General features: G+C 38.8%; 2 protein-coding genes across 3 annotated transcripts in view; both read left to right on the forward strand.

Moving 5' to 3' along the window:
- Positions 1-1,008, forward strand: part of LOC129731896 (basic helix-loop-helix transcription factor amos) — an 8,073-nt gene extending 7,065 nt beyond the window's left edge. The window contains exons 3-5 of one of the 2 annotated variants that reach the window (XM_055692261.1): positions 1-97; positions 364-575; positions 640-1,008. The exon at positions 1-97 is cut by the window's left edge and continues 45 nt beyond it. In XM_055692261.1, coding sequence (XP_055548236.1) covers positions 1-97; positions 364-575; positions 640-773 — 443 coding nt within the window. In that variant the 3' untranslated portion in view covers positions 774-1,008. The remainder of the gene's footprint in view (positions 98-363; positions 576-639) is intronic. The other variant, XM_055692263.1, reaches the window with a different exon arrangement.
- Positions 1,009-12,770: 11,762 nt separating this feature from the next.
- LOC129726845 (uncharacterized) lies at positions 12,771-50,354 on the forward strand. Its single transcript, XM_055683993.1, has 7 exons — positions 12,771-13,364; positions 25,685-26,011; positions 46,685-46,900; positions 46,964-47,157; positions 47,714-49,508; positions 49,564-50,010; positions 50,075-50,354. Exons 2-7 carry the CDS (start codon positions 25,888-25,890, stop codon positions 50,317-50,319), a joined length of 3,021 nt encoding a protein of 1,006 aa, XP_055539968.1. The 5' UTR covers positions 12,771-13,364; positions 25,685-25,887; the 3' UTR covers positions 50,320-50,354.
- Positions 50,355-72,089: the final 21,735 nt, after the last annotated feature.

Raw genomic sequence — 72,089 nt, forward strand, 5'->3', positions numbered from 1 at the left:
CAATTGGACATCCGTACAACACTGCACCGTACAAAATCCAGCGACAGCAAACTAGCGTACGCGAACGAAAGAGGGTACTGCGGTCTGCTCCCAACGGGTAAGGAACACTTTTGCTTAACATTTTTATCGCTAAAGAAATCCTAATTTTCCTCTGTTTGTTAAATAACGTATTTGACACATATGCCAATTTTCTGTACCGTCATAGTTATTAAAAAACAGAAATATGATGATTCTTTATAAATTCTAACTTTAAAAAAGTCTGTGAATGCTAATCGTTAAAAAAAGGTATCAAATAGTTCAAAAGTCTAAGTCGTATTTTCATCATGGACAAACTTTTAATTGCTTTTTTCCCATTTTCATTAGCAGCATAAACTCAGCGTTTGACGAGCTTCGAGTTCACGTACCAACCTTTCCGTACGAGAAACGTCTAAGCAAAATTGATACACTCCGGTTGGCGATTGCGTACATCGCTCTGCTGCGGGAAGTCCTGGAAGCCGACTACGACCCTCTAACGTACGTGGAAAAATGCCTCCGCGGGGAGATCAAAGCAGACCACGCCCACTGGAATACGAGTGGTATGTAGCACGGCAGATGAGGAAAAAAGAAAAATAAACAGTAACATTCTATTTCAATTCACAGATCTAACTGCACGTCTGTCGTGGATCAATTGGGAGAATTTGGGTGTTCACCCAGGACGCCGTACTATACTAACGTCACTTGCACTTGGATCGTCGGATAATTTAGGCTGCGGTCCACCACCTCATCTGATTTAATTCAAGTGATTGAACTCAAACAACATAAGCTGTATACTCCGCGTTATGTCTTCCGTTGCAAATGCTCTAGTCTCTATGTTAGTGTAAAAACTGACCTAGCATAATTATTTCATTTTAGTTTAGTTGTGATATTGTTCGTAAGCAAAAGCAGTAATTTTTTTGTTCCATGCCAAAATTGTATTGTGATCTAAGCAATGCTTGAAACATCAAATCAATAAATATCAAACAACATAGCGAAAAATGTGTTTCATTCACAAAGTAATAGAAGTCCAACTCGATTATCCGAAATGTTGATTTTCATGAATTGATTTGACTCTCCCTTCCCAGCTTCTGAAAATTTTGATATAATGGTATTTTTTTTTTAGATTTATGATTTAATATGTTGTTTCAATTATAACAAAACAACAAAAAACTTTTTTGAGCTATTGAAAGTCAAAGTTATAGCACTAAAAAAATAGCCTTTTATATGCTGATAATATAAATATTCTAAAATTAACATATGCTATCGAAACTTAAAACAAGTTTTTTTTTCAAATTTTTATCAAAACTTCAAGTTATAAAAAAGCCTCTGATGAAAAATCCAGTATGGAAAAATGTTGGACACTGTTCTCCTTGAAGGTCAAGTTTTAGAGCTTTTCACTTTTTTGTTCAACTTTTCTAGAAATAAATTCCAATAATGTTAAACGATCCTAGTGATAATTTCAAATCGGAAAGTTCATCAAGAATAACCTCTAGATAAGCTTTCTTATTAGCTTTTTCATTTTGGACACAATAACACAATTAAGAAAAAGCCAGAAAACATTCTTGCAAGTATTTGTGAATTCAAACCAAAATAGGGATATCTAGGGTTGGAATACCGGGAATAATACCGGTACTACCGGGCGACATTCCAGTGCCGAAATACCGGCTTTCGATACTGGTAATCTGTTTAGTTTTCCAGATCAGATCACCATATGTATTTCGCTGGATCTAAATAATATTTCTCCACTAATTTGCTCTGATTTGCTCGTCTAAGAACTAAACATGATAGTTTCTTCAATACAATATGTAAGTCTGAGGACATCTGGCAAAGACTACTCCAGCACGAACATTCAACGATGCTTCAAAGATGCAGAGAAGTTGAACTAAAGGTTATTCAATTTTGTGATCTAGGAATATCGGAAGCAATTCCGTGATTTACAAGCTCAAAACCGATAGCTGTGTCTCACATTGGACGGGTGGATTTTGGTAAACCACCGTCGTTATATGAACGTAAACGCCTATGATTCAAATCGCATGTGAAATTTGGACGCTGTAGAATATTACCCATTGGGTATTTTGTCTTGAAAATGTTGGTAGAAGTAGTTTGGAGTGTATTGTTTTCATTGTGTTTTATGGCTGTCGATTTTTCGAAAATGAGAACTAATGTCGTTACCCGAAAAGCAACGTCGCGAATTGATTAGGGGCATGCACCTGTTGCGTTGCTTTAACCGAGGAAGCAGACGCTTCTGTAACCGAACCGATCTTATGACCATTACTGAAAAACTACGAAATTCTATCAACTCGAGATGCAAAAACATATTTCAATACGATTTTGTGTTCTCCCATATGATTTTGATAACAAAATTGAATCTGAATAGTTATAATAACAAATCTTGAAATGAAGTTGTCCTGAAACAAATCTTACAAATTTTTCGTTTCTATTAAAACATGTTGTTTCTGACAATGGTTGTTATTATACTGTTCTATATACTATCCTTTTTTGAAAGAAAACGGATACGTTAGTAACAAAGTTTGATTTGTGTTTGATACTAGTAGAGTCATTTCTGTTATAGTTTCTGTTATACCTGTGTGTACCTGTAATTTTCTGGCCGGATCTAGCTTCGTGCCACTATTCAAATTATGTCCTGGACTGGTATGAAGCCAACGGGGTCAGTTTCGTACCCAAAGATATGCCCCCCCCCCCCCCAACGCAACGAAATTGAGGCATATCGAAACATACTTTTACTTACTTCAGTAGCCTAGAGCCGTATCAAGAGTTTTCCTCCATTTTATTCGGTCCTGGGCTACTCGTCACCAATTTCCTAGACGTCTCCATACTCGCAGATCCGCTTCAACCTGGTTAAGCCATCTGGCACGTTGGGCCTCTCTATTCCTGGTGCCGGTGGAGTCCTTGAAGAGAACCGATTTTACCGCATTGTCGTCCGGCATCCTCGTGACATGCCCGGACCATCGTAGCCTCCCGACCTTCATCAGGTGCACAATAGGAAACTTTCCAAGTACTCCACCAAATATTGTCCGCAACACTTTCCGTTCAAATACGGCCAGTGCGTGTATGTCTTCCGTGAGCAGCGTCACGGTTTCGAGTTCATAGAGAACTACGGGTCTAATTAGGGTTTTGTACATTGTCAGTTTCGTGCAGTAGCGTATGCTCCTGGATCGAAGCACCCTGCGACGGGCAATGTAGGCCCGATTTCCTGCTTGAATACGTCGTTGGACCTCCTCACTTGTGTTATTGTCGGCGGTTACCAGAGATTCCAAGTATACGAACTCCTCTACCACTTCGAGTTCGTCGCCGTCCATGATAACCGTCCTTGGGAAGCAAAAGTTGGTTTCTTTCGAGCCTCTTCCTTTCATATACTTGGTTTTCGATGCATTTATTTCGAAACATACTGGGCTATTATAAAGTAGGCACTAAAAAAGCATCCGAATGAGATCAAATCTCTAGAAGAAATGAAGAAAAAGTGGGTTTCCGTTTAGAAAAAGCTGCAGCCAGATGTTGTACAAAACTTAATGAGAGGAGTTAAACGTAAGGTGCGAGCGTACGGTTATGGAATTCTATTTCTATTTTTATTTTATTCTAAGGCGTCTTTGAACAAGTCATACAGGCTGAATTACTTATACATAAACTCTAACTATTCGTAATTCTATTTGACAAAACGGCCCTCGACAATATAAAATCGAACATATCACCAATGTCGTTAAATGCACAGAATGCACGCGTCTAGTGAGGTATGTTAACCATAGCAAGTATTGAAGTTGAATGAAATAAATATGCCAAAAGCTTACTAATGGTTTATAATTCATTATCTGAAATTTCGAAAAAGATTGGTCAACTAAGTAATTTTCTACAGTGTTTTTCGTGATGCAATTTGATGTGGGACACCCGGACACCCTTCATATCACGATCCTGGTAAAGAGTAAGGCTGTGCGAGATTTCGAATGATTTCGTATAATTTCGCAAAACACGAATTTTCCCGAAATTTCGCGAAATTTCGGTTTCGCGAAATTGCCGAAAAATTTCGTTGAATTTCGCTAAATTCCGCCTAAAATTTCGCGAAATTAAACTTCCAATTTCGACGATTACGAAATTTCGCGGAATTTCGGACCAAATTTCCGATGCACATTATTACATTATTTTGGTTTGTGCTCATTGCGACTATAAATTAAATTGAATATATCTCAACAGTTATCTGGTATCCTAAGTCAGACATAAAAAAAAAAACTCTCAGCCGGTAATTTTTGTATCAAAAAACCACAAAAAATCACGCGGGGGGTGTGGGGGTTAATGAATAGACCACGTAGTCTTTTTTCTGACTTATAATTTATTATTGCCACTAAGTCAAGACGAAGCTTTCGCAATTTTTTAATTAATAAATTTATTTGACACGACTTGATAATTAATAAGTGTCACGGAAAGATTGAGAGTTGTCAGCAATTAATTGTAATCAAATTTGTGAAACGTATTTCAAATTTATCCGAACGAAGAATTTTTTTTTGTTTTAAACAGGCTTTGCCTTATATGGCATTTACTTCTTCAGAATAGTTCTATTTTGCAATGCGTCGGAATTTATGACATTTTTCCTGGAAGTATATTTCAATACTCAACGACCGGTAAAAAAATCAACGTTTTGGTCTTAAAAACAATATATAAGACCTGGATGTTCGTGAACTGTAGGAAGAAAGAAAGATGTTTATATTTTGTTCGACATTCAAAACTTTGTAATTTATTAAAAAAAACTAAGTTACAAATCCGATACCTGAAAATCACTAAAAGTAAGGTTTCACTTATTATCAACTAAATATTGATGATTTATAGATGAGTATACAATTTACCATAACTATAAGCGAAAAATTTATCGTAGATGATCAAACTGCCTAAACAAATTTTATTTATTTTGATACTCAACAACAAATTAAAAATCAGTTTGAATATACTCAACAGAATAGAGTATTTTAAATTACTTTCAGGTAAGAAAATTATTATATTTGTTAAAGACAATGAAATATTATTAAAAATTAAACAACCATTATCTATTTGTTATTTTGGTTTTGAGAAAATGATATTACTGAAAATTCTATTTACAATTTGCGCAATAACTAATAATCAGTTTTCTTAAACCTTCATTTTTTTATAAATTTTTCATACTTTATTGTACATATATTTGCAGAATAAGATCACAATACAAAAGACCACGAAAGAACACGAAAGACCACGGGGGAAGTAGGAGGGTATAAAAGGGATCAAAATATGACCACGTAGCTTAGAAATGGTCCCAAATGCATTTTATTATTTTTGGTGTCGCAGAAACTCACAGGGCATATTTTTTTAGGACAAAATTATTTTCTACAACCTTACCAGAGACACTAGTTATGCCAGTCAAACAAACCGATTTAGCTGAAAAAATAATTTAATCTCCAATTGGGCACTCTGTGGGTAATTAAAATATTTTTATAATCGAAACAGTTGGTTTGATTGGCATAGTGCCTTTGGCAAAGTTGTAGATAAAAATATTGTCCTTCCATGTTGTAACTTTTTTTTTAATATAACTTTTTTTGATTTCTTCATCGCTTCGGTATTTTTTTTTGTAATTTTTATACAAAAAAAAGATTTTTGAAAATAAGCTTTTTTATATTAATTTTAATGTTTCTTTTACATTAAAAAATGAATTTTTTGAGTCGAGGCCGAGGAACTGCTTATCGGATTCGTCGCTTTTACGTTTGCATAGGGAAAAACTCTTTGTAAAAATTATCTTTGCTAGGGACACCAAAACTCACAGGAATGGTTGAAAACCTACCTACCATCTCTCATGTTTTCCAATTCGAGCTCTAGGACAAAACTTGGATTTTGAATGATGAAAGTGCTATGAAAGAAGGATTACTATTTTAAACATAGTTGCATTCAAACCAAAAGAATCAGTTCAGAAATTTATTAAATTATTATTTACAAAAACATTTCGAGTTTGACCTTTATATCATTTGTATCTATCACGCTACTATTACCTGCAATATAATCTGTAAAAATGAATGCATAAGGATTTTAGTTTTTAACAATTTTGATTTTCTCGTCATTGTCGGTTCCCAAGTAACAATTTAAGTCGTATTGCATTCTTTTAGCGGTTTTCATGACCAATTTCGTAAAATTGCTGTTAACTATCAGAACCTCCTGATAACCGCTATAAGTTTGCTTTACAGCCAGGTGGCCCACCCTTGCCAAGCTTATTGAATCAATTATAAGAATGGCAATAAAACTGCTTTAAAACCACATGTAAAGAGTACCGCATACTATAAGCAGCTGGCATTACCTCTTTAAGAGCGCAATAAGTTTGCTTGCATTATTGCGCTCTGCTACTTGCCACAATAAGTCCAAATCAACTTTTCATTGCTTGACAGCAACCGTAATAAGTTGATTTGTTGTACCGTTCCTGCACACACACCAGAACATCACGCCACTTTTTTCAATAAGGAAATCTCTCGTCGCGGGAGAAATGTTTCACCTGTGTTGGTTATCATCGTGCAATCGTTTTTATTTGATGGTGATATTGTAGAAAGATAAGGAATAAGGAGGGGTTTTTGGTAGGATTTGTAGCTCTCAAGCATATCGTCCCCCTAATGCTAGAACTAGATAACTCGAAATTTGTCGATTTTGAGTTAAGTATGCCATCATATTTATCGCGTCGAGCTTTATAACATATCTAAAACTCGTTGAAAAACGATTACAAGAAAAAAAGTTATTCAACTAGATATCTTAACGAAAAACAAGCGTATTTTGTAATAAAACTAAATAACTCGGTTTTTTGTTGATTTTTCAGTTGCTATAACGGGCCTGAAACGATATGGATGCGTTTCATAAAATCTGAACCTTTAATAATTGCAGTTGATACGTCATCACCAGAATCGGTCAAATTTTCAAACTCGTTTTTCTCGAAACGTCAACTTTCGAGTTATCTAGTTCTAGCATTAAGGGGACGATATGCGCATGAAATTTTGTCGTGCATTTTGAGATCATAGGCGCTTAAAATTTATGCGCCATCAAAATAGTACGGGCTTACAAAAATGATCTCATTGTTAGCAAAAATGAATTGGATTGTTTCAGCTCAGTTTTTCAGAAAAAAATCTAGCCGTGTTCTTCAATACAGAGATAGATCAAAATCAACTTTGGATATTCAATTTATTTGTTAGTCAGACGACGATTTGATTTTCGTTTCAAGATTATAAAAAGTTTCAAAAATATCAATATGGCGCGGTTGGTAGTTAGTTGGCATTAATCGTAGCCGCAATAAGCCTAGTTCAATGATATATATGTTGTAAGGTGCGGCAAAGGTTGGATGCCTGCATTATTAGAGAAAAATATGGTCAATCCCTGAGGCCTAGACAACTCTATTTTTATAAAAAATCTGACATCACACCGACGATAATGAGGAATCAACAAACTTTTATATAAATAGAGAGGTGCACGAAAAATGCAACGATACATACTTAGTTTAATTGAATATTGAATATATTTCGAAACATATCAATAGTGTCTTGCCCCTACCTTATTTTTAAGGACGCATAATTTAACGACATAGGAAATTATTTTCAACCAAAACAAAACAAACTGGCGATAAAATTTACAAAAAACTACCGAAAAGTACTAAGTTTGCTGTGTTACTTTATTAGATTTTTGGAGTTCTACGTCATCAATGTTCACAAATGCGCTGCAAGATGCTCTAAAGCATTTTACACACATCTTACGGAGACTGCGACAGAATTCTGCATCACACTAAACCAACTCAGCCGCTTTTGTCTCACCTGTATGTATATCATTGCCTGCATATATTTGTTTACAAGTACGACAGGTTAAAACTGGGCATTTGAATGACCGCAATAAAACTGGTTTCTATGTTATATGACAGCAAGCTGGAGTGGTTTTATGGGGCAATAGATAGTAATAATAAAACCAATAATAAAGCAAAATCGCATTGACTCTTGCCGGTTTTATTGGAAGTTTTATTAGAGTTTTATTGACAGCTATCAGTGTTCATTACGACTTGCTATTTTTGGCAACGGGTTTAATCGCCATAAAACCGTTGGAAATATTCATTGCTGTGATATAACCGTTAGAAAACCAAGTAGCTATAGAATTGTTACTTGGGTTAATCGATATCTGAATATTGTAATGCTATGTTTCAGAAACATTTATTTTATTTTTCGAAATTTCGCGAAATTTCGCGAAATTCAGAGACCAATTTCGTTTCGTCTCAAGAACTCGAAATCCACCTTGATTTCGTTTCGACTAATTTGGCGAAACCGAAATTAAGGGTTAATTTCGTTTCGTTTCGTTTCGACACCAGAAAAGCCAGTTTCGCACACCCCTAGTAAAGAGTATACCGAAACTTTTTTTAACCACGAACAACGAAATTAGCAATATGGAACGGATCAATCGGCAAAGACCTAGGCTAACTACACAGATATAAAGACCGGTAAACAATTTAAACAATTCAAAATTGGGTACTTGAAACATCCGATCTCTCAATGAACAAACGCGAGCTGGTTTGCTGGCTCTAGAACTACAACTCGTAGTGCTGGGAAATCATAAAATAAGAGTCATCCGGTGGAGGCCCGTTGATGACCGTATAAGCGTGTTGAGGATTAAGGGCAAGTTCTTCAACTACAGTTCAATCAACCCCTACGCAACGACAAACGACACATCCGATTACGTTTAAGGCGTAAAAGTCGTAATCGGAGATGCAAACGCACAGGTTGGGAGGGAGCAATTTCTTCGTTCTGACCATTGGAAGCCTTCATTCGTCAATCAATGAAAATGGCCTGATCCACACATGGTTGTCGAACGTTTCAAAATCTCGCACAGAGAGGACGATGCGTTTCAACATTCAGCGGTTGAAAGCTGAGGGCGTGGCAGAAGAATGCGTCAGAGAGCTGGATCAACGGATCGCAGAACAGCAGGAGGAACGAGTGGAAGATATAAATGGGCTGTGGATGTCATTATAAAGACTGCGAGAGAGGTGGTAGGTACGATGCGTGGAAGACAGCGTAACGGCTGGTTTAATGCCGAGTGTCAAGAAGCGACGGACGAGAAGAACCGTGCCAGGAGCCGCATGCTTATTGCGGCTAGCCATCCGAACAGAAAGAGCTGCGGAAAATAGAGTCCACCATCGGAAGAAGCGCGGTATCCCAGCCGAACTTCTAGAAGTGTGAGGCAAGCGATCATATTGATGATCTGGGCGGATGAACAAATGCCGAACGGCTGTTTGGAAGGCCTCATATGCCGAATCTACAAGAAGGGTCATCAACCGTTACAACTATCGAGGCATCACGTTGTTCAACTCCGCATACTCCGCATTGAAACCGTTAACGGATTCCTTCGTCGGTGAATATCAGGCTGGTTTTCGACAAGGTCGTTCCACGACGGATTAAATGTTTACCCTGCGATAGATCCTCGATAAGTTTCGGGAGTATAACGCGGTTTCCCGACAAAACTAATTAGGTGAGTCGTATGACGTTGGAGGAATCGAAATCATGCATACGTATAGCTGGCGAGACATTAGTCGCGTTCGTTACGTTAGATAAACTGAAGCAAGGGGATGCGTTCTCCTACTTGCTGTTCAAGTACGAATAGTAAAAGTGCAAAGAAACGGTAGGATCATCATGAAATCTCACGTGCTCTTTGGTTGGACCCGAAGACATTGATATTATCGATATCAACCCTAGGGCCATGGAGGAGGCCTTCAAGCCTTTTAAAGGGAAGCAGCGGGGTTGGGTCTCAGCATTAACTCTGTCAAAGCAAATTACATGGTAGCTGGCAGAGAGCGTGGGAGTTCCGAGGCTGAAATGGAGATTGATGGGGACCGATTCGAATGGGTTGAAGATTTCGTTTATTTTGGTACGCCCGGGTCATGTGATAACGATATGAGCGGTGAAGTGAAACGACGAGTTTCAAGTACGGACTACGTAAACAGCTAAGGTCCCCAAGTTTGCAAACTCGCAAAAAACAAGCGCTTTATAGTACACTGATCATCCCGGTGACCCATTACGGACAGGAAGCATGGACGCTGAAGCGAGTTGATCGACGAGTGCTCGGAGTTTTCGAGCGTAGTTGTAGGCCTCGTACAGCTGTGCGAGGTGGAAGAAGATGCGCTATCTGCTGGTGTACGAGGTGACTGGAAAACAGCTGTCCAAGACATAAGAAGCTAGGCATCTCTAATTCGTTAGGCCCCAGAGGCTCGTCGGCCAATAAAGTAACTAAGTAAGTATATGCGATAGAGTGCATATCGTGAAAAAGTTGAAAGACCATCAAGTATTCTTGGCCCTTGGAATCTTTCTTACAGTGCTTTGTACCAGAAACAATCTTTAAATACAGGAAATCTGATTGCTTTTTATGAAAGAATAATTACTTATTTCGAAACCGAAGTATTCAAGACTGTATAATTATAAATGCTTTTCGAAAACCTGTGTACAAATCACCATACGTTAGCAGAGTGGCACTTGCACTGTTATTATGTAAAATTTCGTTACTAAAATGTCACGCATACAGGATAATACTTTGAACGTCCTGGGTATTCTAAAGGCTTACTCTTGTATCGCATTGACTTCGTAAATATTAGAAATAAAATCGTTAGTATATTTTTTTAATAAACTAGAGTTTTTGTTCTTCAAAAACCTGGGAACTGGTACCAGTGCTTCTGTTTACAGTACTCATGCTCTTAGTACCGCAATACTGGTATTCGCGCACATAGCTATATTCTCAACGCGTTTAATACGTATAAGATGTAACACATAAAATATTCTTCTCGCTTCCCAAGACACTAAAGATGAAGTTGTTTTTTTCGATGTTGACTAGAATCTTCCATAATAGGTTGTTTTCACGTTGACAAGTAAAAAGAACTGCAAATGTCAAAAAAGGATTATTTTTTTTCTGTGTGGACTCATCACTGCGACCAGAGCTTAGATTCATTGTGATATTGCCCAGGTGTTTTCTGTACGCCGCACTTCATATTATTGGCAGTATCACTATTGAAGTAAGTGATACGCTTATCTTTCATACCCGTGCTTGTGTGTAAATTTTACCTTTCCGTTTCAAGCTTACTGCTTCACTATACCGAGCCTCTGTCCATCCTAACCTAGTTACAATTTCCTGAAGAGAACTTTCATACGTTACTAACACCAGTTTTATTATAATGGGGACTTATTTTTGTTAGAAGGAGAGTCAACAGGGGTACTGAAGAATTCAGATTGAAGGAAGGGTACGTGGTGGGGAGCCTGAGAATAAACCCATGCTAAAGTCCTTTGACAACCAAATGGCCTGATTCTACTAAGGTTCGAACCCACGACCACCTGCTTACCAAAGCGGACTCTGTAACCTTGCGGCTTCGAAGCTCCCTAAAATAGGATCATACATGAAAGAGCTCGAAAACATGCTATGAGACAGCGATATCACGCGCTAATAAGATTGAGCCCAGTATGATTTTTAACTGTATCAACTCGAGCATTTTCGTGCTTGGTTTGCAAACTACGTGATGCTATTCAACGTATGCATTATTTTCACTATGCTGGTTAACTTCGCGCACACTGTCGTCATAGAGTGAATTGTGTAATATCAATCACGCATTACGTAAAATTTATAGTTGCTCTTTAAATCTAAGATAATTTTTATTTATCTTACATTTCTACATCCTGGAAAGGTTGGCCAGTACTTTCTCCATACGCGGAAAATACTCAGCTTGTGTCGAATATGTTTTCAACTTTTCATTCAAACAGGAGACACGCGAATTCTGGTTTGTGATTTCTGTGGTTGCTCTGATTGTTAACGGTGTTAAATCTTTTGTGTGCACCCGGTTTACAGATATTAAATTGGATTAAGGTAATAATTAATAACTTAAGACAACACCTAAGAAGTTAAAAGAATAACAAATGAATATTTGAATAACAATAAAGTATTTGGTACTTTGTTGCGTAATATCGGCAGACTATTTCAATGGAGGTACTGTATATTTTAGTATTATGTATTTCTAGGATTATTCCCGCTTCGATGAAAAGATCGATTAACCACAAGGTAAGGTATTAAATTGGGAGAAAGGGTGCAACATGAAAACGACGATCACTTCCATAAATAGTGATATATCTGAAACGAGTACTTAGACTAAAGAAGAGGTTTACCACAAAAGATCAAAATATTGGTCGCTGTGGTTAAAATCTTACAAAAAAAAGGTATAAATATATATTTAACTGCCAGGCTTAGGAACAGCTTCATAGGGTATGTTGATGATTAGGGTATTTTTTTTTTTAAATTGGGCACAATATCGCCTGTTTCGGTTAATTCAAGTAGCATGTCTGGTAAAGATGACAATTAACACTTAATTTAATTTGTCTACTAAAATTTTTTCCCGCTTCATCTACACTCTACTGTTATACTCAGTAAAAGTGCATGATCACACAATGTTATTATCCACGATAATGGTACGATCGAATAATATCTGTTCGACCGTTTAGCGCAGGTAATTCAGCAACGTAGATTCGCGATATTCCCCTGATGTGTTTGAAAACCCGCGAACCTGTTGCAATTTTCACATCGGATTCGTTAACAGTCGACATCGTTGTAAAAGTCGTCCTCGTGGTTGACCGCGTGCAGGCGTATTTCCTCCTATCGGTACCGGTACGCGTCCGAACCTTATGACGCATCGCTCAGCGACAATTCAACATAAACCCCAACCGCATACGCCTCGCAAGTTCAGTTGGCTGCGCATGCTGCTAAAGGTTCGGTCATATGCGCAAAGCAGCGTTTGTTGCCGGTTTGCTTTCGGTCAGTTTATCTATAGCTGCTAATACCGCAATCAGTCGCTTCTTCGCTGGCATCGCAAGTACGCCCAAAATTTACTGCTGCCCAAGAAATCGCGGGAAAGAATAGTGTTTGCAGCGTGCGAGGTTAAGCCGTTTGTGAAATATCTGTTACTAAAATTTAGCTGAAATTGAAGTAAGAGAAGTGAATAATTTGTTGAATTAGGAAATAAGGGTACAAAGGTTAAGATCGGTGTTGATGTGCTAGTAAAGTGCTGGTTATTCAAAATTATTACCAACTGGTTACAAACGAAAACAAAAGTGACCAGTTAAGTGAGACTTGAATGTTGAGTGTCTTACAATAGTAATTACAAGTGAAACGTAAAAAAGTCTTGTTGTCTGTCAAGAGAGTGCTTATCTCTTATCTGGGAGGTTTTCCATTGTCAAGATATTAGCAAGTGATCTTGTCTATGCAGCAAGTTTAGCCGGATGACGGTACGTGAATTGCAAATTTTTTGAAAATTGTCACACGTGAACTAAAGCGAAGCATCAAAGGTAGGTAATATCTGTAACTTGTTAGAGCAGTCAATTTCATAACAATTCAATTTCATTTCATAACACGTTTTACTAGAGTGATTTGGTATCATCAGTAACGAGTGATAATCAGAATGTGTAAAATTTACTGTCCTATCAAAACGGTATTGCGGAGATTAGTAGAATGCGACAAAAACGGAACGAAATAGATCGAAGCAATCTAACAAAAATATTTATATATTCATTCGAACGGGAAAAATGAAAGTAGCTTTTCAATATCTCTTGGTATCGGGAAATGGTATATCACTACAATATTAATCACCGCTGGATATTTTAAATGGGGAAACAAACAAAAATACCAACTATCGAACTTTACTGTCATCAGAATCAGAGAACTTTTTGTAGTACGTTTTGTCAAAAAATTCTGTTGATTTTCACGGGGTCTGTATAAGCAGAGACTAGGTGCAGCGTTTCGCTTTCGGAATTTGATTCTCTGTGCTTTACTTAAAGCAGAATTTGCAACTAATTATTAAACTGCACAACAATGGCTTATTGATTCTATTTGGCTTTTTTTAGTTGATTATTTCTACTCTACGCGTTCGATAGCTATGTGTGGGAATTCGACAGTGAATGATGATCATATCTCAAAGACAACAAAATCTATGTTGTTTTCTTTTTACGCTAGTTTAACCAAAGCGGGAAAAATTTTACTTTCAGGAAGCTTCCGTTTTAACTTCCTATTAATTTTTAAGTAGCTGTCGGCGACCAGTGATCAATGTAATCTGTCAAATTTGTGTGGAGAGACGTGATAACTAACTAAAGGAGCGATAACGCTTTAAAGCTGTTTGTATTGTTGTTTAGTTAATCTGTTGTTGTTTTTTTTTTTTTTTTTTTGAAGTTTCTAGTCAACTTTTCATGTATCTTTCACAGATTTCTTTGTAAAACTTAATATGAGCTCTATAATACAGATCTATACAAATAGTTACTTATCTTGTTTACCAACTCAATCCACCTGCCAGAATAAAATTGAGGGTAAATTATAACACAAACAAAGCTGCGTGACCGCGCTGTCAGAAAGCTCTATTATAAGACTCTAATAGTTCAAGAATGCTACTGCAATGCAAAAATAACCTGCACTGGGCCGGATGAGGCCCAGTTCGTTTGAAAGAGAAGCTGAATGGCACATTCATTGCAGACCGGAACTGAAGAGAGGGTGGTTAAAGAATGACTCACACTGCGGTGCACCGAAGAACACAAAAGTTGGAAATGCGCAAACGTTATTTACTTTGAAATTTCTATTTTCCAAGTCGGAGTTAAGAGCTTGAGCATAACTGGTTTTGTTTCACTGTTTAGTGTTCCAACAACGAAATTCCACTAACATATATTTTAAATTTATTCACATTTAGATGAAAAGTAAGCTCTTAACATAATAAATTTATGTTCTCATGACGCCAACTTGATTCTACCATGAAATACACACCGGTAGGTATAGTTAATCGCATTCCAGTCCAATGTTGATCTTGTATTGTAAATAGCAAAATGCTGCGACGAAAAATGAGAGTGTCTTACAAGACATTTTTGTCTATACGAAGCAGGTTTTAACAGTTTTCTGGTTCCCACTAATTGACCAAGACCGTCAAGGATCATGTGGCGCGTGGTATTAATTAAAAAATCATTGTTTAATTATTACCTTGGATAGACGTTTGGTTTATATTTAATTGTTGGGGTAGATGCTCATAAACCGGTTTTCGTAGACTTCTGAATGCAATAAGTTATGTTAAAGGTAATGGTATCGGTTTTCGATGGTTGATACGATTGGAGAGTTGATTGTTAATTTTTCCCGGCAATTGGAATCAACTGTGTCATTTTAATATTATAATAGCAAAAGTATACTGGCGCCAATTCAATTCGAAAATATGAAGATATTGGTAGAAAAGAAGAGCATATTAACAGCTGATTATACTGAATCAAGCTTTACTTTATTAAATTGTTGGTCCCGTCTGAAGACTTATTATTGTCAAACGGTGCCCAGTGGTGTAAATGTTTAACACACGTCAATATGAGCAACTAATAATTGACGTAGTTTCCATCAAACAGAAGATGGTTTGTGTTTGCAATTCCCGTCCGTTTGGGTGCAAACTGTCTTCCGCCAAATTTATACACTTTGTCAATTGCACTCCGCATAAATAATGATGGCTTTATATTTGTCATTGCTTTTAATTATCCGATTTTTTATGTTTAGCTTCAAGCAGATACAAAGTTGGATATCTGCTGAAGAAAAAATGCTGTACGGAAGTGTAATATTCGAGGTCCAATATTAGATCACTAACTTGTTCGGTTATAACATAAAACACCTTCTGAAGGGTTGGTGTACAGTGCAGCCAAGGTTTCCGGCTGTTTATTTACTGACTGTGTGAATTGAGCAGCTTCGTTTTGTTTTACATGCGGGTAACAATCATTCTTCGATGATGTGGTTAACTACCTGTTAGTTCATGCTTCAGCGGAACGGTTTCCATATATAACTTAGCTAGAGAAGTCTAAATGGTGTATCAATTGGCTGCACTTTTTGACTGCACCTACCTGTGCAGGGGGCCATGGGTGTTGACTGATAAGCAATAAATAATGTATGTTTGCATGTCAAAACTATTAGACTCCTCATTTTTTTAGTTGTCCCGGTTATTAATTGAATTTATCGTTATATAGCTTATAAGTTTGACAGATATTTCGATACCTTCGCAGGAACGTATATAACAACGAACATTCCTACTGTATTGTATTGTGTGTTTATGAATTTTCATTTAACTAGAACACAAATTAAGGAAAAGTTCTAGTTCAGAGGCTCGTAAATTAACGTAATTTCAATGTAGTGTATTTTATTGGGTATTGTTTAATTCGTTTCTGAGGAGTATTAGAATTAGAGTAGAATGGCCACAAAATGTATATTCGGAATTATCCCATGGCGCTTACCAGTTTAAATAACGGAAATTGCAAAATGGGAATTATGCTTACTTAATGATTTTCCTAGAGATATATCCCTCAGGATTTCAACTGTGTCACAATGTTACGCCAGCGCAGTCGATTCATGGCAACCTATCTCCGGTTTCTTGACCGTCCCACACTTATAAGATTTTGCTCTACTAAGTCCAATCACTACCTCGTTGCGCGCCTCTACGTCTCGAATCCGGCAGGTACAAGCACTATTTTTACAGGTTTGTCGTCCGCATTCTCACAACATGCCCTACCCATTATACGCTTTTAGCTTCAGCGACTTTTTGGATACTGGGTTCGCGGCGAGTTGCGCCACTTGGTGGTTCAGCTTCCATACACCATTTTCGCACACTCCGCCGAAGATGGCCCTAAGTACTGGTCGTTAGAAAACGGCCAGTGCTTGCAAGTCCTCTTCGAGCAAGTATGCTCTCCAGCTACAAAACACCCGCGAAATTCTCTGCTGCAGTTGTTGTCTGATATAACCAAGGATACGAGGTACACAAATCCGTCCATCACCTCTAACTCATTTCCGTCGAGTACTACGCTAATGCGCTCGGTTCATGCTACTAGCAGATTTTATTCTTGTTGAAGTCCCTTATTTTTTTCAAACGCGCTTGATAACCCACCCGAAATCTTCACATAGTACTGTACACCACCCATCGTGGATTGGATTTGGTCTACATTTGGCATTACACGAAGCAAATATTTGCTCGAAATGACGGTCAATATTTCCTTGCCGCGTAATATCAAATTATTTGCTTCAATTAAATATAAAAAATATTTGCTGTCTTCTTCAGTAAACAAAAAATGAGGCAAATATTTGCTTCACCTAATATCGTTCTTTGCTAGTTAGTTCACTACTGAGCTAGTAGTTGCTTGATTTTTTTCGCTGTTCATTGATAAAAATTTACAAAACCTGTTGATTGATAATAAATTTAGAAACCCGTAATTCAATGCGAACTGGGTGATCGTCATGAAAAATATGTTCGGCTATTTTGGATCTGAAATGGTCTTTTCCGAGTCTTTCTTAGCCTTTATGAGTTCTGAAGTATGTTCCTTAAACCGGATGTCTAAATTTCTTTTGGTTTGGCCAATGTAAACCTTATCACATTATGGGCATGCAACTAAACACCTGCCCTATGTAATTTGTCAATAGTGTCTTTAGTAGAACCCAATCTTGTTTTAAGTTGGTTATTTCTACTACTGTAGATAATATCCAACCCAAATTTCTTATTTTTTTACGAAGTTGATGAGTAAAATTAACATCATATTCAACAACGGTGTGAGTGTGTGTAAGATTTCCTGTATTGGAATCGTTTCTTTTTATCAAAAATAGCTTGGATGGTTCTTCTATGATATCCATTCTGCTAACCAAATTTAAAAATATATTCTATTTCAGTTTTATTTCCTTCGGTGGATCATATGGTAAAAAGCAGCCATTTTATGCTGGAAGGAATGGTTCGATGTGCTAGGTATTATCCGTTTTGTATGCGGGGGCTTCCTAAAGATTCCGAAAACAACAACGACATCCAAAAAAGTAAGCCTGGTATTTTGTTCAATTTCCAAAGTAAACCGAATGTTTTTATGAATACCATTCAAAATTTCTAAGTCACCCTGTTTTAAAATGCAAAAAATATCATCCACGTACCTCCACTAACGATCTGGTAAGGATACTTTTTCTTTTAGTTTATTTTCCAAATATGCCATAAAAAGTTCACACAGGAAAGGTGAAAGAGGATTCCCCATCGGTGCTCCTTTTGTTTTACGGTTAACTTTCTCACGAAATGAAAAATAATTATCTGCAAAGTCGAGTTTACTTCAAGCAACTGCGTACCTTAGTTTTCCAATGGTTATCACATCGTTGGGAGAGATCTTCCAATAGATTTATAGCTTCTTTCACTGGAACACTTGGGAAAAGTGCAGCGAATGGTAAGAAGGAGATCCTAAAACTCGTCCAGGATCACTCTTGTTTTTTTACAGATGGCTCTAAAATGGGTGAACCTGCGGGTGCTGGGGTTATTGGACCAGGAAATAATATATCAACTCCAATGGGACAGTGGCCCACAGTCTTCCAAGCTGAAATAAATTTGTGCTATCCTAACATGCACAAATATTTGTTTGGCTAGAAAATATAGATTTGCCAATATTTGTATTTTATCTGATAGTCAAGCAGTTCTTAATGCACTTAAAGCCTACACATGCCAGTCTAAGTTAGTTTGGGATTGTATTCTATTCCTACGACAACTGACTGTAACAAACGGTGTAAATCTATACTGGGTGCCTGGTCGCTGTGGTATAGACGGAAATGAAAAAGCCGATCTCTTAGCAAGAATTGGTTCTTCAATCACATTCGTCGGACCGGAGCCATTCTGTGGGGTTTCTACATCCTGCCTGAAATCAGAGCTCAGAGGCTGGAAAACAATGATGATTGGTGCCAACTGGAGGGCTACCTCCAATGCAAGACAATCTAAACTATTCATTACACCTTGTAAAAGAATTACCCGCAATCTGCTCAGTACAAGTAAAGCTGATATGAGTACGTTGACTGGCCTGCTGACTGGACACTGTCCGAGTAGGTATCACCTTAAAAAAAAATAGGTAAACTGACAGATGACATATGTCGCTTCTGTAATTTTGAAGTTGAAACTTTGGAACATCTACTGTGCCAATGCGGTGCGTTATTTCAACAAAGACAGCGTATTTTTGGAAAAGGTGTACTTACGCCTAACGAGGTATGGAATGCTGAACTAACATAGGTAATGAACTTCATCAAAGAGGGCATTTCTTCTTGAGGGATAATGCAAAGTCCTAGGGCGACTGTCACTGATACCCATAGCAATGGAACGAATTGACAGCGCATAGATATTAACGCGGAGTATAACACAATATATCTAACTAATGGTAGCAATGGTAATAAGCTCCTACAAGGGATCGTATATCTTTTTGAGTTTGGCGAGTCCAATATTTCAAACATAGAATTGCTAAGCTAAGTTCCTTCCAATGGTTGTCTTATGAAACACTCATAAACGAACAAATTAGTAGGCAGCAAAATAGTGGAAGCCATTTTGCGCCGATAGCCTTTAACAAATATTACCTTGCCAAACAATGGTTTACAAGAAGCTCATTACGGTCAAATCAATCAGCAACTCGTATCAGATCTTCGTCCACCATTCGTACAAGCTCGCGAGAAAATGTATAGTTGCACATCATCGTCGTAGAATCGAATCGAGCACCTCGTCTCGTAGCACTATCCTACCCCTAGACGAACATTATTACAGTAGTCCTTTAGAGCAGGGCCGGCGTCACACTATTTTCCCGAGTTAGTAATAAGGAATAGGGAAGGTTCAAAAGTGGCCTTCCAGCAGTTAACCGGAACAATCACAGCAGCATCTTCCTGGGGAACCTGGTATGTCAAATTACTTTACTTCGGATTTCACTTCCTTCTTGAAGGAAGTAAAATACGAAGTGCCCTGCCAGTCGTTGCAATCCATGTTCGCCAGGTAATTTTCACAGTTTGGCTGGTGGCACCAACCTCCCGACCAAGCGCACGCAGCGATGTAGCCACTTTTCCCTCGGTTTTCCTCTTCAGCATCCTTTCAAGCTTCTTATTGCTCAGGGTCATCGGCCGTTTGGAACCGGGTTTTTTTCGATGCTTTGATTCCTGTCCAAAAGTGCCAAGATATTGTAGATGTGGAAACGGGCGTATACGGCGTCCACAAAGTGGCGCACGATATTCGTTTTTGACGCGGCGAAGCACCGTTCTTTGAACACGCACACTTCTGAATGAAGTAGCTTCACTGTTTTCACCATCACGATTTGTGTTCGAGTTAATTTTTATCTGCTGACTCATGGGTTACTATGATTGATGCTGCATTTTCAATGCAAACTCATGGCTCAACAGTTTTGTATCTTCGGAAAAAGTCTCCATCCAAAATTTAAACTTAAGCGGACTTCTGGTAAGGCTTCACTTACAGTAGTGAAAGCCTCACTTTTTTGACCAAGGAAAAAAATGCACAAGAGTAGCTCCTGAAGTTTGCGAAATCGAAATTTTGTTTAAGAGCAAATTGCTCAGAAAGGCATTAAATCTGTAGCTTTATAGACTCTTGCTCAATGATATCTATTGAAAAGCGGTCGCTCGCACATGTACGCGGCAATTTTACGTTTCGAAAATAGAAATCATTACTTTTTTTTTTGATTTTATCCGATAATTCCGTGTGGGTGAGTACCCACAGGGGTATTTTCCGAGTGGGTACTACTACCCATACTACCCACATCAACCGCCGGCCCTGCTTTAGAGGGACTCCGACGAGCTTTTCTTTATTCGGCAACGCTACCGCAAGGTTTCGCCACGCGCTTTTTCATTTGACTAGCCACAATGAAAGCTGTACCCAGCTTGTTGGTGTTGCCGCAGCTCTGGTGAGAGACTTGCAGGTCCATGATCCGAGCTTTCAATCCTTAGTTCGTTTTCGTCGCCTTAGTATATGCTGGTCCTTATTAGAGATGGTACCCGACGGGTTCGGGTCGGGTTCGGGTTTGAAAATTTTTGAAAGTGTCAGGTACGGGTCGGGTCCGGGTTTTGTGGAAAAAATATTTTCGGGTTCGGGTCGGGTTCGGGTTTGAAAATGTCGGGTTCAGGTCGGGTTTGAGTATGTAAAACCCGAAACTTGTCTGTGAAATCTATGAAATCTCGGGTTCGGGTCGGGTTCGGGTTTCACAATTTCGGGTTCGGGTTTCAAAGAAATAAAATTTTCGGGTTCGGGTCGGGTTCGGGTTTCGACCAAAAAAAAAATTCGGGTTCGGGTCGGGTACGGGTTTGAAAAACATCAAACCCGACCCTCTCTAGTCCTTATTTGTGTTATTTGCTTCCTGTACTGATCGTTTTTACGGCTTGCTTGTAAGGCTCCCAGATGGTCTCAAGGTACGATGCTGGCCTAACAAGTCAGTTGTCGTAGGTTCGAGTCTCGGCTCGGGAGAGATTGTTAGTGGTTAGTAGGATCGTAGCGCTAGCCCCGCAATTGTCCTGTACACTAAAACAGTCGGCTGCGAAGACTGTGTATAAATAAACAGAAGGTCAAATTCCGAATAGGTATGCAATACCAAGGCTTTTTTTGTAAGGCTTGCACCACCCCCGGGGGAAATTTTAATCCTTTCTCTTTAAAGTCAATTTTTTATTGACTGGTAAATGAACTTCGAAAATAGTCATATTAGATGGTATTTTGCCACATTAGGTTGTTTCCCGTAAGCTAGAAGACACAATATTGAATTCCAAAATAATGTCTTGAGTCGTTTTGCGAGCTCTGGACATTACTCTGATTCCGATTTTGGATTATATTTCGTTATTTTATGCAGATTCCCGAAAACCGTAACTTGCATCCAAGGATTTAAAAATAGCGTTTGATGTTTATTTTGTTCCGAAAATACTCGTAGGGGGATTAGGGGCATAATGACCACACGGGGCGAAATGGGCACCCCTCTTTTATGCGAAACTACGCATTTTTTAGTACAATATGGTATGTGGAACTCTTCCGTAGTTACTACAGTATCTCTTGATGTAGAACAAAAGTGGTTTATCTGTTTAAAATATGGAAATATTTTGAAAAAATCAACTTGGTTCCCGGATGTTGGAAAAATTATTATTATTGCGCACTACAAAATAAGCTTCTACGGTCGTTTAAATGGCTCCATCAAGTATGTAGACATATCAATATGACGTATGGGTCGTACCCCAAATTTCACCATCATTGAAGTTTTGATTTTAAGCTATAATTAGTATTAAAATCTTATGTTAACTTTAACTAATTTGACAGGGGCGAAATGGTCACCTTTAGGTGGGGTGAAATGAGCACACCTTGTTACATGAACTTACCTGAAATTCATCTCAGTAGACTTGTGAGTTTGTCTGTTTTCATAGTCAGTGTTTGTTTACAGTGATGGTGCGAACATATATTAGAAAATCTTCGAGACCGAATCGGCCAGAAAAAGGGACTGCACGCAGAATTGGCCACCATAAGGCGCGACGGGACATTCACGAAACAAGCCGCCAAGTATCACGGCATCCCGCGACAAACGTTGGCCCATTAGTTGTACTTCTACACAGTTTCAAGATATGTTCTATAAGAGTGCTCATTATACCCCGTGGGTGCTCATTATGCCCCAGTGGGGTGCTCATTGTGCCCCACACATCGACTGATTGCTAGTTTTTGATGCATGAATCTAATTTGTGTTTTTCACCATTATACGATAAACTTTTCAATTTGTGAATAGTGTACTTTCAATTATAGATAGTTAATTTAAGTTTTGCACTGAAGACAGCTTATATTTTTTGTCGTTTTCCATGCTTAAATCAGCAACCAAGTTAGGGTGCTTATTATGCCCCTACTCCCCCTATTAAATGGTATTTAATCATTTTATACTTTTTCCAAGGAACCGGAAGTCACCATCTTGATTTTCCAAAATGGCGTCTAAAGTGGCTTTTCGGTTGCTAGGGATCATCTCTATTCTATAAACAACCATCTTGAGTGGTATTCGACCATTTGAGCCAGTTCTCCCGAAAGCGGAAGTTACCACCTTGAAATTATAATTTGCATCTAGGGTCAATTTCCGGGTACTTCGTACTCGTTCTGAAAATACCCACACTGAAAATACCCACACTGAAAATATTTTTTCGTTATTTTCTGCACGCACGTTTCGTAAACATGGAATTCGTAGATTGTACAGCACTTTTGTTGATTGTATAGAATATTCGTATTGCAAGTTATCGAATAGATTTGCAACGTTACGCATAATTAGTACAATTCACGGATGTACTTTCGTACGAACGTGAATAACAACGAACAAAAAATTTCGTAAAATGTATATGTTATTGCGTAGGCTTACTAATTTTTCGTACTATTTACATTATGCAGCGTTTGTTTGTACGAATGATTGCGTTCATTTTTAAAACCTTTCGTTATGTATACGAATACGTACTTTGACAGTTCTGACGAAAGTACCCTCAGATTTATTACGGATTGGTTTCGTTGCAGAAAACAACAAAGGTTTTGTATATAATACACACGTTTTCGTGGAATAAACTAAAATATATTTTCAGTGCATATTGGATGATATTTGACCGTATTTCCAGTTCTGATTGGTCAAAATTTGCGTTCAAAACAAGGCTCTACATTTTTCAATAGTACAATACTGCCCATAAACGCATAAGAGTCACACTGCCAAAAATGTACAACTGAGTAAAACACAGTAGATGCTGGAAAACCAGTGCATTTTTGACGTCGACTAACGTCTATATCGAAGTTAGGCACCTGAATTTGAAAATCTAGTAATTCAACCAGGGAAAACCAGAGAAAAGTGGTCAGGTTTTGAGCGCTTATTTTGCAGTCATCTATAATCAGGTTTCCGAGGTTTTGGCATCAATCGATCAGAAATTCTTTTACGGTCAAATTTATGCAACAAATATAAACTATCGTTTGAGATACACTATTGAAAAATTGGTAATTAATATCGATTGTCTAAATCATACCGCGCAGCCAATCACTACCTCTCTTCCCAAGCACAGTCGACACTAACGGATACAATCGATTTGACTTTATTGTTATTGTTGTCACTTTCTGTTTCCGATGTTTATTTGCGTTCCTTGTCAATCCATTCTCTACCGAATGGTACCGATTACATACGGACGCTAGGTGTTAGCAGCTGAAAGGAGGAAAGACAAAATAGTACCGGTCATCTCGTGCCGGTTTCACCCGTAATGCTGGTGGCTGTTAGTAGTAAACGGCTACGGCAAAATACTAAAATGACTGGAATTCTGGACGGACTAACCAGCAAACGAGAATAATCGGTAACTGGTACCTTTTGGTGCCTCGAAGTTTTATAATAGAAGCGGTTAGTTGAATTTTCTGTTCTATAAAATGCTGCTGTTAGCGGAAAAAACTTTGCAAAACTGCATGTTTGTGTTGGTGTTAATATTACGACAGCGGCGGCTTTCAAGAAACATTTTTTCCTTCCCATTTTATCATCTATGTAGCCCCTCCTTCTTTCTAACTAACTGATGAAGCCTTGGTATAAAATGTACCTTTCGAACATTTTACCCCATCAGTTTCATTATTAAACCGTACCGGTTACATACGGACGCTCGGTGTTAGCAGCTAAAAGGAGGAAAAACAAAATAGTACCGGTCATCTCGTGCCGGTTTCACCCGTAATGCTGGTGGCTGTTAGTAGTAAATGGCTACTGAAAAATACTAAAATGACTGGAATTCTGGACGGACTAACCAGTAAACAAGAATAATCGGCAAACGGCACCTTTTGGTGCCTCGAAGTTTTGTGAAAGAAGCGTTGCAATTCCTTCTATTATTTGTTTCAATGGAATCTAAGAATACGGTAGTCAACGTCATGCGGTCGTGTCTTGAATACCACTCTTATACTATTGTCCTTCCTATTGATTCAATCAAAGAACAAAATATTAAAACATGTATTCGTCCGAGGTAAATATATGTGGCAGAATACTTTTATATGCAATGAGGTTGTGGTTGTTCCGATTAGTACACTTCAATTGGTCATTTAATGAAACTTACTATAATTTTCTACTAATTATTTTTAGCTCTGAGCCTCTTTTGCATTTATTTGTAACGTGGGACTGACCAATATTTATATTTTTTCATCATTTTAGTAATAAACATAGCTCTTTTGTGTTTTTTTTTTGAGAGCACACGTACTGTAAAGAAGTTTCTGAGGTTTATCTCAAAAGTGATGAAAATTCACATGGGACTGTAATGCATTTATGGGCAGAATATTGAGCATCAAAAATTTACAATTTTCCGCATTTTATTGAGTGCATAGCTAATTTTCCAATCGATTGCTGTAAAAGTGAAGGAAAACCGTTCAAAACTGAGTTTTAAACATTTGAAAAAGGACAATTTTCGTAACGCTCTCGATGTTTTCGGTATTATTTGCGGAATAGGGTTATGAGGTTTATGAAGCCTCCTAATTCGCCATCATTTCGATCGCCTTAGTTATTGCAGTTCTCGTGCAAGCAAGTCAGAAAGTGCTGGTTCGGGAGTTTTCGTATTCCTAGTATCGTCCTAATGTTTCCGTATTCCTTACCATGGTCTTTACTGCCGTTCCAAGCATAGTTGTCCCATGTTCTACATAGATCTTATGCACGCTGGGACAAATATGTTTGGAACGGCAGTTTGCTGATTGATCGTTTTTGAATTTTCATTTCCGTGGTAAAGTTTAGCATTGTTCATCGCCTTACAGAAACATTATAAATTATCAAAAAATATTTTCTCCAATAATATTCATTTAAAAGCAACCTATATCTATTGACTACCTTAATTTTATTTCTAATTACAGATTCTTTACATACGAAAGGCTCCTAAAGAAAAGTCGCGTTGGCACCGGTGGCTGCTTATCAAATGCAGTTTTGTGAAATGATATGAATACGGCTAGACTACGTTTATTGCACGTTAATTTCTGTTGCAACTTCTGAAGCTGGAAGCAAACTACTCAAACTCAACCAACAGATCGATCAATCGGCTAGCACATAAAAGCGCCAGATGAAGAGCTACGGTTGCAGGCAGCATCTCCTGATGCATCTTCAGTGGACAGCCAATGGGCTGCTAATGATTGCCGCTTTGGGTCTGTTGCTCTCTGTCGTTCACGGTCAAGTTGTTAGCTCAGGTGAGTGCAGATCAGGTTTTTATAACATCATTTCGTAGTTTATAAGTCAATGCTGAGCGCTCGTTGTGATGCAATTATAGGCAACCGTCAAAAGAATCAAATAACTATATTGACTCGTACGTACGTGTAGTCAAGTACCGGCCCATACAGAGGATTAAACGACAATAAAATTTCTTTATTGAAAAACCGGTACCAAATGAAACAGTGCCAGGATCAAGTCGCAGAAAAGCTGTAAAGGCGTTTTCCCCTGAAACTGGAAACTTTTGAACGCAATTGTCCTGCTAACAATCTTACACTGGAAGGAACGGCCAATCACGTGGTGATTCTCGTGTCTTTTAACGAAATGAACGAATAATGCGTGAAAGGAAGGCAATATCATCTAATGATGTACGGTACCCTACTAGGGGATAGGTACTTCCCATGAAACGTGTCTGAGCGGTTCAGTGGACGCGTTAAAAATCCCCACTCACTTCAGCATTCCAAATAATGATCTGGATAAGTGTGACTTTCAATCTCCGTCGGACATCCCAAACTGTTGTCATCTTTGTTAGTCTTTCGTTTGTCAACTGGTTTGTTGCGTAATTAATGGGGGAAGCTCGGTATGAAAAACTATAGCGCATGACTAATCTTACTTTAAGCATTTCAAACGGTCGGTGTAGAAAAGCCCGGATTCTATTGCTACTACCTATTAGTCAGATAGTGTTATTAATGATGCTCTACTAATTGTGGACAACTTTGTGTCGATTGCCACCGCACATGTGGTGAATAGAATGTGATGTGGTGGTGTATTCAAGTAACGTTTTTTTTCCTTAAGCGACCCCCTTCACCAGCGATGATCAACCAGGAAGCTTAGAACTGATTCAGTAAGCTAGTTAATTTCATTTGCTCCACGAATGTGAAGCACGCTGACTCGATGCTTGTCTACATCCGCCTACCGTGGGTTATCTAATAAAAATGCGCATTGATTCTTAAGGGGCACACCTGGATGTCCAGGTTCAAGTAGATTGAACAATCAGCATCTTATTTGAATTGATTAGATGACAGTTTTAGTCTGCATCAAAGCGTAAATTGATAACTTAATTTATAGCCAAGTTTGGGTGGTCTTTCTTAAACATTATATAATTGCATCGATTGATTATTACAAATTCGAATATTTACAATTGAGATTCGTTTTTTATGACGTGTTCCTTCAAGTGTCACCATCTTTCTACTTTATGCTGTATTATTTTGCTAATGTTCACGACATCGACACTCTGGAGATTAAATATAAATATCTCCTCAAAGACATAAGCATTTAAGTAATGGGTTTTGATTTTTTCTAAAACAAACTGTTAGAATCTATGTTGATCTTCAGGTTCTTAGTTTCCAATGAGAATACACGTGATAAGAAGGATTAGAGTAGTTGTACAATCCATAGTTGAAGCATCATACGAACCTGTTGTGATATCATTATGAAGTATTCGTTATTTATTGTTTTATTAGAGTGACATTGCTCATAAGTGAAGTGGCATTATTTAGTATGTTTTGTGATGAAGGACAATCTATTTGACAATTTATTTGATGCTGTCAGTGTTCGCTAAATGTATCCGTAATCCAAGATGAAAAGGAAACTTGCTTAAAACTGTAAATAAGTGAATGACCCCTTTTCCCAACAGTAACTCAAGCAGAACGACTATTGCCCGACAAAAGTTCAATTCAGCTTGAAGCAAAATGTCAAACTTGGCGAATTATTAACTTGACATTGTACAGGTCAGTTAACTATTCAAACGATACAGTTAGTAATTTATTCGCAGGGCATCTATAAATGTTCACAGAGTGAAGCAGGCTTATTATCTAATCATATGCAGTGATAGAAGCGATAAAAACTAATCCACCTGCTTGGTGATACTTCTAATTCACAAGACAAGAAGAACTCAGGTTATATGGATGCAATTTAACTCGATAATCTCGTCCGATTGGCTAGTGCATCGTCTGAATTTAAATATTTAAAAGTGACACCTGGCAACTCGTGTCGCCACATGAGGTTCTTCAGGCAGTAGTAGTAACCGATGCGTGTAATTTGTATTAAATTCCTGATCATAGTGAATCAGATTCGGACTGTAGTTGACTTACGATAGTGTTTATACTATAGTAAAATATAAAGGAAAATATTGTTTTGTTCAATGTTTAAACTCACAATACACCACTGTAGCGATTTAAGATTATGAATGATCATACGAGAAATGGTGTCATGAGAATAGTAGATACCCGGAACAATGAGAAGCCGACTCTCGCTGTTCACGTCTGTTCATTGAAGCGGCACAGTTTAAAAGGCAAGGCAAAGCAACATGCAGGTATGATTAGTGATTGATAGCAGAACACATACCTACATACTTGACGGTTTGACCTGGAGGGATGCGCCAAATTAGATTGCATCATTCTAACCGTTAATGCGCTTTTATCTATAAAGATATGCGAGAGACTCTGGGAAACAAACGGTTTATCGATATAATATATGAACAGTAGCTATCGCGTGTGAATTTACTTTAACAGCACGTGAATATTTTATTAGCTAGAGTCAGTTCTTTTCTGAGGCCAGCTTCTTAGTGATGAGTCTCTATGAGGTGACACGAATTTTCATGTGATAGCATTAGGTCGTTGAGACAAAGTTTATTGCCGGACTCGGAGTATCAACTTAACAGAGGCCACGTTTGCCTAGAAATCTTCGTAAGCATAGTGTTGTATTGCAATTAGTGTTTTATTGGGAATAAACAGGGGAACATTCCGTCTAATGCATCGAGTGCAACCGTGATGATACCTAATATTATAGAGAATCACGACGGAAAATTTGTTTGTAAATTGACTTATATTGTGTTATTTTCCGTGATAAACATGATTATATTGTAATTCATCACGGATTAAAAGGTCGTATTTGACCAAATAGAAAATAGAGTTATCCTGCAGATAATATCTCAATTTATTTAACTCATGGATGGTTTCTTCCTAGCTATGTAATTCACAAACAACTCGGGTGTACCGCAAGGTAGTAAAGTAAGGGCGTTTTTGTTTTTTTTTCTCTCATTTTAATGCCGTTTCTTACTGTTCGGAGACAAAAGTAAGGTTGTGTGTGAATTTAAGTTCGCCTCGTTGATTTGGAGTCTTCGTCAGCTAGTCTAAATTTTATGATTTTAAAGAATTCAAAACGGAATTTTGAGACTGACATTGTAGTGTTTACCGTGCAGAGATCCTTCACTGTGACCAGACCTCTAGTCTATTATGATATTGCTCGGTTGTTTGTTGTGCATTTTATTGATAATGTTTCCAATATCACTGATGAGAGCGAGTAAAATGCTTATTATTGTTTTATTGGTGCTCGTACGTTTCGTGCAGGGTATTAAGAGAGTTCGAGAATGAACAAATACTCAAGTCACAAGAAATCGATTGGCTTGATTCTACTTAGTATCAAGCCGATGTAACCACCTGCTTGACAAAGCGAACTATGTACTATTGCGATCATGAAGCCCCGTATGATCCTCCACAGGGTTGTGACTTTTTGACCCTCGAAAATATACTGTGGGAGGAGGACTTAAAACTGGAAAGATCGAATACACTAAAGTCGCTTTTTACACGGGGGATACGTGCCGCGTAAAAAGAAGTCGCGTTAAAAAACCACGTAAATTCTGGAATCCGCGTAAAAAAGTCACGTAAAAAAACCCGCGTAAAAAACACGTAAAAAGTGACCTTAGTGTACTTTTTTCGACGCCAAGTGACTTAAAAATGCATAAAACGACAAAATGTGGTGTTATCTAGAAAAAATTGACCGAAAATCGACCTTCTGGTACTTTTTTTTCGGACGTTTTTAAAAAAAACCGTGGGGTTACGATGGAATATTGCAGTACTGGTTTCTAAACTGACTCACAACTCGCTCCAAACCACATGTCAATTATTTTAATGTTTATTAAATATCTTTTACCCGATTCCTCAGTTGGGTGGTACATTTATTTTTCTCTAGGGTGGTCCCAAGAATAATAAAAATGAAATTTCTAGTGGTTGAGTGGGAAAAATGCTTATTTTTGTTTGTCTATGTGACATGTAATACTCGATGTACCATATGGGCCAACTAGTTTTCGTTGGGGTGGTGGCAATAACATGAAATTTAATGGTATTGATTGGTGCATAAAAACAATAAAATATCGTATGATCCTATATTTACTGCTATTAAAAGTAACAAACGGTTTGTTTAGGAAGGTTTTGTTTTCTTGTTTGCCATATCGAACATGATATTCTAATACGGTTTTCGGTAAGGTGGTTTTAATAAAGATATTTTGCTATTTAACTGGAAGAAGCAATCGAACTAAGAATCGCTCATTCATTTCCTGATATTTGTTGAAAAGGTTTGACACAGATTACATTTAGTTTAGTTAACACAGACTCACATAAACGAATGCAACCGTAATTACAAGGAGAATCTTTGACATACAGTAGTTGCACGAATATGTGTTTAACCGTAACCGTTAAACCGTTATTATGCATATCACTCCCTCCTTCCACTCCTCCGGTAGCTGTTCAGTATCCCAAATCCTGACTATCAGCTGATGCAGACAGGAAGCAAAAACATCATATCAAGAAGACTGGCATCTCTGGATCGATCCCATACAAATAACAAGCGTCGAATCAAACAGCGCACTCCATCTATTAAAGGTGGAAGTTTGCTATGACAGTGCTGGTAATTACATCGCTGCGAAGATAGAGTGTGCGTATGTGGTGGTCCAGTCTGTGCATTCGGCTTGCACTCGCATCACCAGCACACACACTAGCATGCGTCAGTTCCAGTTTTACTCAACAGACTGCACTGCCAAAACTGTCGCTCAATCTTAGGAAGAGTTCCCAGTCTTCTTGATATGATGTTTTTGCAGGAAGCCAACCGATCCAGGCCCAACTTGATAAGCTCCGCTTCGATGCCATCCTTTCCAGCTGATTTGTTGTTCTTGAGCTGCTTGATAGCATTCATAACTTCAATTATCGTGGGGGACGGTATGTCTTTCTCATCCACTGTACTGACGAAGTCGTTCCTTTTACCGTCTTGGTCCTCTGCCTCTGCGCCATTCAGATGTTCGCTGTAGTGCTGCGTCCACCTGTCGATCACCTCACGTTCGTCCGTCAAGATTTCTCCATCTCTTGGCGGCGCTTCTAGTCCCAAAAAGGATGGGTCTGCTGTTTGTATCGACTCACGTTATGACGGATCCTTTGCTGCAGCATTATTGCCCGCGCTGCGAAACGGTTTTAATGTCATGTTTTGGGCAGCTATCGTATGCTCGCCCCAGTTGCGCGTATAAGGCGTCCTTATCGTCATCGGTACTTCCTAGGTAAAGACTGTGCACGTTAATGACGCTAACGTTGAAGAAACGGCCTCTGATCCTCAACTTGCACATTCTGTTGTTAATTGGCCACCACCCAATCAGGCACTTCTGCATTTTGCCCATTACAATAAAAGCTCTGCCAAATGGTGTGACCATCCAATACTCTCTTCCAGTATACCCCCTGCGGCGTTACCATGTCGAACTCGCAGATCCTTAAGAGACCAACCATGAATGATGTCACTCATTTAAGGGGGGGGGGGGGGTATGTTCGATTATTGTGACAATTTTTGACGTAGGGGGTTGGGAGTACGCTTGAGTTTGACATAACATTTCAACTAAAAAAAAAATGAAAAAGACACATAGAGATACTGCAGAGTTCAATTTAAAACTTGATATGATACTTGCATCATTCTTTCATACTTTTGCTTAAGATTTGCTTGAGATAGAATAAATGACATAATTTCTTTTTCAGGTTTCAAAAGTACAATGTTCGTTAGTTCTATTTTACCGTGTATGTTTGTTTCAGCGCAATTTCATTAATTTTTGAGTCCTCAGTCTTGCGAAAATCGTGACAAAACGTGAACAAAAATGCTTGGTTATTGTAACATGTAGAGGAGATTTGGATTGCGAATGGTTTGAAGAAGTGGGACTAGATATGAATGTGCGTTCTAATTTAATTTTTTTAAACATTTGTTTATTTTCAGTCAATTATAACCAAAAGGGGGGATGGGATTTCAAAAACGTGACATAATTGAGGGGTAAGATGTCTAGGAATTTGTGACAGTTTGTGACAAAAGGTAGGGGGGGTCATTTTTTCCCAAATTTTGCATGACATTATTAATGGATCCCTTAAAGTGGGAAATAATGCGGGTACTTCCCAAAAAGTTAAGGGACTTGCAGTTTCATGATCGGAGTTTCCAATCGTTAGTCCGTTTTCGTTGCCTAGATCCATGCCGGTCCGTTGATCTGGATACACAAACCAGTTGTGTCCATATTTCAGCTGGCAGTCTATTGTATTTCTATGACTCATGGAGGCACTTGTGGGGACCGGAGCTAAGTTTGACGCTCCTTCCAGGTTGTCAACTCACCATTTCAATCCAAAAATAAACTATAATCTTTCATTCTTTTCCAGTTTGAGCTCTAGAGCACACCTGTGTTTGCCGGTGTAATCAAGCTCCGGAAATAGGGAGCTGCGTAGCCGCAAGGTTACAGAGTCCGCTTTGTTAAGTAAATGGACGTGGGTTAGAATCTTAGTAGAATCAGGCCATTCGATGTCAGAACTAGACTTTAAGTATGGGTTCATTCTCAGGCTCCCCACCACTTACCCTTCCTTCACGCTGAAATCTATGACACCTTTGCGTTACTTCCTCTTAACAAAAACATAAGTTCCTCTTATTAATAAAACTGGCCAGAAGCACGCACAACGAAACTTCTCCAGGGAATTACAATTGGTGATATTTGGTAAGAAGAACGAACATCGGTATAGTAGAACAGTAAGCATGTGAAAGGAAGAGTATCACATTACACACAAGCACTGATAAACAATAATAATAAGCATGCCACTTCCCAATAGCGGTATTGCTAATAATATAAGTGCGGGGTACAGCAGACACCCGGGCATATCTCACAATAGATCTACGATTCGGGTCGCAGTGAGGAAGTTTATACAGGAAAAAAAAGCTCCGGAAATGTACTGAGATGTGACACTATACTGACGACTGCTCTCTCCTATCACTATAGAACAGCCTCATGAATAAGCTATTCATGAGCGCTCACATACAGCTAAAAAGCTTACACAGGTAACGAAGCTGCCTTGTGTTGAACACGACAGCTCATTCTTGCGCATGTATTTTGATCGTTCGGGCATGACAGCCTAGTTTGTTTGTTTCATGATGACCTGTTGGTTTGGTCTACGAGGTTGACAGCCTGTTGATCGGCTACGACTGTCATCGATGGTATTGAACTCGCGCCCCTCTTTCTAAGGCAAATGGAGACGAATCAAACCATTTAATGAGTTTTTTCATTGCTAATATTATTCCCCACGTGAGAAAAAACGTTTTGCGCACCGCCTCGCCTTTATTACAGCATCGGCCTTATCCGAGCGAGCTGTTAGGTAAATCATAATCACCTGACAGCCCGCTCGGATTTGTGCCGAAGGATTTCGCGCTGTAAAGGCTGTTATTAACGACAGCTTAGAAGAACAACAGACATAAGAAGATGAAAAATAACAGCCCTTTTGACATTGCATATGTGCGCCATCGTCAGTGGCTGTCGAGTTATGTACCGAACGTATGAGGAGCAGGGAAAGCTGTGCCATCCAATGAATTAGTTTTAAATTTGCTGATAAGGAAAGACAGCCGTTTTCCGAAGCCTGGTTCCGCCTGGTCGTTTTCCGAATCATTCAAACAATCAATAATTGTCTATCAACTCTCTTTAACAGTGAACGGTAACGTGAGTTTTTGGGTTGAATAACGTGAATTTTTTCGGTTGAATAACGTGAGTTTTTGGGTTAGGGTAAATATGTTCAGCTATTTTTGATTATTTAGTTTTTGGCACGAATTTACACTTCAATATTCATTCAAATATAATGCTGATACAAATTTTGAGCAGTTTTTATATCCACGGTTATCAAAGTTAGCAAAGGGGAGGGTTAAAAATGAGTAACACTGAGAAAAAAAAAAAGGAATATCTTGCATACAAGACTGTGTGCAAGTTACGACGTTTGTAACTTGCATGCAAAAGTGTGTTCAAAAATATCACATTATTATCATTATTAATTATTTGGTTTGCCTTTTGATGACAATTTTGAAGGGGGGGGGGGGGGAGGAGGATGACATAAAATGGAAATGAAATTTGTATCGGCCTAATGTGTTGTGAACAATAACGATTCAGATTGTGAAATTAAAAGAGAGATAATTCTTACTCTACGTGTAATAATTTATCAATAAAGAAAAATAAATAAATAGTATTACGATAAGCTATCTTGTATCAAAATGTTTATTTCAGAACCTTTCACCCAAGACTAATGAAATAAGTCTCTGTAAATGATGTGGCGACCGTAGAGATTCTAAATGATAACTGGGGTCGACGGCCTCTGGATATCATTCAGAAATACTCATATTAGGTGGTGTTTGGCCAGAAACCAGTAGCCACCATATTGGAATTCAAAATTGCATCTGAGGTCAATTTCTGCCTCTGTGCATCATTCCGATTACAGAAATACACATATTAGATAATTTATTTAATTATTAATTATTTGCTCAATTTATGCCGTTTTCCTGGAACCGGACCTGTTAAACCAGATAACAGTGTATTATTTGATATTGACTATTCATGATTAACCGTGTAGCACAGACCTTTTTCGATGTATTTTGACAGTTCGATATTTTTGGTTTTCTTGAAACCTGTTCCGGTTTTGACAAAAAGAGAATAAGCGGGAAAAACGCGAACTTCACTTGAATAAAGATCGTAGTAGAGTACGGATGTGAAAATTACAGTCCACTGATTTTTTACTTTTACGACCACCGAATTTCCCACGAAACATTTGGTCCGATCGATCCGGATAGTGAATTTCGCGTGGGATAAGTTGGTGTTTTAAACGAAAAGAGTTTTTATCGCGTGTCGGTGAAGTGAAACCGAGGTTTAGCAGCTAAAACCAAATAGTGAACAATCCGCCATAGGGGCAGATTGAATTGGACGGCACATGTGCTTTTAGCTTCTGGTTTATTGCGGCAAGTGGTATAGAAGAAAGTTGATTGAAAAATTGAAATTTTGACGCACGGCAATTGAAGAAAAAGTGTTGGCAAAGTACGGGGAGCACTTTTTAAGTTTTCGTGTGAAAAATTGATGCTGATAAACGTCGTGTAAGTGACAACATAGTGTGACGGGGGTGCCAGAAGCAAATTTCGCAATACTGTGTTACGCGACCGCCATTTTGAAAGGCCATATCGAAGCGACGCGCTCAGTGAGATGAGTCGAGCGTAGTTTATAAGTGTACGGTCTGCTGATAACAAGAAAAAAGAGCAGGAGAAGTAGTGATAGTGATATGTTGTTAAGATCCGGTAACCCGAAACGAAAGATAGTGTTTTCGACGCCGGTGGCTGTCACTCGCGCTTCTTCTGTGATTCACTCTCCCAGAGTAGTGGTGACTCCTAAAAGTGAAATAGCTAACAAGGTTACTCGTGATCCTGCACCACCACTAACGACTAGCGTGCGAGCACAAAAGGAAGAACAGCAAGCACGCCAGCAACAGCTCGAAATGGCGGAGTCCGTTGCTGCGTTGGAGCAGTGTTTGGTTGCAACCAGAGGTAAGGTTGAACGCATCCGACGAGCAATTGAAGCTGCTAACCAAGACTATGGTAAGTTTTCCTATCATGGCCTGAAACTATATGTTGAAACTGCGACCGCTGCGTATAATGAATACAACGCTTTGCAAAATCGAATTTATCTTGCTACCCCTACGAAGCGAGTTGACTTTGAGAAAAGTTTCATCGATTTCGAAGAAATTTACGAGTTCGTTAGGATTTCTCTTGCCTCATGATTCAAGCGCATGAGGATGCTCGGGAGAAAAATGTCGAAAGACAGCATGAGCAAGTTGAGTTACAACCTGTTCACCAACAAGGCGTACAGCGAATACCACCAATTGTGCCATCGCTTCTTTTACAACAAATGCCGCTACTAACTTTTGATGGCCGCTATGAGAATTGGCACAAATTCAAGGATAGATTCAAGGATATTGTTGATAAATGTACTGCAGATTCACCCGCTACCAAACTGCATTATCTTGATAAAGCGTTGGTAGGGAAAGCGCAAGGCGCAATAGATCAACAGACACTAAACGACAACAATTATGAAGGAGCATGGAGAATATTAAGCAAAAAGTTTGAAAACCTTCGCATGGTGGTGCAAGGCCATATCACACAGTTGTTGGCGTTGAAACCAATGGTAAGGGAGAGTCATGCAGAGTTGAAAGCCTTACTTGATGTCGTAGAAAAACGTTTAGAGTCTCTCGCATTCCACAATTTAAAGATGGAGGACAAATTATCTGAGGCTATTCTTGTGAACTTGATTATTTCAAGACTAGACGTCGATACTCGAAGAGCTTGGGAAGCAACTGTAGAACATGGGCAGTAACCTGTGTATACTGAGACAATAGCGTTTCTTCGGGAACATTGTTACATGCTAGAGCGATGTGAGTTATCTGTAAACCAAACGAAGCCTAGGAACCAGATAAACCAACGAAGCGGTACTCCAAGCGCGATGCATGCGGCCACCATACAGAAAACGGATTGTTGTTCCTTATGTAGCAACGAACATTCAATCGATATTTGTGATACGTTCAAAAAAATGACTGTGAATAGCCGATATGCTAAGGCTAAGCAGCTAGGATTGTGATTTCTATGCTTGAAACGTGGGCATCGTACGACTAATTGCAAGAGTGATAGTAGCAAGTGGTGCGAATGCAAAGGCAAACACCACCCTCTGATGCATTCGAGGGACAAGGAAAGCAAAGAAAACAGTACGGAAGAAGCAGCTAATAAAACTACAACTGACCAAGCAATTGCTGGCAGTTCGAAAAGAAATGAAAAACACGCACGGTAGCGAAATGTGAAGTTCCAAGTACTCCAACCGTGGCCTCGAAACAGGTGTTGTTGGCAACTGCGATTGTTGAAATGGTTGGTGCTGGTGGCGTGAAGCACAACTGCCGCGCCTTACTCGATTCCGGAGCAATGGCGAATTTTGTTTCCGAGAGTATGTGTGATATTTTGAGTCTTCCCAAGAGTTGTGCGAACGTGCCGATTGTCGGAGTAAATGGCACAAAGATGAATGCAAAGTTCAAAATTAATGCTACAGTGAAATCAAAAACGACAGATTATGAGTTTTCCATCGATTATCTCGTCGTGCCTCGCGTTACTGGTGCACTGCCTTCCCTCAAGCTCAATTCTAAAAATTGACCGATTCCTACTGAACTGCAATTGGCCGATCCAAAATTCTTTATTCCCAGTCGAATAAATATTCTGTTGGGAGCAGAGGTGTTTTTCGATCTGCTGCAAGTAGGCAAGATTCGAATGTCTACCGAATTACCGATACTACGAGAGAGCCGTCTAGGGTGGCTGGTTTCCGGACCCATTTGTAATGTTCGAAGTGTTACGGGCGTTCAAAACTGCCATGCTTCTTCTAGCAATCAATATAACGAACAGTTGAATGATCTAATAAAACGTTTTTGGATGATTGACGAGAAAATCAAGGATCAACTTGAAGGTGACGAATGTGAAAGTCATTTTATATCCACGTATTTCCGATGAGAAGATGGAAGATACGTCGTCAAGCTGCCGTTTCGCAAGGATGCAGGTGAGCTCGGAGATTCACGAACTCAAGCCGAGAAGCGTTTCAAGGCTTTGGAAGCTAGGTTGGAGAAATACCCTGATACAAAGCAAAAATATAAAGACTTTATTCACGAGTTCATTAGCCTCGGACACGCAAGGATTTTGCAAGAAGACGAGAAGGCCACTGACGGAGCCTACTACTTGCCACATCACTGTGTATTGAAACCCGACAGTTCGACGACAAAACTGCGCGTAGTGTTTGACGCGTCGGCTAAAACTACGACAAATTTGTCTTTGAACGACGTGTTAATGGAGGCACCCACCGTACAAAGTCCATTGTTTGATATTCTGTTACGGTTCCGTTTGTACAAATATGTCTTTTCAACTGATGCGCAGTACGAGCAAGTGAAGATAAATGACGCACACACCAAATATCAACGATGTGTGTGGAAGGATGAATGATCGCAGCCACTGGTGGATTTGGAATTACTACGTGTTACGTATGGTATAGGACCTTTTGCATATTTAGCGACTAGGTCTCTGATTCAGCTGGCCCATGATGAGCGGAGCAGCTTTTCAGAAGCAAGTGATGCTGTATTGAAGTGCTTCTACGTTGATGATGCACTCGTGGGTGCAAATACTTTGAAGCAAGCGAAAAGTCTGCGCAAGGATCTTCAAAGATTACTGGAAAAAGGTGGATTCAAACTGCACAAATGGTGTGCAAACGATCTGAATATTTTGGAAGGAGTACCAGCAGAAAACCGGGAGAAGGAAATTTCTTTCGAAGACATTAACGTAAACGGAATAATTAAAACACTAGGACTCTTATGGGATCCAAAGAATGACGATTTTCTATTCCGGGTTGCAAAGATAGCACGTATTTCAGGGCCAGCTACGAAGCGTCAAGTGTTGAGTGATATAGCGAAATTATTCGACCCTCTTGGCATCTTAAGTCCGATCGTGGTACTTGCAAAGCTAGTGATGCAACAATTATGGAGAACAGGGCTTGATTGGGACGACGCAATCCCCAACACGTAACATGAGGTCTGGTGTAAGCTGAGGGCTGAATTATGTGAAATCAACAACATGAGGATTCCGAGATGCGTCGTAATTGATGATCCTGTTACATTCGAGTTGCACGGTTTTTCGGATGCCTCCCAACGGGCTTACGGATGTTGAATATATCTTAGAAGTGTGAACGCCAACGGAATGGTTGACGTGAAGCTGATCTGCGGTAAATCTAGAGTTGCGCCGTTGAAGAAGTTGAAACGACCGGAGTATGAAGGAGCATCGCCATGTGAAATGACGATCCCAAGGTTGGAGCTGTGTGCAGCAGCTTTGCTGGCAGAGCAGTTGAAAACAGTGCGCGAAGCCTTAGAACTAGAATTGAAACATATAGTTTTGAGGTCCGACACAAAAATAGTGTTATGTTGGTTGAAAAAACAGAACTCTGATTTCCCGGTATTTGTGCGTAATCGAGTAGTGAAGATTCAGAAATTAACTCCAGATGCTAAATGGTTGTATATAGGCACGAAGGACAACCCTACAGATCTCGTATCTAGAGGCGTCCAACCAGTAGAGCTTATGAAGAGTGAACTGTGGTGGAACGGGCCAGTATTTCTGAGTTCCTTGGAGGAAGAAGTCGTGATACAGCACCTCGAAGAAAAAGAAGAAAGTGATGATGTGAATAATACCAAAGAGACCGTAGCTTTAGTGGCTCAAGAGCGTCGATTGTATAATTTGATCCAGAACTGCAGTAGAAGTGGCAGTCTAGCTGGTCACGACCATCGTGATTCGCTATTGGCAATGGTCAAGATTGTTCAGCATGTAGTGTATGAAGAAGAGATCAAAGATATTGAAAAGGGTAAGCTTGTGAAGGGGAAACTCCGAAATCTTAATCCAATGTACGACAAACGGGAGAAGTTACTCCGAGTTGGGGGCCGGATTAGGTATTCTGACTTGCTCATGGACCAAAAGCATCCCATAATCCTGCCGGAAAGAAATGTGTTTACTGATTTGGTGATTGAAACAATTCACCGAGAGCAATTGCACGTTGGGTTAAATGGATTGCTTGCAAAGGTTCGACAACAATTTTGGCCAGTAAACGCGAAACGCACGATAAATCGAGTTTTAAGAAAATGTGTTAAGTGTTTCCGCGTTAAACCGAGAAACGTCGTACAGTATTTGGGTGACTTACCGAGTGTACGTGTTACGGCTGCGGAGCCGTTCTCGCGAGTCGGTGTAGACTACGCGGGGCCGTTTTTCGTAAAAGAGGGACGATTCAAAGCACAGAAGAAGGTCTTCGTGTGCGTCTTCGTTTGTCTATGCACTAAGGCGATTCATCTAGAGTTGGTGGGCTCTCTATCTACGAATGGATTTTTGGGAGCGCTGCATCGTTTCGTGAGTCGCAGAGGCAACGTAGCGGAAATAAGGTCAGATAACGGCACAAACTTTGTCGGGGCTGAGCGACAGCTTACAGAATTAAAGACCTTGTTAATGTCGCAAATGCTAGAGAGCAAGATTTCGGAGTTTTGCCAGTCGCGTGGTATTACTTGGAAATTTATTCCACCACGGGCCCCGCATCAAGGAGGACTCTGGGAAGCGGGAGTCAAGTCTGTGAAGAATCATCTAAGTAAGGTGTTAAATGAATCGTATTTTACGTATGAATAGTTGTGTACTTTGCTGTATCAAATAGAAGCAATTCTCAATTCGCGCCCAATCGTTCAGCAGAGTGATGACCCTAAGGACTACCAGGCTTTAAGCCCAGGACATTTTTTGATCGGGCGCGAGTTAACAGCGATTGCAGAGCCGTTGTATGGTGACTTGAAGGAGTCGACATTGTCTCGTTACAAATTGATTCAGCGAAGAAAGCAAGCGTTTTGGCGTCGCTGGTCCGCAGAATACGTGATGGAGCTCCAGAAGCGTGGTAAGTGGTTCAAGGAACCCATTTTGCTACGCGATGGATTGTTAGTGGTATTGAAAGAGGACAACATGCTACCCCAGACATGGAAGCTAGGGCGCGTGGTGACCGTGCGAACCAGCAGCGGAATCTATAAACGAGCGACGACGAAGATAGCCGTGTTGCCGATTGATGATGAAGTCTTGAAGAGCGAATAGTTGTAGAGCCATCCGGCTCTGGGGGGAGAATGTTAAACCAGATAACAGTGTATTATTTGATATTGACTATTCATGATTAACCGTGTAGCACAGACCTATTTCGATGTATTTTGACAGTTCGATATTTTTGATTTTCTTGAAAGCTGTTTCCGGTTTTGACAAAGAGAATAAGCGGGAAAAACGTGAACTTCACTTAAATAAAGATCGTAGTGAAGTACGGATGTGAAAATTACAGTCCACTGATTTTTTACTTTTACGACCACCGAATTTCCCACGAAACAGGACCCTTCAGGTCTCTAAGCATCATCCTGATTTTGGGAGTACTCATATCAAGTGGTATTTCCTCATTTTTGACTGTTTCACAGACACCGGAAGTCACCATCGTGAACTTGAAAATGGTGTCTAGAGATGGTTTCTGGTTTGGTTCCAGAAATATCCATGTTGGGTGATATTCGGCCACTCAGGCTGTTTCTCATAAGCCGAAAATCGTTATCTTAAATTTTAAAATGGCATCTGGGCTCGATTATCGGGGTCTGGATATCATCCCGGTTTCGAAAATATCCGTATTGGGTGGTATTTGGCCTTGTTTTCACCTTCTGTCGGTAGAAATCTGCGTTCAAAATAAGGCTTTATATTTACAATAGTTATTATAATTAAATCACCATGTTTCGCATTTTGGTGGACGCTTTGCTAATTTTCTAATCAATTGCTGCAAGAATTTAGGAAATTTGTTAAAACAGACTGAGTTTTTCACAATTGAAAGTGAACAATTCGTGGCGCTCTCAATGCTTTCGGAATTTCAATTTGTATCCTTATTCTAGAATGTTGCTGTAAGACGTAATTATACGTCAGAAAATCTGATTAATAAGACTGCAGAATACGACACCGGCAAGAAAAATGAATTTTAACTGTTTAAAACAAAAACTGCTGAGATATTACAACTTGTGCCTTATCAATTAGGAAGTGAAACCGATAGAACGGATTTAGGCAAAACACTGTAATTAACACTCTAGTGCCCAAGTTAATTTTTGGACGGATTTCGGTAAAATCACAATGAATCTTTATAAACATCTTTTGAGTATTTATTGAAACATTTTAGAGGATTGGCTAAAGCCCGTCTTAAGGCGGCATTGGGCACTAGAGGGTTAATTGTTTTCTGGTAAAATCGATTAATACTGATTGAGAAATAAATAAAGTTTGGGTCATAATAAAAAAAAAACTAAATTAATCCACCTAGCGGTCAGACCCAGCCTTTCTCATTCAAACTTTTATTTGTAAAAATAGATTTACATGAACGCTTCAATCCAATAAATTTATATTCACTCTTAAAAAATATTGATGTTGTAATACATACATATACATATATACTATACATATAAAAATGCAATCCGGTCTGTCTTATCCATATAGGCTCGAAAATCACCGAACCGATCGGCGTGAAAATTTGTATGTAGGGGTTTTTGGTGCCGATAAAGGTTCCCATGATAGTTTGAGACCCCTCCCTTTTCTGGAAGGGAGGGGTCCCATACAAATGAAACATAAATTACTACACAACTCAAGAACAAACCAAGCAAATGAAACCGAATTTGGCATGTGGATTTTTAAGGGGTAACAAATATGTCCATAATAGTTGGATGAAACACAAATTTCTGCACGTCTCGCGAACTAATCAACTAAATGGAACCATATTTGGCAGATGAATGTTTTTAGTGGTAACAAATATGTTCCATAATCGACCTCAGGCAACATTTGGGATTGTAAGATGGCAACTTCTGGTTTCTGGAAAACAGCCTGAAATGGATGATTCCCATTAAATATGAGTATATCTGGAACCAGAAAGATGCAGAAGATAAAAATTGATCACAGATACACTGCCGGTACCCGGATAACTGTCCCATAATGAAAAACAACATGTTGAGAAAACGGCGATTTAATATTATCCGTGAATTTTCGGATTTCCAGCAATTACACCCAGAACCAATGACCATAACAGTTTCATGGCAGCACAAGTTTATCGTTGAAAACAAATAAACATGGATGGAATTGGTTTTACGTTATATAACTTGAAAAGAAGACAAAATAGGACAAAATATGCGGGTACATTTCAAAAGTACTCGCATGTTTTGTCTCATCCCATATAAATTCAACCAGCAACCGGCAGTATCATTGGCAACGTAGATTGTACTACAGAAAAACAACATTAGTCTAGTTAATTAAATGTCATACTTCTATATGCCTAAAATAATCCGATATACACTAATCTAGAGCAAAATTATATGTTTGCAGTTTATTTTTTTTTTTTTTACTCTCGTTTATTTACCGTCGGTCTAGTTCCGCCACTGTTGTGGCCAATCACCGACGCCCAGGGAGACGACTCCACACCCAGGACCCTAACTCACGACCCGTTTATTAACGGACCGGCGCCAACGGCTTTACTTCCTCATGCGATGGAAGGCGTGATCCCAGAGAATTTTCGCCTCAGAAAATCTCCCGGTGTCGGCTAGGATTGAATCTAGACCAGTTGGGTTGGTTGTGAGTGGATCACGCCACCTCACAACCATCAACACCTATGTCGGCGGTGGGATTCGAACCCAGGCGTCGAGCGTGGTTGGCGGAGACGTTACCAACCACACTAGGCCCCCGCTGTGTTTGCAGTTTATACCACTCTGCAGTGGGACTGTAATGCGAGTACTTTCAATATGGGACAAAAACAACTTGGTATTTTTTCCATGTTTTTCCATACAAAAGTATCAATTTTAATTTTTTCCCAGAAAATATGATAACAATTAAGTCGATTCCCGATGATAACTCAAAAGTGACCGAAATCAGTATGGGACAGTTATGCGGGTACCGGCAGTACAGTCCTGAATTTTAAGATGGTGACTTCCGGTGTCTGATAAACAGCCGGAAATGACCAAATACCATTCAATATTAATGTTTTCGGAACCAGAATTACGCCCAGATGACAGAAATTGATTTCACAGGCAATTTTAAAGTCCAAAATGACAACTTTCGGCTTCTGAAAAATAGCACAAGGTGACCAAATACCACCCAATATGAGTATCTCCGGAGCCAGAATGTTGCAAGAAGCTAAAAATTGACCTCAGACATCATTATGAATTGTAGAATGGCAACTTCTGGTTTCTGGAAAACAGCCAAAAATGGCCGATTTCCGTCTAACATGAGTATCTCCTGATCTAAAATGATACACAGCAGCTGTAATCGACCACAGACCCCATTTTGGATTATAGGTTGGCGACTTCCGGTTCCTGAGAAACATCCGAAAATGATCGAATAACACCCAATATGGGTGTTTCTTCAACCAGAATGACGCTCAGAGGCTAGAAATTATTTTAAATACCATTTTGAAATCCAAGATGGCGACTTCCGGTTTGTGAAAAACAGCCTAAAATAACCAAATACCATCCAATATGAGTATCTCCGGAACCAGAATGATGCAACGAGCGAACAATTGACCTCAGACACTATTTTGAATTGCTAAACGGCAACTTCTAGGTCGAAAATGACCGAATAATACTCAATATGGATATTTCCGTAATCGAGATGATGCATAGAAAGCAAACATTGACCCTGGACACCATTTTGAATTTAAAGACGACCACTTTAAGTTTTTGGAAAACAACCTAAATAACTAAATACCTCCTAATATGGGTATTTTCGGTGTCAGATTGATGCCAGAAAATCTGCTGAAAATGACCGAATACCACCCAATATGAATATATTCAGAATTAAGGCGATGTCCACAAGCCAAAAGCTGAGGATGTTGTCATTTCGATTAAAACCAATCATTTCAAACGATTTGTTATTTGACTTTCATCATATCCTATGGCCGATTCGTCGTGCATTTGCAGTTTTTAAACACTTCGCAAGGAATTAATGAATTTGGAACGTTCGGTATCGGTATCGTACCACATTTAATTTATGTTGATGCTACATATATCGATCAAAGCAGGTATAGTTTTAAATAGTCTTTGAATTTCATGTCTTTCCATAACTTTTGAGCTACATATCAGATTGCTATGAAGTTTGTTATTTGTGAGTTTGAGACAGTTCGTATGACACTAGTCATGTTCAAATGAGTCATATAATCTTTGAGATAATAGACTTTCGTGGTTTTGTCAACAATTTAATACATAACGGTTGCTTAAGTTCGATTATAATCAAATGAAATGGGAACGTATAGGGCAGCCAAACTTTGAAACCACGTGTTCCATCATAATTCTTCAGTTAACCCTCAACTAGCCCGCTCATCTGATATCAATATTGATCAAATCGGTTGTGTAGTTTCTGAGATAATGAAGTTTCGTGATTTTCACATTTCGGTATATTACAGATGAAGTTACAGTCCGATTACAGTAAAATTCAATAGGGTGTTATGAGGCAGCTAGACCTTTCATTTGACACTAATTTTGTGGGGATCGGATCAGCCATCTCTGAGAAAAGTGAATGAGTCCAAGTAGTCTTCGGAATATGTTCCTTTTCATAGCTGGATTTCACATTTTTAAACATAACAGTCAAAGTAATAGTTCGATTGCAAAACAAATCAATAGGGTCTTATGGGGCAACTAGACCTTCCATTTGAAACTGATTTTATGAAAATCGGTCCAGCCATCTCTGAGAAACATGAGTGAGATTAAACAGTTTTCAGAACACACCTTTCTTTTCATAACTTTTGAACCACAAGTTCAATCTTTATAAAACTCAAAACTTAAGGGTTTTTCAGGTAGCACGTTCTTTTGAGACCAATTTTGTTCAAATCGGTTGTGTAGTTTTTGAGATAATGATGTTTCATGATTTTTACATTTTGATACATAACCTCTAAACTAAAAATCCGATTACAATAAAATTCAATAGGGTCTTATGGGACAACAAGACCTTTCATTTGCAATTAATTTCATGAAAATCGGACCAGCCATCTCTGAGCAAAGTGAGTGAGAATAAAAATCTGCACATACACACACACACACACATACAGAAAATGCTCAGCTCGTCGAGCTGAGTCGAGTGATATATACCATTCGGCCCTTTGGAGCACTTTTATACTTTCGGTTTTGCAAGTGATTGCTATACCTTTCTAGGAGAAAGGCAAAAATTGTAGAACTATGAACGGGACGTCTTCCCGAAAACATTAGTCAAAATATTTGCATAAGTAATTGTTTTATGAGTCAAACAATAATGAATGATCATAGAATGGGTTTATTCCGTTCTACCGTACAGGGTGTTAATGATGTGTCGAAAAACAACACCGGCATTAAGCTCGAATCCATCGTTCAGCGCATTGACGAACCGGTAAGCGTTGTGTTTTTCGCAACTAGAACCATGAGCGAGTGGATTTTAGCTTAGCTATTTGTAGGCCCTCATGCGTATTCTTTTCCGGGTTATCCTTCCCAGTGCATACGGTGCCTACGTGCCAGCTGAATCTTACACGTGCTTCTAAGTTATAGCAATAAATGTCACCGTTAAGGTAACGCATCTATCAACTTGAACGAACCTACACCTGTGTGCTTACCTATCGAACCGTCAAATCGGTTCATCATATGACGGCATAGCAAGACGTGCGAAACGGTTGATCGATTTCATCGAGATGGTCAGCGTACGAAGCGTTGAGGTACTCGCCGCTTTGAGATAGAGCAAAAATATCGAAAAATGCAAATACAATGTAGGTACCGGTTAGCTTGCTAAATAGTTACGAGTGAACCGCGTTCCGCTAGCACGTTTCTCAGCTTCATGTTAACTCGCATGACTCAAGGTCGAGCACACCGCTTACTTGGCATTGAACTACCTGGCGTTTCATTCTGGCACCTCATGAATTGAAAATGGGTCATCAAATAAATAACAAGCATTTTTGTTCTCTTATCTTTCATCATCAGGTTGTGATCCGGAAAAGTGTTCACCAGCAGTTGAAATACCGGCCAGCTTGCTGCAAATAGGTGAACGAACTAGGAAAGAGCTCGTCAACTGTTGTGAGGTAACTCGTATGTACTGTGACTACAGTGCGTGTCCGGTGGTGATTGAATTTTGTGACGTGAACAAAACGGTTCGACCTAGGATTGTCAACGGAAGATGCTGCACATTGTATGAGTGCGGTTAGTATTGGACAGACTTTTGGCCACAATATTTTTTTCATGTATATATTTTCATATTTACAGAAAATTCCTCGCCAGATAAATACTGCGAAGTAGTGATCAATGGAACCGCCACACGGAAACACGTTGGCGAGAAATGGTTCAGTATGGTTAATAGTACAACGTGTATGAATTTTGAATGTTTGAATAATGGACCAACAGATACTGAACCGTTTGTAAATTCAATCGGTATTTCTTGTAGTACCAGTTGTCCTGAGGTAAGCCACTTTGCAACATAATTTGTTAACGGTAAAATTGGTAATAATTAATGATTGTTTCATTAATTATTACCAATTTTACTTGCGACTTTCTTGAATGTAAACTGGAGTTTACGTGGTGTAAAAACACATCATTATTGTGCGAAATTAGTGCAACCTTCGATTAAGTTTAACCCTCTAGTGCCTGGTGCCACCTTTAGAAGGTCTTCAGTTAAACCTCTGAAAAGCTTCAAAAAGAACTTAAAAAATGTTAAAGATAGAGATTTTTTCGAAGTCCGTCTAAAAACTAATTTGGGCACTAGACGGTTGAAGCCTGGAGAACAAATGCGTCTCAGCTATGACGCATCTCTTGTGTAAATATGTAATCATGCTTTACTCTTATTTTGGTCGCAAAAATCACTAAAATACGAGATGTTTAATATGTCTTACCCATTGTACATGTATAGATAAAAAATTCTTAAAATTTCTAAAGGCAGTCAAAATTCGGAATTATTTGAGTCTTCAAATAAAAATAACAAGTATTTATTTCGTTTTATTTTTTGCCTTAAACTTACAGGGCTTCACACCGCAGTACTCCGACAAGCATTGCTGCCCACAGTGCGTCCAGGCGATGTGCCGCTTCAACGATCAATTTCATCAGGAAGGTGAAACATGGAACAGTCCGGACGGATGTCTACGGTACCGGTGTATGAGGGAAGAAGGACTGCTTTCGATCACCTCTGAACGCAGACGGTGTCCTCAACTACTAGATTGTCCGCCGGAGCATATCGTACAGCAAAACTGTTGCAATATTTGCAACATCTCAAAACCAGTACCGACAGTTCCGGTTCCTCGGGAGACAGAAGAATTCTATACCGAACTAGACTACAAGGATCACAGGTGCAACAGGGAATGCATGAGAGGGCGAAAACCATTAACCTGCTATTACAAATTCAGCATGGAGTGGTATCAAACTATGAGCAAGGCTTGTTACGAATGTCCGTACAATTCAACAGATTGTTTACGGCCACATTGCATTCCCGGAGACGGTGTTAAGAGAAATGTGATGGTTATCAACAGAATGATGCCTGGTCCTTCCATTGAAGTTTGTGAAAATGATATTATTGTTGTTGATGTAGAAAATCACCTCATGGGAGAAAGTACCACTATTCATTGGCACGGTTTGCATCAAAAACGAACGCCTTATATGGACGGTGTGCCGCACATTTCTCAATGCCCAATTAGCCCAGAAACAACATTCCGATACACTTTCAAGGCAGATAATCCCGGAACACATTTCTGGCATTCTCATACAGGAATGCAGCGAGGTGACGGAGCTTTTGGGCCACTTATCATAAGAAGAGACAATGATCCTCAGCAGCTGGTGTATGATTATGACCTTTCCGATCATGTGATAACTGTTCAGGATTGGGGTCATGTAGCTGGCGTTCAAATGTTCACTGCCCATCATCACTCAACTGGAGACAACAAACCTCCTAATATTCTAATCAATGGTCGAGGGAAATACTTCAAACGGTATCCGAAAACAGCCAGCATCACTACCACAACTAAACAAACCCAGTTGAGCATTCCGGCAAAGCCAACAACGATCACTCCTGCAATCACAAACAATCTAGATGATTCTGAATTAATACAAAACTCGCGAGATAGTAGTTTAAAGTTGGAACTCAGTACAGCTGAGTTGACAAATGCAAGACTTTTCAACGTGAGCAACTCTCGAACTCTGGTTCGGAAGAAGCGACAGTCACGTACTGTTGACTTCAACGCTGTGGTCGTTCCAGAGTCGGAACACATACCTGTGAAGGTATTCTATGTGGAACAGAAGAAACGCTATCGATTCAGACTAATCAACGCGGAGTTCCTTAACTGTCCCGTTGAGCTGTCCATTGAAGGTCACAACATGACGGTTATTGCGTCCGACAGTTTCGATATAAATCCAATTGAAGATCTCGCCTCTTTCGTCAGTTACGCAGGTGAACGCTTTGACTTCGTACTACGCGCTAATCAACCGATTGGAAACTATCTGATGAGATTCCGAGGTCTGATGGATTGCGACGAACGGTTTACCTCGGCGTACCAAGTGGCAGTACTCAGATATAAGGGCGCCCCGGAAGTGGAATACGATGTATGGCCGAGCTATGATTTTCCCTTGGAAGGCATGCAGCTAAATGCGTTGAACAAGGGTACGGGTCTTGTAGACACGCTATCCATTGCCGAAACCTCTTCCAGGGATCAAGAAGATCTGCTATTGCTAAAGGAAAAAACTGACTACAAATTCTACGTTTACTATGATTTTTATGCCAAGGACAATCCGCACTTCCATGTTCCGGATTTGTATGGGTTCAAAGATGGTAAATTGGGTTTTATTTATTTGACTTGTTGTCTAACCTCACTTTATCCATACAGTAATTAACAGTACTAATCGGTTGTTCACACCTCAACTGAATCACATTTCCATGCGGATGCCTTCGGAGCCGATGATGCCTGGCAAGGATCGACTAGACGAGAGCCTTTTCTGCAATGCTAGTTCGCTAATGCAGCAAGGCATCAACTGCAGAGAAGAATTTTGTCAGTGCAGTCACGTCCTGCAAGTGCCACTTAACGCAACCGTTGAGATGGTGCTGATTGACGAGGGTTTCACATTCGATGCCAATCATCCGTTTCACTTGCACGGCCACGCATTCCGTGTAGTTAGTATGGAACGGCTTGGAGTGAATGTTACTGCCGAAGAAGTTAAACGGTTGGATGAGGAGGGTAAAATCAAAAGGCGTCTGAAAGGAGCACCGATCAAAGACACGGTAACCATTCCGGACGGAGGTTACACCATAATCCGCTTCATCGCTAGTAATCCAGGTAGGAGGACGCTCGAAAGTTCGACGAACACAAAATTTAAAATAATGCATCTCTTTCATTTTAGGCTACTGGTTATTCCATTGTCATATCGAGTTCCACGCGGAAATCGGTATGGCGTTGGTATTGAAGGTGGGGGATAAATCCGAAATGATTTCCGCTCCTACGGGATTTCCTACTTGCGCCAGTTTCAAACCGGATTACAGCAAACAGCAGTATTCCAGTGGATGGCGATTGTCCGCCGAACAATGTACCTTCCAGCAGCTCATTTCAGTGATAGTTATAATGATGGTAATGAAGAGATTTGCATGAATGTGATATTTATTTGTAAATAAGGTTGTTTTATGTTGAGTAATTTTTAAATACAGTAAATAGTACAAATTTGTTTAAAGTATGATTCGGAAAGAAAAATACACTTTGAGCTGAAAAACATACCGTAAAAACTCACCTACCCGCTGTGTTCCACGCGGACGGGATCTGTAGATGACAGAAAATCAATCAATTGCAGAAAGCTCTTGTGCGCAAGCGCCAAATTTCAACCTACTAGTATCGTATTATTCAATAATATTCGATTCTTAATAAACTAGCTAAATTACTAACTTTTTTGTGAAAATTATTCACTCAAATATTGTCCCTTTGCACTGACTTTTGACGAAGAAAAGAAATTTGAAATACAAACAAAATGCTTTTTTTTAGAAGAAACCAAGAATGTATTTAATATTTTTATTTTTTCATGCGAAAAAAATATAGCAATCGAAGAGTACTGTTTGAGTAAATTTGTATTCTTTAATTTTTAATATAAAAGTAGTTCTAGTAGTTCTAGCTGTGTGAAGTTTGTGTTGAATATTGCTATATATATTAGCATATGTTTTAATATCACATGTGAATAAATAAAAAAATATTTTTCCGTTTGGACGTCGTGTTGTCTAATTTTGACTAAATGAAATTCGAGGACGTTTCGTTTATTTTAACGAATTTATAAACCTGAGTTAATTAAAATAAGTACTAAAGTTTCCCTTGCAAAAAGATACCGCGTGTATGTTTTTTTTTCAAATGCTAGTGAATTTTATGTGGGCTGGTATCGACACGAGTGGCACGATATTAAGGAGGTCTGTTCAGCTTTTTGGCTTCGGTGCTGATGGAGACGTACATCAGACTGAAGGCTGCAGCAGGACGAATTGGACTGGAAAAAGGGTTTTAGAGAAGACAGTATCAACCTCCCATCACGAATTCATATTAACGGTGACGAAATCGAGGTTATAGACGAGTTTGTATACCTGGGCTCACTGGTGGCTGCTGACTACGACACCAGCCGAGAAAGTCGACGAATTCATGGCAGGAAATCTTGTCTACTTTGGACTCCGGAAGACGCTCCGCTCGAATAAAATGCTCTACTACCACAAAACCTGGACCATGCTTGTGGAGGACCAACGCGTCCTTTGGGTTTTTGAACGAAAGGTGCTGCGAACCATCTGTGGTGGAGTGCAGATGGGAGATGGATCATTGCGCAGGCGGATGAACCACGAGTTGCATCAGTTGCTGGGAGAACTACTCATCGTTCAAACGGCGAAAATCGGGAGACTACGGTGGGCTGGGCATGTCGTTAGGATGTCGTACAACAACCCGGTGAAATGGAAAATGGCGGGCAGCGAGCAAGGTGGCGCGATCAAGTGAAATGACCTGCTGGGCCTCTGCAGACGACATGGCTGGTATTGAATGGAGACGACTTCTACGAACAGCAAAGAACACTTTGACCTGGAGCTGACTGGTAAGGCAAATAAGTGAATATTATATGAAATGTTTGAATCTTAGTAATTCTAATACCTTTTAGATATATATTATTATAAATATTTAAGGTTAAAAATAATTCAATTTGGGATATCAGTCGCAATTAAACATCTAATAACACAGTGCAACAAAAATTTACTTTTTCTCCTGCCTTTGTTTTTATGTATGTTTTTTCATGTATTTTGACGCAAAAACAAATTTCCCTGAGTTTGAACGCCATTTTCAATTTTTGAGAAATCGGAAATTTTCGATGTTTTTTCGAAGCCATTTTGTTTTGAAGCCAAATATCAAAATTCTAAAAGTTTGTCCACGTATTAGCATTTTCTTACCCATCTTGAAAAAAAAAACAGATCTTCAATCGGACAAAAACTGAGCTTAAAACGGTGATTCTACGAGAACGGTTTTGGCATGGTTTTAGTATATTTCACAAAGCGAAATAATATCAAGTGGGCAGGCTTGTAAACGATCAACACTTTTTTCGATTTCGCTTCCTTAGCGTGCGTCACAGTAGGCTTTCGCTCGTAAATGAAGAACAACCGTCGCCTCTCACACAAAGAAGAGGATGGTCAATAGACTGGGACACGGTTATATGGGAAAAAGCGATGGTGTTATTTTTTCGCTCTCATGCACTTTCGTGTTCCTTATGGGTCCTATAACAACTGCATAAGTTTTCAGATCGATCGGTGAAACGCCCGATTTGCTCCCGATTTTTAAAGCTTCCATACGATTTTATATGGGTAAAACCACTTTTTGAAAACTTTTTTTATAGAGATGTCCAGTGGCTCCTAAAAAAATATCAATACATGGTATTTATAGGATTTTTTTCTGGAAAAACTCTTCTGAAGACCGCAAGGCGCTAATTTGTTTGTGAAAAAAGATATTGACCCCAGACTGAATGAATATCTGACGAACGGCTCACCATTGAATTCTACTAGCATCACTGCTGCAGCATGCTGCTGTGGCAAATTCAACCATGTGATAAGAAATGATATCGCTTAAATTTATATTGGAGGCTTCCCCGAAGATACTATGAGCAAAAATCACACTTTGAAAATTAATTCCACGCGAAATTATTTCTCATACTTAAGCAAGTTTGCAATAGCAGCATGCTGTAGCAGTGTTGCTGGAAAATTTCAGTGGTGAGCCGTCCGTCAGACATTCAATCAGTTTGGGGTGAATAGCTGTTTCTACAAGCATCGTAGCACCTTACAGTCTTCAGAAGAGTTTTTCCCAGGAAAATTTCCTACAAATATCGTGTATTGATATATTTTTAACAGCCAACTGGACATCTCTAGAGAATAAGTATTGAAAAAGTGGATTTTCCATTATAAAATCGTATGGAAACTTTAAAAATCGGGCGTTTCACCGATCGATCTGAAAAGTTACTCAATTGTCATGGGACCCATAAGGAACACGAAAAGTGCATGGGAGCAACATTTATTTTTTGTTCCACCCTAATGGTCAATCGACACTCGCGCATCAAAGAGATACACACTGTCATTCGTTTGGCGATGTTATTTTGACCTTTTTTGTCTACTTCGTTCATAGATAGAACGAGAAATATTATGAAGAGATCAATAATATAAGAAATTTCCAAAATCTCTGCACACAACGTGCGTAATTCTCATTTCTAAAAGAAATGTGCAAACACGTTTGAGGAAGAAATTCTACAAGGTATACAGCCCTAGGGGTTGTATGAAATGGTGACGTAGGACTTAATGTATATAATATATATGCTATGATAAACTGTTCATTGGCAACATTACTGTTTATATTTGAAGGTCGTTATTGTAAAACTGACGGTGCATGAATACATAGAAATTTTACACTAGTAGTAGTTACGAAATTTCTCATAACTCTTATCTTCAAGCATTTATAGTTCTGAAAAGAACCAATTCCATAATCTTCAGTATGAAATTCGTGCTACAGAATGCTGATGATCGCACCAACGGTAGCTTTGAATATTTTGCTTGACCGCGCATAATAAAATTTGCTCTCCGCTATGCCCTCCAGTAGTTGTGCCAGCAAAATATTCTGCAGCGTACGATTGTAACTATTGCTGCCGTATGCAAAATAAAGGTAATATGTTCCGCAGTGCCTGGAAGATGACTCGTATGCAGCTCTCGTTTTTCAATGTCGCGTACCTCTAACAGCTATACTCCACTCGGTATTGTGTGACAAGCTAGACTGAGGTAGTGATGGGAAACTTATCGATACTTATCGATAATATCGATAAATGATGGTCATCGATATTATCGTTAATTTTTTGACGTCAGCGATAATTATCGATATTATAAGGGTGAGCACAAGTCAGTGCGGCTGGTTACTGGAGGAGACCCAAAAGAAGGAGACCTCACCTACCCTACCCCAGGAGTTGCTTCTGCCGCTAGATATTCGTTGGGTGCTGCTATTCGACAAGATTTAGCATTGTTGGGGGTGGTGCGGGCGAACCTTTAGCCCCGGGTGTCACTGAGTTTCTGGGAAATAATGGTAACTAATAAGGTATTTATAGATTTTAGTTTCCTAAGAACAGATGAATTCGACAACTTAGTACTGGAGAACTTTAAAAAAATATCCAAACTTTTTGCATGATCTCATAAAAGCAATGATATGAAATTGTAATAAAATGTATTTTCTTTGGCTTGCCAACTCTTATAATATGATGGACATGCATAGCGGCAGTCTATTGGTAATTCTCTGGTAATTGTTTAGTTTAACTTGGAACTGTTTAAATTTAAAGTATCTGTTACCCAACAAACAATTTTTAGTTCCACTAAAAATCCACTCCTTTTATATTTTTTACAGGTTCCTTAGGGTCTAGACTGTAAGGAAAAAATTCGTTTCGGATTGATCATCGTCAATTTATTTTCCTAAAAAAAATCTATCGTTTGGAAAAGAGATTTTTAAAGTATACTTAGACATTCAATCAATAAAAGTGGGTATTAAACCTAATGCTCTCACCAACTGAATGCCATTAAAAGTTGGAAAATTTTATGGGGAAGAACATTGCCAAAGACTACATGGCTCTGAAATAACTTGATTTTGAGTTATTCGTGATTTACTGTGGAATAAAAAGTTACATTTTGATGTTTTCTAATACTAAAATGTTCATTTGCCGTATCATATAGTATTATAATTTCAACTAAATCTCCTGCTACTCAAAAGGCCCGTTCTGCAGGGTCATTGATAACTGTTAAGCTTCAACACTTCGATTTGGCATCAAGATAATAATTTCTTTCTATCCAGGCCTTGGGTCTTCCTGAATAAAAAACCTTGATACCAAACCGCAGTCTATCGAAAAAACTTTAGTGACTTCTCTGTGAGTCCACAAGGTTTTTACAGACGAAAATTTCTTCACTCTTGAATTGTCGTTTCCACTGCTTACTTTTTTCAAGTTTTGTACCACCTCCTCTCCCAGCTGGTCTCGAGGTACGATGCTGGCCTAACAAGCCAGTCGTCGTAGGTTCGAGTCTCGGCTCGGGAGAGACTGTTAGTGTCAGTAGGATCGTAGCGCTAGCGAAGTCTGTGTACAATAAACAGAATGTCGAGTTCCGATACGGAATGTAGCACCAAGGCTTTGCTTTGCTTTTTACCACCTTCTCTTCGAGTCATCATTAACATTTTTATCGAAAAATACCAGGCTAACATTGACATCTGGATGATACCACAAGTGCAGTCTGCCGACCCGGCACCGTACCGAAGTCACCGGAGATTGCGGGTTCGAGTTTCATCTGAATAAGTTTTTTTTTCTAATTTTAAGTCGCACTTTCTGTCCTTGTTCATTTTTCGCATCCTCGTTAAATTACATACATTTCCTCCGCTTTAGTAAACTTGATAATATTTATTCAATTTTTTCACTCGACCTTGATTATTGTAGGCAAACATTAAAACTCAACTTTTTATTTCACAGTAAATCACAAATCTAGAGAAACATTTCAAAAGGTCCTATCTGCTTTGAACGATTTTTTGATCGATCACCTTCATTCAATCACCACAACTTACTAAACACCTTATGACACGTTATTTGCACAAGTTGATAGCGGTGGGATCACTCTAGTCTTCTGAACGAAAACATCGCTTGGGAGAGTTACTGAAGCTGAACCATTACCAAAATAAAAAGACGCTGCGGAAAAACGATAAGAGCAGATAGGACCTTTTGAAATGTTTATCTAGAAATAACTCAAAATCAAGTAATTTCAGAGCCATGTAGTCTTTGGCAAAATTCTTCCCCATAAAATTTCCCAACTTTTAATGGCATTCAGTTGGTGAGAGCATAAGGTTTAATACCCACTTTTATTGATTGAATGTCTAAGTATACTTTAAAAATCTCTTTTCCAAACGATAGATTTTTTTTAGGAAAATAAATTGACGATGATCAATCCGAAATGAATTTTTTCCTTACAGTCTAGACCCTAAGGAACCTGTAAAAAATATAAAAGGATTAGGTTTCATGGAAAATTGAATAACTGGAAATGTTTTTTGGATCTAACATAAGAAAAACAGATTTTTTCAAAAAAGTCATCGGGGCCAGTTGAAAACAGCATTTTCTAGAGCTGCCGCGGAACAAAAGTTTGTTCGTATTACTATTTTCTATCATATGGAGGGTGAGCCCCGGACTTGTGCAATTTTGGGACACCCTAATGGGGATACATGCCTCGTAAAAAAACCATGTTAATTCAGAAATCCGCTTGATAAACTGCTTTATTTCAAAAATTTGCGTAAAAAACCACGTTAATTTGAAAATCTGCATAAATAACCTTTTAGAGAAAATCCGCGAGAAAATAATCTGACCTTTTTAAATGTTAATCCAGATAAACTTTCAAACGCAAGTTTGCAAAGTTGCTTGGTTTAACAAGACCTACACACCCACAATGTTCGATTGAATTCTGCTAGAGTGCTGCAAGTTCAAAGAAAATTAATACCCAACAGGGAAAAAACCGCCAAAATCAACACCCATTCTTGATAAATACCTCGGTGATTCCTTGGTGAATTTTCAATGTCAGAAAAAGTTCTACGCGTTGCAAAAATGTACACTCAGTGTTGTTAGTCTCGCTCGTAAGCGGCATGCAACACCTCATGTGAGGTTCTCGGAAATGCCGCTTTCACACAGTAGAGAATTCTTTATTCAAGCTATTTCTCGTTCTTTCTTGCTCGCATTTACTCCCGAGATCATATGCACACACTCCCGTCTACTCTCATCGTGTGTACTCGTGTGTACCTATTCCCCAACTTGCGAGAACTACTAGCCGAAGACAATTGTTTCAAGATGCTTTGCGATGGTTGCATAGGGGAAAAAAATGATAGGGTATCGGACTACTTCGGCAGCGGTTTGCTTCGGTTCGTTTTGCATTAGACTGCTTTAAAAAACTTACCGAAGCAGTCCGATACCCTACACGTTACCCCACTGTCGGTGCATGAGGCTAAACCGGGAAGAAAGCATTTTCGTTTTCGAGCACAGTTTTTCAAGCACTCCTAGTCGAGCAATTTTAGTCGAGTACTCCTACTCACTAGCAGGAACTCGCGTACTCTTTTACGGTAGCTGAGTAGCAATACGAAAGAGTTTGTTCGTGTCGGTGCGTGCTTGCTGCTACTCAAGGGAATGCATGAAGAAGAAAGAGTATCTCCAAAGCGTGTGTGCAAAAGACTCGAGAAGCGTAACATATGTTTCGTTTTCAAGCAGAAAGGAGAAGAAAGGTTTTGCTTCTCGCTCGATTTGCAACGCTGTGTACACTTTGGCGCACACTCCGGAAATCCGAAACATTTCCAGTGACCCTTTGTCACGTCCAGTTCTCAAGGAAACTAGGACAGCTTTCCAGTAAAATGGAACCTGTTTTATCAGAATTGATTCATTTTTCGTGAAGTTTTGGCCATTTACAGCCATTTACAGAATTTTGCCTGCTTCAATTATTTCCCTAATTATACAACCTTCAAAATGAACTTCGGCTTGAAACTACTCCGTAGAAAGCATTCCCGGCGTAAAACCCGAAGACTTTCCAAAACAAACTGTTTAACTCGTCCGGTTGTTTGAATTTTCATTCGCAGTATCGTAAAATTTGTCTTTCAAGGCCTTAACACAATGGATACATTGCGGCTGCGTTTGCGGAAATTTGACAGTTAGCCCATACATTTACTGTCACATTGACGTCAACGCAACGCAAACGTATCCATTCTGTTTGGGCCATCACTGTCTCTGTTTTTAACAAATTTATATAGCAAAATTGCATTTGTCGAATAACGTTTGCGGTAAAAAAATGGACGAAAATTGCCGATTTTTCATGGGTTTACCTTTAATCGCACTGACGAAAATACTCATGCATCATCAATCATAGTAACCCATGAGTTAGCAAAAAAAAAATTGACAGCTCTATCAGTCAAACTCTAACTGTGATGGCGAAAAAAAGTCAAGCTACTCCATTCAGAAGTGTGCGCGTTCAAAGAACGGTACCCCGCCGCGTCAAAAACGGACATAGTGCGGCACTTTGTGGACGCCGGGTATGCCGGTTCTGGCATCTACAACATCTTGACACTATTGGACAACGATCAGAGCATCGAAAGAAAGCCCGGTTCCGGACGACCAACGACCCTGCGCGACAAGAAGCTTCAAAGGATGCTGAAGAGGAAGACCGAGGGAAAAGTGGCTAAATCGCTGCGTGCACTTGGGTGAGAGGTTGGTGTATGCTCTAAAACAGTGAAAAGGCATCTTGTCAAGTCGATTTTCCCGGCGAATCACGACGCGGCTGTGGTATTGGACGACTAGACCTATCTCACCCTGGATGGCAACGACTAGCAGGGCTCTTCGTATTTTACCTCCCCCACGAAGGAAGTGAGCACCGAAGTAAAGTTTATTTCACAGACCAAGTTCCCAAAGAAGGTGCGGGTGTGGCTGACTATCAGCGAGAAAGGGATGTTAAAGTTGCTCTTCTTTCGCTCCGGGCTGGCCGTGAACGGGGAAATTTATAGTACGAAGTGCCTGACAGAAGTTGCGACGTTCATCAAGAAACACCATAAGCGCGAAGACACGGTGTTCTGGCCAGATTTGACGTCGGTCAACTACTCGAAGCGATCGTTGGAGGAGATGGAGCGGCTGACTATCGATGTGGTACCGGCGAATCCGCCCAATGTCCCCCACCTGCTTCCCATCGGGAATTTCTGGACAAACTTGAAGCGCAAGACCTATTTCAACAATTTTGTCGCGAAAGGCTGCACGCAAGGACGTAATATTTTTTTGTGAGGAAGCTAACATGATGACCTTCCAATTTATCCAACTCAATTATCTGTCATAGTTTTTTTCATCACCATCTGAAATAGTTTTTTTTCATCGCCATCTAAAAAAATTTTTTTTTACCGCAAACGTTAGCTGTCAAATTATCGATACTTATCGATAATATCGATAAAAGCCCCGGAATTATCGATTGTTATCGATGTCCGTTTTGGGCGATATTTCCCATCACTAGACTGAGGCTGAATTTTCTACACGCAGTCTTTTCTATCGAGTTCAGCGTAGATTTTTGCCATTAGGGCGTGGCCACGAAGCTTAAAGAAAGAGAAACAAAACAAAACACCTTCGATACTACTGAGTGATTTTCATAAGCATCAAAAGAAAGTTTTTGCTTTCCCGATGCGAAAATCACTCTGGTTCTTTAATTAACTAATTTTCGTTATTAATATTCGACTGATAACGGTGTTCGAGTGGGCACAAACCAGGGTTGCAAATTTTCACTGTCAGTGATAGATTCTCAGTTGACACTGAGGGCTACGAATGTCAGTATCAACACGAACGAGCTGAAAGTGATAACTGCTTTCAGCTTCAATCAGTTGACAGTGGTAATGCTGACTGGTAGCATTTCTGTGATTTCGCACACGCTATGTTGCTCTAGCGATATTTCTACGGTGTAGGATGAAGGTGCCTATCTGTTTCATCGAATTAAAGCATTGAATTGGCTCAGATCAAATAATTTTGATATTAATTAAGATATATCATTTATGTCACTGACATGATTATTGACTGATAATTGACACGGCTGACACTCAATATCAGTTTGAAGAGAGTGAGCGTGAAACTGCTGTTGTATCATTTTCATTTTTCTGTGTCGAAATTTCGCAACACTGGCACAAACAAACAAATAAACCGGAAAATCACTCAATTCAGCAGTGAAAATTCTTGAAATGAGGGTTATATCTTGCTGTGATGAACTATTCATAGGCAACACTACCGTTTATCTTTGCTGCGCTCTGGTCGTTATTGTAAAAATGATTATTGAGAAATAGATGATCATTTCACACTAGTATTAGTTGTGAAAATTCTCATAACTCTTATCTTCAAGCATTTATAGTCCGGAAAAGAATCGATTCCATAATCTTCAGCTCGAAATGTGTGCTACAGAACGCTGATGATCGCACCAGCTAGCTTTGAATATTTTGTTGGCCGCGCATAAAATTTGCTCTCCGCTGTGCCCTTCAGTAGCTGTCCAGCGAAATATCCTGCAGCGTATTGCCTGGAAGTTGACTCGTATGCAGCTCTCGTTTCTCAATGTCGCGTACCTCTATCAGCTATACTTCACTCGCTGTTGTGTGACAAACTAGACTGAAGCTGAATTTTCTACACGCAGTCTTTTGTATCGAGTTTAGCGTAGATTTTTGCCATTAAGGCGTGGCCACGCAGTTTCGAAAAAGACAAACGGAACAAAACACTTTGTTGAGTCAAAATATGTAGGCAGTGAAATTTATTCCGTCCATGTTATTGTTATCCGTGTTCGGAAGCAAGGGAATAGCAAGGAAAATGTATGGGAAAGCTTGACCTTAGAACTTTTCACCTTTTTTCACCATTAAGCAGTGAAGCAACAATGTTAAACATTATATCAAACAATTGTTACACATTTTATCTATCCACCGACATATAAAAGACTAAGAGGCATTAAGTCGTTCGCTTGCTATAATCGTTTGAAATCTGACGCAACATTTGCCAGTTTCATTTTCAATTTCACAAAATGTAATCTAGTATAGAAAACAAAGACGTAGTCCTACGTCAAAAACGTCGTGGTGTCGAGTACTCATTTGACATGTTTATTCAAGAATGTATTTAGTCCTTGCCATCGTCAGGAAAAACGGAGACGATTATCGTAGTGAAAAGGGGTGTCGATGGTTGTGGGGTGGCGTGATCCACTCACAACCAACCCAACTGGTCTAGAATCAATCCTAGCCGACACCGGGAGATTTTCTGAGGCGAAAAGATTTTCTGAGGCGAAAATAGAAGTTTGTTTCATAAAATAAAACCTTACTTTTGACGTCTTCGGTTTTTCGATCAATTCCCCTAACAATTAGATATATTTTGTTCCTAATTTTGAAAATAACGGACTCAAAAATTTTACAGCGTTTATTTTTCTGCAGAAACTTAATGTTGTCTATCTTTGTCGAAAACACATTTTCAATTGAAAAAAAAAAACCTTTTTGAGTACGCCCAATTGAAATACGTCTCATATCATAAAACAATACCTTTTTCAAGATGGGAAAGCTATACAAAGTTTTAGCAAAATTGGAAGTTGAAAATTTAAAAACAGGAACCTCCTCCGTTAGGAGAATTTATTATTGGTAATCAAATTTTAGCATTACTGTTGGCCTAAAAATGAATATTTGCTTAAGACACTTGACAAGGGAGCAATTCCCAGCAAAATAAGTCAATTTTATTTTTGACGTGGGACTACGTCTTTCTTCACTATACTAAGCTACATTCTGTGAAAACTGGAATAAACATGTAACGTTTTTGGTTGGCGGAATGGAAGATTTTAGATGCTAATAGCGCTCAAACAACTGTTCCGATTTCAATAGGTAATATACCGTTGGAAAGCTAAAATATACAAGATTTGTATAACATGATAATTTTAGTTACCATTCTCTTATTACTTCGTTAAAATTGCGAAAAAGTTTGAAGGTCGAAAATCCACATACATTTTTTATACGATTGGTATATTTCCCTGACGCAGACTTCAAAAACATAGACGAAATGATTTCACGCATTCAGTCATTGGCTAGCAATGCCAGCCAATTGGCATTGCATTCATCACCCAACGTAAGCGACGAAGAAAAAAAGCAGAGATGCTTCCACGTGATTGGTTCTTCCCCCAGTCACCCAAGTTCCCCACACGAAGTGACGCTATAAAAGGACATTCCGTGTTGAGAGAAGATCATTCCCTGGTCGACCGTCAAGGCGAACAGTTCGGCTTCCCTTCGATCTGAATTGGACCCCACCAGTGGTAATCTCATTCAGATATCGTTGTTGGAATACGGCCCGAAATTGGACGTGAACGGCACTGGGGACCACTGAAAGCTTTTGGAAGGGACCATTGGAAAACTTGGAAGCCGTTTGCGTGCTGCCGATAGTGTAGGAATAGTGTGTCGTATATCAAGCGTGTGTGTCTGAGTCGCGTGTGGGTGCGTGAATAGCGTTTGTGTGTATGTGTGAGTGGCGTGTGCGTGTTTGTGTATGCGTAAGCAACGTGTGTGTATGTGTTAGTAACTTGTGTGTGTGTATGTGTGTGTGCGTGCGTGTGTGTGTGTGCGTTAGTGTGTGTGTGTGAGTGCTCGTGTGCGTGTGTGTGTGTGTGTGAGTGCGTATGTGTGTGAGTGCGTATGTGTGTGAATGCGTGTGTGTGTGAGTGTGTGAGTATTGTGTGTACGTATGTGTGTGTGTCTGTGTTTGTGTGTCTGTGTGTGCGTGCGTATGTATGTGTGTGTTTGTATGTGTGTGTGTGTGTGTCACTGTGTTTGTAAGTAGCGTGGGTGTGTTTGAGTAGCGTGTGCGTGTGAGAGGCGTGTGCGTGTGAGTAGCGTGTGTGTGTGTGTGAATAGTGTGTGTGTGAGTAGTGTGTGTGTTTGTGTGTGTATTCGGGTGTGTGTATTACGTGTATGTGTGTATAACATGTGTGTGCAAAAATGCATTTATCCGAGGTAAATATATTTCTGACAGAATACTTGTATTGGCAACAAGTTAATTATTCTTCCTCTTAGTACTTCAATTGGTATTTCTATGATAGTACAATTTTATAATTTTATGCTAGTTATTTTCAGCACTGAGTTTGTTTTGCGTTTATTTGTAACATGGGACTGACGAAAATTCATACTTTTCTCATCAATTTAGCAACAAAAAGCTTTTTCTTGCGATTTTTTGAGGTTTAAGCAAAAAGTGATGAGAAATTACATGGGACTGTTATGCATTGATGGGCAGTTCATGTGGGTATTGGTATTTGTATGCTGTGGTTTATGACAGGTGTATGTGGTTTTCTGTTCATGGATTATTGTGTATGGTATTTGTACGTTTGATGTATTATACACTATGGCTATGGTAGAATTAAATCTTTACACCCACCATAGTCCCACGGCAAGCCATGTTTGTGCACTCAAGCACATACCCTATAACTTTTTTTTTATTGCCTTTTTTGATAAGACTGAAATTTTGCACAAATGTTCCTATAGACTGAAGACATCATGTTGTGCTGATTCAAAAAATGAAAAAATAACAGCACAAAATGAGATTTCTAGCCTATAGGAACATCTATGTTAAGTTTCAGCTGAATCAAAATTGTTTTGTTGCGTATGAATATCAAATTATGAATTTGAATTAATTAAATGTTATTTAGTTTATTGATTATCGCAATCAGCATTCAAACAAATGAAAACTGTAAAATAAATCGACATTTAATTTACTAATAAACACAAATGCTCAGAAACATAGGGTCCTAGCCGCCTTTGGTTCTCGTGGGAATTTCGTGAAACTGTGACTAATTATCCATTGTCGAAGATATAAATTTATCATAATTTGTCATCGCATCCGACCACTCGAACAAGCAAACCACCTCGATAATAGAGCGCGACAAATCAGAAAGACATATTTAGTTCCCCCTCTTGTTTTGCCTCTGCTCAGTTCCGGATCGGACATAGGATCAAAGCATGCGGAAAACTATCAAATCGTGTTACCATCCTCTTCCCTCGTTTTACTGTATCGTTAAATATTTGTATTCGGGTTGCGTTGTACGGTTTGAATTATAGGGCACTTCAAAAATTAGCAATGTCAATAGCATTTAAACATCCACACGCCACGCGCATATCCGATTCAGGCGAGTGACATGCGAAAGCCAACCCCGGAAATATGCTGGTGGACGGGTGTTTTCATGAAAACTAGCGGTAGCGTCGACGCACGGAAGGTTTGCGGAGATCTTCCGCGATGTTCAACAGCATCCTTCGGAGAGGTGCACGCGTATGTTATTTGCTGTGGATGACACGCGCTATGGGGTACCAGCCGCGCGACTTCCGACCAGCCGCCCACCGACCGGCGGTTCAATTGAATGTACCAACATTAATTTTCCGCAACAACAAAAGGAATTGGGTTTAATTGTTGGGTTCGTAAGGTGACGGTGGCTCGGTTTTGTTTTGACTAAGCAAGCGATCGAATTAGTTTGAAATGAGAACTGAACCACACTTAGTAGCTGAGTTTAACGCCGAAGGGCTATTCGTGATTTAAACAAAAGGTACAATTTTGTTTACTCCGAAGAATTCAGAAATAACTTTGCAATTCGAGTGATAATGGCTATAACAAAAGCTATTAGCTATTAACATTGAAGAAGATCTAAACGTTAACAGATGAGCTGAATTCGGATCAATGCCTAATCAATAAGTAAATGGCGGAGACTTATTGACATCAAAGTTAACATGGCTTCAATATCAAATTATATCAAATAATCAGCAAAGTATAAACGTATCAAATTAATAAACTTGGAAAAATAAAAAGTATAAAATCAGAAAAAATTTAGAAATGTTTTGAACTTGGATACTATTTTAAAATAAAAAATTCAAATCCAACAAACCATGTAAATGTTATCAGGTTTCTCATGTAAATATAAATCTCACAAACTAAACTTGTAAGAAAGCGACATTTGAACGTTGTTGAAACTATCAGAGTGCTAAATTTTAGTACCAAAGTATGAAAAAATCATCGGGTATGATATAAAAAGAGATATCAATAAAATAAATAAAAATATAAAGGAGAAATTAAAATTGCAAAGCGACATTTATCGACAAGGTGTAAAAAACACGGTACGTCAAAACCAGGTAAATCAACAAGATTGAAGCTGTTCGCTTCTTCTAAAGCTAATTGTAAGCAGCGTGATTGAATCAGATGAGATGTGCAATCGATTGATTCAATTCACACTCCGTATCCCAACAAATCTTCACAATGGAAATCCTGTCGATGACAGAAAGCAGTGTAAAGAAATAAATCTAAAGCGGTCACGTGGGAAACACACGACCTTGCGCACGCTCTAGCGAAATTGTTCTATTTACGCTTGAGGCGATAAAATTTACATTATAATTTTACCGTCTCATCCTCTTCTATTTTACTAGTACCCTTCCTGGTCGAATAACCGACAAATGCCTTTCTTTTGCAAGGAAACTGCGTATCGATTTTGTCGGGTTATTGTGCTGGTTCCAGAACCTATAGACAAAACGAGGTCCTGGTTTAAATTGAAATCCTGATTTAAATTAAAGATTTCAATAGTTAATTTGTATTTTGCACAATATTTCGTGTGTTTGAGTTATTTTAAGTTGCAAATCAAAAAAACCTTCAAAATAATTAACACAATATCATTCCCACCCTTCTCAGTGGTCCAATTGGATTAGGATTTGTTTTTATTTGCATTTAATATTATATTTATGATGTTTTCCCTGTGGTGGTAAATCGAGCATAGCATACGGTTTGGTGAAATGGGCGACAGGCGCATACGCTACCCGCTAGTTTACGTAGGGGTACGGGCAAATTAGGGTGCATCAAAACAAAACCTAACCAGCCACAGACACTGGAAGAGGAAGCATATGTCCCTTCCAGCTAAAGATCAGGCGGTTATATGCGCTTTGATATTTTTTCACGTCCGATGATAATGATGTTTGCGTGAAAATGCTATTGATAGGGACATCCGCCAGGAAGCGTGTGCACTTCATTGTGGTTGATGGGAAACGCATGTATCTAACGGATTAGCTTTTCTAAATTTTTCAATTGGTTTGACATTTCCTAAAGGGATTTTCTCCAACAAGTTGAGGTTGGCGAGCACAGTTGATAGAAACGTTTGTGGTTTTCAGAGTGGATTAGGCAGGCAGTTGTAATGGCAAAGTGTAAACATTACATGTTGTTCGTGGGAAATCAAAACAAAATTAATCCCAGAGACTGAATAATTCGACGATGGGAACATTGTTCAGAACGTTTTGCCAACATTTTAAACGAATTTTGGAACCATTGGGAGAAATTTTCCATTTTTGCAAGAAGCTAGAGAAAATATCTTAACTTCTTTGCTATCAACTACAAGTGGCACAAAGACATTCTTTTACGGAAATGCTTTTGTCATCACAAAACAATAAATTTGTGCATCCAGGAACCAAATCAAGAGGATCTTGACATTTTACTTTTTATACTAGCGCAAAACGAGACAATATTAAATCTTAAATTATTTATTTGTTATTTTTATAAGGACAATTGTTGTTCAATCAGTTATCGGAGAGAAGAGACCGTTCAATAATTACGTAAGCATATTTTTCCACTTTCTCAACCACCCCTCCCTCCCTTGTGAGACATCGTGAGATTTTTTGTTAACCCACCCCTCCCCCCTATTAAGATCTAACTGCCAGCATATATAGATTTTTATTTTAGTTTTATGATTATAAAGCAAGCACAGTACTTCGTTTCGTCTTCTGTCTTTAATTCAAGTAATTTCGTAATTTCCTTTTCATGAATTTTACCGTTCACGCTGTCATGAACATGGTTATTTTAACAGCTGCATTAACAATGTTTTTCTTATGTAAGAATATCAATTCACCCCCTCCCTCCATTGTAAGATCGCGAAAAAAAAATCCACAACCTCCCTCCCCTCCTATTTGCTTACGTAATTATTGAACGGCCCCTAACATTGATCGCATCTATCTGTGTGCTACCCCGGGGATTGAAGCATTTTTCTAATAACAAAGTGGAAAGCTGTTTTCACAGTGAAAATAACATATTTTGAATGTCAGCATCCCAAAATGTTTGTGCGTTGTCAAAATACGGCAGCTTTTTCTTGGAGGAAGTGTCAAAATCTAATTTTTACTGCTCCAATAGAAAATATGTGGTCGTCTTTAAAAAGACTGTTTCTCACTGAAAATTTGACGGCTCATATATTTTGCATGCCAGCATTCAAGAACATGCCTAGAAAAATACCCCCAGATCATATTTCCGAAATTATGGCGATTAAGGTGAAACCTCATTGAATCCAAAAATGGCCGACTTCGAGTCACCACTTCGAATTTTCAAAAGCACAAGACTCAAAAATACTCATTGCGTTCCCTATGAAAGTTATATTTTATGTTTGCTTCACCATTCTATTTTATGTTTGCTTAGCAAACATTAAATAGCATTTTCTCAGGGAACGCATTAACTATATCCGAGCCTTGTGCTAGCGAAAATTCGAAGTAGTGACTCGAAGTTGGCCTTTTTTGCTTTAGAGGTTTAACCTTAAAACACTGCCAGAATATCATGAAGGGCTTCTTTGAATTCTCACTTTGTAGTAGGGGTACCGGACTGTTTCGGCGGCGATCGTTTTTAATTGGTTTATACGAGTAGAACAGAACTTGTTAAAAATGAATGTAACTTTATATTATGGGCGGTTATAGTTATAGGCCCACGCATGCCACTATTTCACAGCTATCACGGCAAAAAGGTGGAACAATCATTGATCGGTGCTGGTTGAGCATTTGTATTGGGATATCTGAAAATGTCAATCTAAAAATGTATTTTATTCTTCTGGCATGTTTTTATAGGTACACTAGGGAGGCAGCGTATTTTGTTTATTGGCCCAAAAAAATGATCTGTGCAAAATTTCAACTCAATCGGACATGATTTAGAGGTGCCTCAAAACGTTCCAAGTTTTTTATTATTCCGCCCTCGAAAATCTCCCAAAGGGGAAGTACATGAAATTGGGAAAATCGAAACTTTTTTTCGATGCCAAATGACTTAAGAATGCATGAAACGTAGAGATCTAGTGTTATCTCGAAAAAAAGTTTTTATCCGACAATCGACCTTTTGGGACTTAGCCGTTTTCTGGGCAACTGAAGGCTTAATATGGGATATTATAAAACTGGCTTCTAAACAGGCTCACAACTCGTTGTGAACCAGAAGAAAATTATTTCAATGTTCGCAAACTTGAATTTCAGTAGGGTGGTTCATTTATTTTTAAACTAGGATGGTTACAAACACATTTAAAATTGAATTTGGGTGCTCAGATTTATTTACCTGCGTGACATCTTACAGGGTGAGGAATAATTATCCGTGTTTTTTGTTTCAGTGTATAACTAAGATTTGACAGATGTTGAAATGAGCTTTCCTATGCAATTTTTAACCTTGGCTATGTGTAAATAAAACCACGAAATCTCCTTTGAAACAGTGTGGAATAATGTCGTTTTCGTTTTCGCGGTGTAGGTACACTTTTTCCGGGCTATACTTTGCAGCTTCAAATAAAACATTTTCAGTGTCGTTGCATTGGTATGCGTAATAATGGGATAGCTGTCAATTCGTTTTGTTTTGGTTATTATCGCATTTGTCATTTTGTTTCGTTTCCATTTCATATGTCCATCTCGCAAATGTGCTGAAAAAAAAATTTACCTGACACTTTACCACGTGGAACGAGAACCAAAACAAACCAGTTTTGACACATATGTGAGAATGTGTTGGTAACTTCCTACAGTACACTCTGCTTTTTTCGGGTGTCGTCAGGGTCAGAAAAAGTATAGTCAGAGACAGAAAAAGGGTAGTCCGAAAAGTCAAATAAAACATTTACGGTGTCAAGAGTATCGTTTGAGTGTAGCTACACCGCGAAAACGAAATAATAAGTGTCGTAATGAAGTCAAGTCCATTACGCAGTGCGGTAATCGAGTTGTATAAACAAGGAAAGCGTCCAGTAAGTATCGCTTGTATGGTGAAAATGCCTATACAAACCATTAGAGACGCTATAAAACGATATAATGAGCAGGGAGATTTAGAGGACCGTTCAGGGAGAGTCAGAAAAAGAACCGGTAGGACCTCTGGAAACCGGATAATTATTCGTCACCGGATTAACCGTGATTCTAGAAGGTCAATTCGAAAAATGGCAAAATCATTGAAAATTGACCCGAAATCTGTACGAAATATTCTTTACAAGGATTTAGGATTACGTTGTTACAAATTTTAAAAAAAATCATTATCTAAATGACAGGATAAAAGAAAACCGAAAATCGAAGATTCTGTTAGAAGAATTTATGGAAGGACGCCATCGCACAATTTTATTCACCGATGAGAAAATTTTTACTGTGGAACAATTTCATAACCACCAAAATGACCGTCAGCTCTTGCTTAAACGCTCTTCTAAGCGTAACGAACGTAGCTCGATAGCATCATCCAGTTTCGGTGATGGTTTGGGCGGGAATTACGGCTACCGGTACAACCTCCTTAATATTCATTGAAAAGGGTGTAAAAATCGATCAGTTTGTTTACGAAGAGCTTTCAACCGACACAGTAGCGCCTTGGGCACGTGTACATTTCGGTAAAACTAAATAGACAATACAACAAGATTGTGCTCCCTAAATAATTTTCCTAAACGGTTGAAGGCGTGCGTTGAAGCCAAAGGTGGACATTTCGAGTCCGTGATGTAAATATTACAAACCATGCTAATGTATCTACATTTTGTATAAATATGTTGTTGTTTAATATTGAAAGAATAAAGTTATGACTAAAACATTGAACACGGATAATTTTTCCTCACCCTGTATACTTGTACCACAAAGATGGTGAAATTAGTCTCGTGAGGGTGGTGGCAACTACGATAACCATTAAATTTTATGATATTCAAAAGAATTGATGAATCCAACCTCGTAACCCTTCGTTGCGCGCACTGTTATATTTTGAACAAAACTCTGTGTAATTTTTCATATAAAAATACTGCTAGTCATGGCATGAGTAACGCTATGTTAATGAGATATGTTTAAATTTAATAACAATAAATTTCATTTTAAATGTTTCTTGAACCACCCTAGTAAAAAATATATTAATCACCCTAATGAAAATCAAGTTAAAGATACCTAATGAACCTTCAAATAATTTGCATCTAGTTTGGAATGAGTTGTGAAAATAACCAAAGCCAGTTTTAGAATATTCCCGATTAAACCTTCGGTTGCTCAGAAAACGGCTGAGTCGATTTTCGACCAAATTTGGTTTTTTACGAGATCTCGATGTTTTATGTATTTTGAAGTTATTTGGCAATGAAAATTTTCTATTTTCCCAATTTCATGTACTCCCTTGGTAGATTTTCGAGGATCAAAAAATCACGAGCGCTTTGAGGCACCCCTAAATCATGTCCGATTGGGTGACATTTTGCATTTTTCACCCTGTTAAAATGGGTATGGTAACAACATCACATGTCTTAAGCCTGTAGTACTCTTTGTCTAATGGTCAAATATTTGACCTTCTGACATAATGGTCAAATTTATTTGACATCATGGTTGTTGTTTGTCCGTGTTTGCCCCATGTTGAAATTGAAGAGTGACAAATAATTATCTTTGACCAAATTTTTATCTGTCAAAAAGTGACAAATATTTGACGCTCGGTCAAAGAGTGTACTACAGGCTTTACACTTTATTATTTTATTAGTTACACCGAAGAAAAATGTTCTATTCCTTCTCTTCGTTGCTGTCTCAATAAAATTAACAAATAAGACGTCTGTGTATAACTTTTTATTTAAAGTAGATTTTCTTTTGTACAACGATGAACATATCAAAATACCGCAGAAAACAAAAGTTCAAAAGGCTGCTTCAAAGTGGAAAGAAGCTATATACAAAAAATGCGACACGATACTACAAGCTGCAAGTCACACCTGCGATGCTTCGAAAGATGTACTTTTTTCGTTAATTGCACAAATAAAAACGACTTTATTGTGCACAACGTTTTTTTTTCAACAATATAATGGTTATCACCTCCAACTAAAACAATTGAAAAAAAAAATAAATAAATAAATAAACCAAGATGTATATCTCAAATTAATCACTAATGTCACAACTCCATGTTTTCCAACTTGTCCAGCGTCCTTGCTAACACCTCTAATAGAATAGGTTGCCTTATCAATTTTCTAATAATTTATTTTTTAATTATTATGTATATCTCGAAGTAATTTTAGTGGTTTCACACTTTTAGTTCTAGTGCTGTCCACTGGTAGCGTTACATTATATGTTTCCATTGTTTGAAATATTTCGTTCTTGGTGGTTCAGTTCCGGAGGATGAAATAGCTGAATTGAAATCAATGCGGATTGAAACCAACATTCCAACATTATTGTGGGCGAATTAACAAAGGTTCTTGTCTTGACTAATGTTCTGTTATATCCGTTATATTTAAGTTTAAAAAGTTTGATGTTACTGCGCTAGTGCATTAGATGATCAGAACTAGCTATAATATGAACCTTTACTGCAGGCCTGTCCAACCTCCAACCTTTTTGACACGCGGGCCAAATTTCACAATCTAGTCGGGCCAAAATTTTGAAAACTTCCAAATTTCAGCTAATTTTTAGATTATGTACAAATATATGTTAAAATATCATGCTGGTTAACTTTGATTTTAATTTACAAGCAGTCCGGTTTAGATTGAAAAGCCAAGGGTGATACCAGTTGAAGCTTACCATGATAAAAGTAAACTTATAAGCAACAGCCATAACAAACAGGGAAAACAAACAATGTTTTTTTGAAATTTTTCTCATGGTCAGTCTTGTCCAGTCACTCATCATTGTGCATTTATCAACACATAAATTGCATTGTAGTTGTCTTGAGTATGCCAAGACTGCTCATGGTAAAACAGGATTTATATTAATTGTTGTAAGATTTTAAAATTACATGAGCTTGGAGAATCAATGAGAAACTTGAAACCGAAATCCGCAAACATGATTCTAAATTTTCGTCTGATGGAGATAAACGACAACTATTTGTTTTACTGCCTCCATTCTTTTGAAGTCGTTCTTCATTTTTAAAATTTCGATACGGATTGAAAGCTTCAACACACTCAAAACAGGATGTCATTACTCGCTAAATAAGTTTAAATCATGCAAAGATGTTTTGTATCATAACAAATTCCAATCCGAATACATCAACACGTGGGCCAAATGTGAAACGTGTTTCAAAACTTAACGCGGGCCGCGAGAAAAGAAGACGAGGGCCGGATGTGGCCCGCGGGCCGTACGTTGGACAGCCCTGCTTTACAGGATATCTT

Source organism: Wyeomyia smithii, chromosome 3 (genome assembly GCF_029784165.1).
Source record: "Wyeomyia smithii strain HCP4-BCI-WySm-NY-G18 chromosome 3, ASM2978416v1, whole genome shotgun sequence".
NCBI classification, from domain to species: Eukaryota; Metazoa; Arthropoda; class Insecta; order Diptera; family Culicidae; genus Wyeomyia; species Wyeomyia smithii.

What these genes read in the sequence shown, in the direction of transcription:
- LOC129726845 (XM_055683993.1), top strand. Translation starts at nt 25,888, where the DNA reads ATGAAGAGCTACGGTTGCAGGCAGCATCTCCTGATGCATCTTCAGTGG. An exon ending in GTAGTACCAGTTGTCCTGAG is followed by an intron (nt 47,158 to 47,713) that starts GTAAGCCACTTT and finishes TTAAACTTACAG; the next exon opens with GGCTTCACACCGCAGTACTC. An exon ending in TTTGTATGGGTTCAAAGATG is followed by an intron (nt 49,509 to 49,563) that starts GTAAATTGGGTT and finishes TTATCCATACAG; the next exon opens with TAATTAACAGTACTAATCGG.